General features: G+C 44.3%; 1 long non-coding RNA gene across 1 annotated transcript; it reads right to left on the bottom strand.

The window, feature by feature from the left end:
- Positions 1-29,281: 29,281 nt before the first annotated feature.
- Positions 29,282-34,593, bottom strand: LOC117184975 (uncharacterized). Its single transcript, XR_004470456.1, has 2 exons — positions 34,546-34,593; positions 29,282-29,415 (listed from the first exon to the last, which is right to left on the bottom strand). It is a non-coding gene; the product is annotated as an uncharacterized lncRNA (long non-coding RNA).
- Positions 34,594-59,415: the final 24,822 nt, after the last annotated feature.

The following is a 59,415-nucleotide window of genomic DNA, read 5'->3' as shown; positions in this document are numbered from 1 at the left end:
TTCTCCACTAAGCATGGACATTACGAGTTCACTCGTATGCCCTTTGGGCTAACCAATGCCCCAGCTACCTTCCAAAGATGTATGAACAATCTGCTAGAAGAGTTAATCTTCAAAGATTGCTTTGTATACTTAGATGACATCATTATATTTTCCACTTCATTGGAAGAACACTTGTTGTCACTAAGGAGAGTATTTGGAAAGTTGAGAGACGCCAACTTGAAGCTACAAATGGATAAATGTGAATTCATGAAAAAAGAAACTGAATTCCTAGGTCATGTAGTCACTACTGAAGGAATAGTACCAAATCCAGGCAAAATCTCTGCCATTGTAATAGCATTGGGAGCGGTTTTGTCACAAGAACACAAACCGATCTGCTACGCTAGCAGAACCCTAAATGAACATGAAAAACTATTCAGCCATCGAAAAGGAATTATTAGCGATCGTATGGGCAACCAAGTATTTCCGTTCATACCTGTTCGGTAGAACATTCGAGATACAAAGCGATCATAAGCCCTTGATTTGGTTGAACAACCTCAAGGAGCCAAATATGAAATTACAAAGGTGGAAAATAAAACTGAATGAGTTTGATTTTAAAATGAAATATCTACCAGGCAAAGAAAATAATGTAGCTGATGCCTTATCAAGGGTAAAGATTAATGAAAATCTCCTTGGAGAAGCTTCCAATAGCGTTGGTGCAACTGTACATAGCGCACAGGAAGACAATCTAAATCACCTTGCTATCACGGAAAGACCAATTAACTATTACAATCGGCAAATTGAGCTAATAAAAGGCAATGAAGATAAGGTAGAAACAATTCGTTATTTTCACAAGCTAATCATCAAGATCACGTATAAGGAAATGACTAACACCTTAGCGAAGGATATAATAAAGGAATATCTATGCACCAAAAAGAGCGCATTATATTTCCATAACGAAATAGATTTTCCTCCATTCCAAAAAGCCTATTTAGAAATCATTAATTCTAACAATATAACCAAAGCTATTAAATCAAGCACGAAACTCCTAGATATTTCGAATTACGCTGAATTTAAAGAAACCATATTAAAGAATCAAAAGGGCTTACTCCATCCAGGGATAGAGAAAACCGTCAATTGGTTTAGGGAAAAATACTATTACCCGGATTATCAAAAACTAATCCAAAACATCATAAACGAATGTCCTACTTGTAATATTGCCAAAACAGAGCATAGAAATACGAAGTTCGCATTCGAAACTACACCGGAAATACTGAACATCAGAGAGAAATACGTCATGGATTTCTATATGGTTGGTAACCAACAGTTTCTATCATGTATTGACGTATACTCGAAGTTTGCCACTCTTGTAGAAGTAAAAAGTCGTGACTGGTTAGAAGCAAAAAGAGCCATCATGAAAGTTTTTAACGAGATGGGCAAACCAATTGAAATCAAAGCCGATAAAGATTCAGCTTTTATGTGCACAGCATTGCAAGCATGGCTGAATGCGGAAAACGTCAAAATAGAGATCACTTCCAGCAAAAATGGAATACCTGACGTAGAAAGAGTTCATAAAACAGTAAATGAAAAATTAATAATAATATCTAGCAAGGATAACACAGAAGATAGATTCACGAAGTTTGAATTAATTCTTTATACTTATAATCATAAAACCAAACATAATACCACAAATAGGACACCAGCTGATATATTCATTTATGCAAACTCGCCTGATTATGACACACAACTAAATAAAGTGAATAAAATCACTCAATTAAATAAAAACCGCATAGAGTATGAAGTAGATACCCGCTATAAACTATCACCTCTAGTTAAGTCTAAGGTAACATCCTTTCAAAAGAACGGGCGAAATTAGACAGGTAGACGAAAAACATTATGAAGAAAATAATAGGGGTAGGAAAATAACTCATTATAAATCAAAATTCAAGAAAAAGAAGAAATCTAATAGAAGCAAATATAATAATTCCAGAGAAACCGAGGAAGTTAATGGAATCGGCGAACTTCAACACAATTAAAATCCTCATCTTCCTCATAATTACCATCGTAATGGCACAGGGCCAAAACATAGAAATAAATCCTATAAAATCCCAAAACGGATATATGGTATTCAAAACTGGATCGATTAACATACCTATCAATCACGAATACCATTATCTAACTGTTAATGTAACTAAAACCGAAGAACTATACCAAAATTTGTTAATGCAAGCCACTAAATTCCAGGACATAATCCAAATAAAATATCTAGTAGACAAATTGCAAAGAGAAATGAACGGGCTAAAAATAACCAAAAGAAATAAAAGAGGCCTAATCAATATAGTAGGAACAGCCTACAAATATCTCTTTGGAACACTAGATCAGGAAGATAAAGTCGATTTGGAACTAAAAATATAAAATTTAGCCAGCCATAGCATTCAAATGAATGAACTAAATTTGGTAATAGATGCAGTTAATAGCGGAATAAACGTTATAAACAAACTTAATGAAGAAAAAGACAGGAATCAACAAATATAAATTATGATATTCAATCTACATCATTTCACAGAATATATCGAAGATATAGAACTAGGTATGCAATTAACTAGGCTCGGTATATTTAATCCAAAATTATTAAAACAAGACTACCTTGAACAAATAAATTCTGAGAAAATACTAAATATAAAAACCTCCACATGGATAAAATCCGATACCAACGAAATTCTAATAATTTCCAACATTCCCAAAGACATTACAAAAGTACCGATCTATAAAATCGTTCCGTATCCAGACGAATTAAATAACATGTTAACAGATATGACATACGACAAGTACTACATAAAAAAATGAAGAAGTATTTGTTAAAGAAACTAGATTGAAAACCAATGACAATTGTATAAATGGAATTTTAATGCAAACTCCCACTAAATGTCCATATTCCAAAACTTTTCAAAACTTTCAAATAAACTTTATTGAAACCAATATACTAATCACATGGAATATTCCAAAAACAGCGCTAAACCAGAATTGTGTAAACCAAGAAATCATAGCGGAAGGAAATACCATTATAAAAATCTACAACTGTTCAATCCAATTAAATGAATTTACAATATCAAACACAATGTTAGATTTTGCCCAGAATGTTTATGTCAACAACAACATAACTAAAATAAAATAAGATCGTATGTCCAAACTAATGAAATAATTATGCAATACACCAAATATAGTAACCTATTAAAAATAAGTCTACTAATTTCATTTGTCATAATTATATTAGTACTACTAAGTTATGTAGCTGTTAAATTTAAGAAAACTCCTAAAAGAGTCACGGTTAAATGTATTAACCCTATAATAGAAGCAGAAGAGGAACCAACTTCAGCCACCGCACTTGACACCCCGTCACTATACCCGAGGGTAATCGCCTAGGGACAGGCTAATAACAAACGTTGGGGGAGTGACATATCCATAATTCCCCACATCCCATACACATTATGTTTATGTACAATTCATCCACCCCATCCATACAAGGAACAGGACCCCACTCAAGAATCAATAACTGTTTCTTCCCATACTCCAAGCTAGGGCCCCCCATAATATAAACAATGGACCCCATTGTTTCATCAACATTAGAATCACGCCACTCTCGAGAAATCGATTCTTTAGAATCACGCCACTCATGAGGACCAATCAAAGCTAGACATAAAACCAAGGAGTATCACATTCCTAGCTCCGTCATGTAATGCAACACCGATCGCCACCAGTGGATGCCTTTCATCAAAGCCGACGCATCCCCAAATATCGATCCAGGCACGTACGCCACCGACACGAAGATGCAGCCGAGGAAAGCAACGCCCGAAGCCAGAGTCGGGAGTTCCAAGAGAAGGGCTCATGGAAACTAGCCAGCAGCAGAGAGATCAGTTCCGTTTGAGACAAGCAGACCCAAAGTCAAGTCGGGGAATTCATTTAAATCTTGTGACATAAAGATATTTAAGTTTTTAAAATTAAAGTCTTTTTTAAAAACTTAAAATCGAGTTGCGGATATTTAACTATATATATTTACATTTTAAAATTATAATTTTATTTCGCAAATTGGCTATTTTGCCTATTGTGACTATTAGCAAGCTATATGATTTACACTCGTGTCGGTTTGCTTAATGTCTACATACAGAAAAATAATGAGTCTAGAAGAGACTGAGCAGAGTCACGATCGTGACTATTTGCCTCGCTTACAGACACAAGTGTCAGAAAGACGACACAGTATTATTCAGAGAAAAATTTTAATTTTTCTGTATTCAATATCGCTTTCAATTTCCTTATAAAAAATCAACACGAAAATAATATCAACTTTTTCGTTGATAACTTTTAACTTTTAACTTTTAATTTATGTAAATTTTGGCCAATGTAAGGGTAAAAAAAACCAGAACATATGTTCACACATGTTTGTTTATTTTGAATTAAGCTGCCACGAAAAGTTAAATTTTTGATAGTAGATACAATTTTTACTCCACAACTAACATCACAGCGGTCGATATCGTGGCTGTACGCCTCGATTCGAGATTCCTTCTATGCTGTTGTTGTTTTGTATCGATCGTTCTAGCACCGAAAGAAAGATTCTTCAATGTAAACTAAACCAACGACAAATCCCTACTTAATTGAAGATCTGAAAGAAACTAGAGTTGTATGGAAACGAAATAACATTTTTATAGAAAGAAAATAGGATTTTTGACGCGTCCCGTAGAGCCTGTCTGACTCTACATGCAGCACGACAAAAACACCTTGAAAGAAGAAGAAAGTACCTTGGGACTCTGACCAGACCGCTTTCAATTACCTAGATGTTATGGTAACGCTCTTGCCTCTATCCCCACCCTACCAAAGATTTTCCAATGGCAATGGTTATGGGAAAATCCCTAAGCGGTTACAACACGGTAATTATCCTCTTCTAACCCATCATGGAAAACCTAACACACGTTATTACCAACTTAATCCAACTTTTTGCTTCTTGCTTATGCCTAGCCTAAGCGCTATATCGGCTTTATACGAATATGCGCAGAAAACGGAATTGACTAACTACTACTGGCATTGCAGTGCTGATTATTCGTACCAATTCTGAATTCTTATCTCCTTCTTATTCTTCCTCTCTTCTATTCTTGATCTTTACGTTTGTTTTTGTTTTTCTTTTTGTTTTCACGCTAATTTTCAATCATGTTACGTTTGGTGGCAATCATATAAATAACCGATTTAATATACAGATAGCTTACATGTCTTATTGTTGTGTATGCACTCACTCGTTATGTCCGCCGAAGGCCTTCGTCGTTGCGATGAGGTTCGATGTGTTCTCCGTTTAGGCTCTATGTCAATAAAATTGATTATTTACACGAGGCACCACTGATCGTACTAAATCTGAATCAACTTGCGCGATTAAGCCATTAGTTGCATTTGTTTAGATTTTACTCTTTGCGTGCTGCTTTCCCTGATTTTCTTGTTACGTTACTTTCGTTTGGCTTAGCCAAGACACAAAAAAGAGAAAAACCAAAAATGGAAGTAGGCTTCCGTTGTCGAGTTGACTACAGTAGCTACTCTCGATACCCTCAAATTTCTTAGTCGGAGTTTTCCTCAGCTGCTGTCGATCGGGAAGATTTGTTTTTGTTTTGTTAAAGCGGCACTTGCTTTAGAACCTTTTGCCGTATGATGTTAGGGTATTTGTACATGTGGTTTTCGCCCAAAGAGTTTTCTTTCTTGGCGTGATGCGTGCAGGAGCAGACGTAGACGCCGCTGCGGTAGATAAGGCCCAATACTACGATAGAACCGTGGGACCGCCGTCGCTAAGGTTCATGGACCCTCCGTTTTCGCTGGTGTCTCGTTCTCTGCGCTTTCCTCACAACTTAAATCGGGGACCCTTGCCCTGTAAGTCTGGTTCACTATTATCAGGGCCACATTCAAGCTTTGCAAAAAAGCATATGCCCTATGTTAGGAAAAAGTGCACACATTTTAACCTGACTTTTTCCACTAATTGTGCACTCACCGTACAAAGATGTATTGGCCCTGATTCTAATTGCTTTCACTGGAATTTATTTCCTTTTTATACCCGATACTCAAAATGAGTATTAGGGTATATTAGATATGTGGTAAAATTGGATGTGTGTAACGTCCAGAAGGAATCGTTTCCGACCACATAAAGTAGATATATTCTTGATCAGCATCAATAGCTGAGTCGATTGAGCCCTGTCCGTCTGTCCGTCCGTCCGTCTGTTCGTCCCTACCAGCGCATAGTGCTCAAAGACTATAAGAGCTAGAACAACGAAATTTTATATCCGGACTTCAATGCTAAGTCACTGCTACAAGTATATTTCAAAACTTCGCCCCGCCCACTTCCGCCCCCACAAAGAACGAAAATCTGTGGCATCCAGATTTTTAAAGAACGCAGAATCGTAGAGGATGACTATATATTCTAGAGTGTAAAATCTCAACTAGATCGTATAATTATTATAGCCAGAATCAAGAAAACAATTTAGTTCTTTCTCGCTCTGTCTCTCTCTAACACACAGGTTTCATGGTCGGTTTTGCCAATTGCAAAATATGAGTTCAAGGATCTCAGAACCTATAAGAGCTAGAGCAACCAAATTTGGTATCCACACTCCACAAAATTTTGCCACACCCCCTTCCGCCCCGCAAAGGACGAAAATCTGGGGATATTCACAAATCTCAAAGACTATTAACGCCAGAGTAACCAAATTTAGTATCCGCACTCCTGTTAGATCTCACTATAAAACGTATATCTCAAAATTTCGCCCCACCCCCTTCCGCCCCCACAGAGGACGAAAATCTATTGTGTCCACAATATTGAGGATACGAGAAAACTAAAAACGCAGATTCATAGATAATGACCATATCTATCAGATTGCAGAATCTGGATCAGATGAGATCATTTTTATAGCCAAAAGGAACAAATCATTTTGCACTGGCTACGCAGCGCACTCTTTGTCGTGTCGTTCAATATAAGCGGCGTCTGCCGGAGGGGAGCCATACTGACTTAGCATCGCTTGTAAATGTAGAGTTGCGGTATCCGCAGCAACTCACAACGTTACCCCTCGTTACCACTTAAAATGCCCGCGGATGGTTTTAATAGTCAAATAGTCAATACTTTAATAGTCACGATCGTGACTATTTGCCTCGCTTACAGACACAAGTGTCAGAAAGACGACACAGTAATATTCAGAGAAAAATTTTAATTTTTCTGTATTCAATATCGCTTTCAATTTCCTTATAAAAAATCAACACGAAAATAATATCAACTTTTTCGTCACGAATAACGTATAATAAATTAACTTTTAATTTATGTAAATTTTGGCCAATGTAAGGGTAAAAAAAAAACCAGAACATATGTTCACACATGTTTGTTTATAAACCCAAAATGTTCCATTTCTGCTGCCATTTATTTTGTATAAACAATTATTCGTCTATTTTACTATTCCCAACGTCCAAAAGACTCCTTTTGTATTGTTCTTCAGTGACCATAACGCCCCCCATGTCCACAAAACGTGTATGCATTCCAGCAGCAATAAATCGCATGGTAGCCGGCATATCTAAGCGAGGAGCTTCGAGTGAGGTATTTAATTCCTTGCTTCTAGCCAGGCTTTCCTTTGCGCGACCCAACTCATGTATTATACCATGCTGAAACCATAAATTCAATATATTAAGTTATTAAATATACGTTCTAAATAAGTTTTTCGAACGTAAAAATTTAAAAATGTAGTTAATAAACTACATGGGGAAAGTGGACGTTTTTGCAATGACATGAGCGAGCAGAGGGTACGTTACACGTAACTTAAGAGGGGCAAGTGAATAGAAATACAGACGAATTGTCAAAAATGACATTACTCTCTCCTTCGCTCTCTCTCTCCCTCTCTCTCTTGCTAAGATCTTTTGGGAGCTCCATGCCAGGAAAAAGGCTGACCATCGGTCTTTTCCTTCCAAACCACTCCAATGTGCAGACGTACAAACGCACAGCCCCAGGGAAAATGCTGCAACGTGGATCAAAAGAGACCAACACTTATCCGAGCCTATTAAAACCATTCGCGGGCATTTTAAGTGGCAACGAGGGGTAACGTTGTGAGTTGCTGCGGATACCGCAACTCTACATTTACAAGCGATGCTAAGTCAGTATGGCTCCCCTCCGGCAGACGCCGCTTATATTGAACGACACGACAAAGAGTGCGCTGCGAGAGAGACAGAAAATCAGTCTGAGCGTGACGTCGGGCGCTGCGTATCCACTGCAAATTGATTTGTTCCTTTTGGCTATAAAAATGATCTGATCTTATCCAGATTCAGCAATCTGATAGATATGGTCATTATCTATGATTCTGCGTTTTCAGTTTTCTCGAATGTGCAATATTGTGGATGCAACAGATTTTCGTTCTTTGTGTGGGCGGAAAGGGGTGGGGCGAAATTTTGAGATATACGTTTTATAGTGACATCTTAAAATAGTGTGTGTACCAAATTTAGTCTCTGAGATTTGTGGTTGCCTCAGATTTTCGTCCTTTGCGGGGGCGGAAGGGGGTGTGGCGAAATTTGGACACAAAATGGTCAAGGTCCGATATCACAGGAGTGTGGATACCAAATTGGTTGCTCTGGCTCTTATAGGTTCTGAGATCCTTGAACTCATATTTTGCAATTGGCAAAACCGACCATGAAACTTGTGTGTTAGAGAGAGACAGAGCGAGAAAGAATGAAATTGTTTTCTTGATTCTTGCTAACTTAATTATACGATCTGGTTCAGATTTCACACTCTAGAAGATATAGTCATCTTCTACGATTCTGCGCTCTTAGTTTTCTCGTATCGTCGAGATTGTGGATGCCACAGATTTTCGACCTTTGTGGGGGCGGAAGTGGGCGGGGCAAAGTTTTGAAATATTTTTGTAGCAGTGACATATCACAGAAGTCTGGATCCAAAACATCGTTGATCTAGCTCTTATAGTCTTTGAGCACTAGGCGCTGAAGGGGACGGACAGACGGACAGACGGACAGACGGACGGACGGACAGACGGACAGACAGACATGGCTCAATCGACTCGGCTACTGATGCTGATCGAGAATATATATACTTTATGGGGTCGGAAACGATTCCTTCTGGACGTTACACACATCCACTTTTACCACAAATCTAATATACCCCAATACTCATTTTGAGTATCGGGTATAAAAACACGAATGACTTCTCGACCACTAATCTGTCGAGACGTGAACAAAGAGCCGAAGGAGCATTGCCGGACTGAAGGCACATGAAGGCTTGCTGCTTTTTTTTTTGACTCGCTTGCGAGCTCGTTTTCGAGAGTTTTGCGACGCATAGCCATACGCTCGTACACAAGCTAGTTTGCGAGCATTTTGCGGGACTCTCGCAAAAGGCACGTTTGTTTGTTTGCTGAGTAGTTCTCTTAGTAAGTTAAGTACTAATTTTGCTCTCATATTAGTCTAACAGGGGCAGCGCCCCTCGGTCGTTTGGGCGGGAGGAGAGGAGAACTGCACTTTGCCTGGGATCCGCGCGTAACAGCCTTCTACTGGTGTCACACGGGCCACTTAATGGTGCAGTAACTGCATAGCCACTTCAAAGATGCAGTCAGTGCATATCATCGTTCATATTTTGTGTTAAAATATTATTTAACTCTTTATTTTTCGGCGTCGGCTTGTGTTGTGTTGTGTTGTTGCAGTGAGTGAGTATTGCATTGCAGTCCGCTCTCGCCTGGTAGCTTTTGTTGTCTTATCACTCTCTCGCTATCACCTCAACCTCAATAACTGTTCTTTCTCTCTCGCTCTTTCAACTTTCTGAGCAATAGCGCTCTTTGTCTAGTAGCTCTCGCTATAACCGCTCTCCACTCTGCTCTCTTTTTTTTCTTACCAATTCCGCTTTGAGCGTTGTCTGGCACATTGGTCTGATACCAATTTGTTTTGGAAATTTTTAATTTTTTTGATTTTAATAAAATATTTGAATAATAAAAATAAAATGGAATTCGCTGTGGTCTGCGCTAAAAAAACCTGCAAGAAGCAGATCACTCACGATCAGCCAAATGTCCCCTGCTGGCTCTGCGACAGCGTAGTCCACGCAAAATGCGCGGGATTTTCTGGCCTCGTGAGCGATGCCATAGCCAAACGTAATGGCTTGCATTACAGTTGCGAGGCATGCCGTGCGGTGGAGAAAGACATGGTGGCTTTCATGAGGCAGACGCGGAGTGGCTTTAAGGAGCTGACCGTTGGTTTTAAAAACCAGTACGATACGGCTCCTAGCCATGGAGGCTCAGTTTAGCGGTTTAAAACTGCTGAATGAGTCTCCGAGGCGCAAAAAGGTCACTCCGCGGGACCTGCAAGTGCCAACCGTCACTCAGCCGTGCGCCGCCGAAAAATTGACTCCGACCACTCCAAGTGTACAGCAGTTGATCTAGTTTGCCACTCCAAAGGCAACGAAAGCTGCTGGCGATGCAGATTCGGTAGCCGAATTCATCGCCTCGGAGAATGTGCAGCCAAGTACGTCTGCTGCGTCCGTGTCCGTGGTGTCCGCAAGTTCACTAGTTGTCCCGTCTATCCCGATCCCACCAGTAAATAGACGTTCCGGACCTCCGGATATTGCCACCACAGGTACTAGACCTGCGGTGACTAAACCACTGGTGGGAGTCCCACCAAAACGACAAGTTTTTGTTTCACGGCTGGCCCCTGACCTCACATCTAATGATGTAACTGCTTTCATTCAAAGCAAAATAAAAGCCGTGGGTTTAAAGGTGGAGAAATTTAACTTCTCTTATGCCAGGGAGATAGCGTCGTTTAAGATAAGCATCTCCCCAACTCAATTTGACACCATTTGCTCCACCAAATTTTGGCCGGAGCATTTGGTGGTGAAGGAGTTTAAGGCTAAGAAGAAGAATAGGCCCCCCATATCGCTTCCAAATCTTTCCAGCGTGCCACCCTCAACCTCAACTTCCTCTTCCTCAACTTCCCGTCTTGCTCCAACCTTTCCAAAAAACTAACTTCTCTTTTAGTAACCTATCAGAATGTAAGAGGCTTGCGTAGTAAGCTCAGCATTCTTTTCCGGGATAGTGTTGCATTTGCTTCCCACGTTATTGTGTTTACTGAAACCTGGTTAAAGCCGGACATTCTTAGTTCCGATGTTTTGGCAGGTCGGTACACAACTTTTAGAAAGGACCGTTCGTCTCGACGTGCAGGAGGGGTTCTAATTGCAGTGGACTCTTACTTCACGTCAGAACACTTCACAGTCCAAGTTCAACAGGAACTGGAATTCCTGTGTGTAAAACTGATTCTTCCCGCTTTCGCTATATTCATTACTTGCTCGTATATCCCACCTTCTTCGGATATTTCAATTTATGAGCAGCACTTGTCCGCTTTAACCGCTGTTGCTTCCTCGCTATCTGATAAAGATCGTATGATAGTTCTTGGTGACTTCAACTTGCCAGGAACTGTTTGGTCTTCGGTAAACGAGTCTAGTATCCTAGTGCCCATGTCACGACATGACTTTGTTGACGGCTTGCTTGACCTGTCCTTGTCTCAAGTCAATCATGTGAAAAATTCCTTGGGTCGATTGCTTGATCTATGCTTTGTATCGGATCCGACCATAGTGTTGTTAACCCGAGCCCTTCCGCTCACTATACCTGAAGACGCCTACCACCCTACTTTCGAGGTGTCGCTAGACATAGGACCAACTGTATTGGATCGGTCGAGTAGACTACCTGAACGTGTCCGTTGCTTTCGTAAAGCCGAGTTTGCGAAGCTTAATAACCTAATTAGGGATTTTGATTGGTCCGCTTTGTACTTGTGCACTGATGTCACAAAAGGCACAAACATTTTTTACAATGCTCTTGGCACATTTTTTGATTCTTGTGTCCCGCTTTCTTGTCCGATTAGATCTGGAAAACCCCCTTGGTTTACCAAAGAGTTATCCAGTCTAAAAAACTTAAAATCAAGACTTTATAAAAAATTTCAAGAAGTGGGTTCTCCTACTTCTCACTCTCGTTATGTAATAGCTCGGTCAAACTTTTCAGTTCTTAATGCTCAATGCTATAAGAACTACCTATCTCGTTGCAGGATACGTTTTTCTCAGGACCCTAAACAGTTTTACTGCTTCGTAAACAGTAAGCGTAGAACGTCCGCACACCCATCCTCGCTATCATTTTGTAATACGTCGGCAAATAATGATCAGGCAATTGCCGATCTTTTTGCCCAGTTTTTCCAAACTACCTATTCTGAGGAACGCTACTCTGGTCAACCGTACCCATACGGATTACCGAGGTCGAACGGCATTTTCAGTCCCTTGTTAAATGAGTATTCCCTACTTCAAGATCTTCGACTAGTTAAGCCGGTGTTTTCACCGGGTCCAGACGGGGTTCCAGGTTGTGTACTCAGGTACTGCGCCGAGGCTCTGTGTGGACCATTGCTTAAACTATTCACCATGTCCATTGATTCATCTTGCTTCCCCCCAATCTGGAAGGAATCGTTTATAATTCCTCTCCATAAAAAAGGTAGTAAGTCTGATGTAAAAAATTATAGAGGTATAGCAAAGTTATCCGCTATTCCCAAAATGTTTGAGAAGGTTTTAACTCCGCACTTGCAACATCTCTGCGAGTCACTTATATCTCCAACTAAGCATGGATTTATAAGGCGGCGATCAACTACCACGAACTTGTTAGAGTTTACCTCTTTCATTATTAAACACTTTCAAGGTAACTTACAGACGGATGTTATTTACACCGACTTTAGTAAAGGATTAGACTCTGTAAGCCATTCCTTTTTAACACATAAACTTGACCTTTTAGGATTTCCGCCCAAGCTCCTGAAATGGATTTCTAGTATCTTTGTTCCAGGTCTCAAAGAGTTCTCTTCAAAAACTCCCTCTCTTTACCAGTAAACGTTTCTTCGGGAGTACCACAGGGCAGCAATCTAGACCCCTTACTCTTTACACACTTTATTAATGAGGTGATGTTAAACTCTGTGTCCAGTATAAGGACATTTCACTTCATTCTCGCTTGCAATCCGATCTCAATAACTTTCAGTCATGGTGTTGTGCAAACTTGTTACAGCTTAATGCCGCGAAATGCAAAGTAATGACATTTGGCTCCCTATACTCTATGTGGCGATTCTCTTGAGAGAATTACCCTGGTGAATGATCTTGGTGTCTTAATAGACGCAAAGTTAAAGTTCTCCGAAGTTTTCCACCGAGGTGGTCAAAAGAATTTGACGACCCCTATATAACAAAGACTCTCTATACTTCGCTAGGTCGTCCGATTGCACAATACGGCTCCTGTATATGTGCCCTCAGTATAAAGCAAACCGGGACCGTATAGAATCAGTACAGAAAAACTTATTACTCTTTGCTCTGCTGGGTCTTAGCTGGGAGGCGGGTTTGAGACTCCCATCTTACTCTAGTAGACTGCTATTAGTAAACCTCCCATCCTTAGTTAACCGTAGAAAAATGCTTGGTGTGATATTTATGCACAACTTGATCAGGGGTGACATAGACAGCCCTGATCTGTTGAGCCGCATAAACTTCACGATTCCAATTAGACTGACTAGAAACTTTATACCGTTGTTCCTTCCACTTTGTAGATCGAATTATTCCTTGCATGAACCGTTTAGGGTCTTATGCTCGGATTATAATTCCCTCTACCATATTATATCCTCCACTAATTCTCTTCCTCTTATTAAATTACTAATCCTTACACACCTTTCTAGTAATTAGTAATTGTAGTGGTATTTGTATTTTGTATTTTATTGCATGCTTAATTTCTTAATAAGTTTAGTGCTAATTTTCCTCGAAGGTTAGTCTAATATCTATCTTTCTTGCATGCTCGCGTTTGGTTCGGCTACGCACCGCGCGTCATGCGGCAGCGCCCCTCGGTCGGTTGGGCGGGAGGAGGGCTGCGTTTTGCCTGGGATCCGCGCGTAACAGCCTTCTGCTGGTGTCACACGGGCCACTTGACGGTGCAGTAATTGCATCGCCTCTTGTTAGATGCAGTCATTGCATGTCAACGTCCAAATAAATAAAAAAATATAATGTTCTTCGTTTATATCTGGTATAAAAAATCAATGTTGTGTCATCACAGGATAACGGATCTGATGTGCTTAAAAATATACTGCGCTCCACTGTTTTTTCTCGGCGGACCATTGTGCGGGAATCAAATTCATACTGTATTGCTTACAAATTGGAAGCGGAGAGTGCCAAAATGCAATAGTTTTTTGTGTAACCATATATAAAGCTATCTTTCTCAGATCCCAAATGAGAAACAATGAAATAACTAAGAATAAAACTACTGAAAACTACTTTAGTCATAGACTAATTATAAAATGTTTACTTTTAATATTGTAGAAAGAAGTTTACTACATAGGATTTAAATGTCGAAAACAAAAGATTACAATATAAAAAAAGCGGGACGTGGCTTTCATCTGGAGGAAAAACTACAAAAAGACAATAAAATTCAAGGAGCTGTTGAAAGCTTTGATTTAAGCCTGGATGCTTTAGAGACTGACCTGAAAATAGCTCTCTCAGCGCACAGATCGCCACATATGACCTTAGACGAACAAATCGAATTGGACAGTTATTTGGTATACTTAACCACCACATTATATTGGATGTATTTAAAGTTACAGGGCTCAGATGTGTCTAAGGTAAAGTTGAATTTATAGTTTCAGCATGGTATAATACATGATTTGGGTCGCGCAAAGGAAATCCTGGCCAGAAGCAAGGAATTAAATACCTCACTCGAAGCTCCTCGCTTAGATATGCCAGCTACCAAGCGATTTATTGCTGCTGGAATGCATACACGTTTTGTGGACATGGGGGGCGTTATGGTCACTGAAGAACAATACAAAAGGAGTCTTTTGGACGTTGGGAATAGTAAAATAGACGAATAATTGTTTATACAAAATAAATGGCAGCAGAAATGGAACATTTTGGGTTTATAAACAAACATGTGTGAACATATGTTCTGGTCTTTTTTTTACCCTTACATTGGCCAAAATTTACATAAATTAAAAGTTAATTTATTATACGTTATTCGTGACGAAAAAGTTGATATTATTTTCGTGTTGATTTTTTATAAGGAAATTGAAAGCGGTATTGAGTACAGAAAAATTAAAATTTTTCTCTGAATATTACTGTGTCGTCTTTCTGACACTTGTGTCTGTAAGCGAGGCAAATAGTCACGATCGTGACTATTAAAGTATTGACTATTTGACTATTAAAACCATCCGCGGGCATTTTAAGTGGTAACGAGGGGTAACGTTGTGAGTTGCTGCGGATACCGCAACTCTACATTTACAAGCGATGCTAAGTCAGTATGGCTCCCCTCCGGCAGACGCCGCTTATATTGAACGACACGACAAAGAGTGCGCTGCGTAGCCAGTGCAAAATGATTTGTTCCTTTTGGCTATAAAAATGATCTCATCTGATCCAGATTCTGCAATCTGATAGATATGGTCATTATCTATGAATCTGCGTTTTTAGTTTTCTCGTATCCTCAATATTGTGGACACAATAGATTTTCGTCCTCTGTGGGGGCGGAAGGGGGTGGGGCGAAATTTTGAGATATACGTTTTATAGTGAGATCTAACAGGAGTGCGGATACTAAATTTGGTTACTCTGGCGTTAATAGTCTTTGAGATTTGTGAATATCCCCAGATTTTCGTCCTTTGCGGGGCGGAAGGGGGTGTGGCAAAATTTTGTGGAGTGTGGATACCAAATTTGGTTGCTCTAGCTCTTATAGGTTCTGAGATCCTTGAACTCATATTTTGCAATTGGCAAAACCGACCATGAAACCTGTGTGTTAGAGAGAGACAGAGCGAGAAAGAACTAAATTGTTTTCTTGATTCTGGCTATAATAATTATACGATCTAGTTGAGATTTTACACTCTAGAACATATAGTCATCCTCTACGATTCTGCGTTCTTTAAAAATCTGGATGCCACAGATTTTCGTTCTTTGTGGGGGCGGAAGTGGGCGGGGCGAAGTTTTGAAATATACTTGTAGCAGTGACTTAGCATTGAAGTCCGGATATAAAATTTCGTTGTTCTAGCTCTTATAGTCTTTGAGCACTTTGCGCTGGTAGGGACGAACAGACGGACGGACGGACAGGGCTCAATCGACTCAGCTATTGATGCTGATCAAGAATATATCTACTTTATGTGGTCGGAAACGATTCCTTCTGGACGTTACACACATCCAATTTTACCACATATCTAATATACCCTAATACTCATTTTGAGTATCGGGTATAAAAAGGAAATAAATTCCAGTGAAAGCAATTAGAATCAGTGCCAATACATCTTTGTACGGTGAGTGCACAATTAGTGGAAAAAGTCAGGTTAAAATGTGTGCACTTTTTCCTAACATAGGGCATATGCTTTTTTGCAAAGCTTGAATGTGGCCCTGATAATAGTGAACCAGACTTACAGGGCAAGGGTCCCCGATTTAAGTTGTGAGGAAAGCGCAGAGAACGAGACACCAGCGAAAACGGAGGGTCCATGAACCTTAGCGACGGCGGTCCAACGGTTCTATCGTAGTATTGGGCCTTATCTACCGCAGCGGCGTCTACGTCTGCTCCTGCACGCATCACGCCAAGAAAGAAAACTCTTTGGGCGAAAACCACATGTACAAATACCCTAACATCATACGGCAAAAGGTTCTAAAGCAAGTGCCGCTTTAACAAAACAAAAACAAATCTTCCCGATCGACAGCAGCTGAGGAAAACTCCGACTAAGAAATTTGAGGGTATCGAGAGTAGCTACTGTAGTCAACTCGACAACGGAAGCCTACTTCCATTTTTGGTTTTTCTCTTTTTTGTGTCTTGGCTAAGCCAAACGAAAGTAACGTAACAAGAAAATCAGGGAAAGCAGCACGCAAAGAGTAAAATCTAAACAAATGCAACTAATGGCTTAATCGCGCAAGTTGATTCAGATTTAGTACGATCAGTGGTGCCTCGTGTAAATAATCAATTTTATTGACATAGAGCCTAAACGGAGAACACATCGAACCTCATCGCAACGACGAAGGCCTTCGGCGGACATAACGAGTGAGTGCATACACAACAATAAGACATGTAAGCTATCTGTATATTAAATCGGTTATTTATATGATTGCCACCAAACGTAACATGATTGAAAATTAGCGTGAAAACAAAAAGAAAAACAAAAACAAACGTAAAGATCAAGAATAGAAGAGAGGAAGAATAAGAAGGAGATAAGAATTCAGAATTGGTACGAATAATCAGCACTGCAATGCCAGTAGTAGTTAGTCAATTCCGTTTTCTGCGCATATTCGTATAAAGCCGATATAGCGCTTAGGCTAGGCATAAGCAAGAAGCAAAAAGTTGGATTTGTTTTGATCTTTTTCTCTTACAAATGTAGTTTACGATGATGTGCATATGAATAGCACTTATGAAACGAAATGTATGAAATATTGGAATTTATAATGTTAGAATAAATAAATATTTAAAATGGAGTAATAACGTGTGTTAGGTTTTCCATGATGGGTTAGAAGAGGATAATTACCGTGTTGTAACCGCTTAGGGATTTTCCCATAACCATTGCCATTGGAAAATCTTTGGTAGGGTGGGGATAGAGGCAAGAGCGTTACCATAACATCTAGGTAATTGCAAGCGGTCTGGTCAGAGTCCCAAGGTACTTTCTTCTTCTTTCAAGGTGTTTTTGTCGTGCTGCATGTAGAGTCAGACAGGCTCTACGGGACGCGTCAAAAATCCTATTTTCTTTCTATAAAAATGTTATTTCGTTTCCATACAACTCTAGTTTCTTTCAAATCTTCAATTAAGTAGGGATTTGTCGTTGGTTTAGTTTACATTGAAGAATCTTTCTTTCGGTGCTAGAACGATCGATACAAAACAACAACAGCATAGAAGGAATCTCGAATCGAGGCGTACAGCCACGATATCGACCGCTGTGATGTTAGTTGTGGAGTAAAAATTGTATCTACTATCAAAAATTTAACTTTTCGTGGCAGCTTAATTCAAAATAAAATAAAATATGGTGAAGGAATTTATGTCAACCTGGCTGAGTCCTGTAAATTTGTTGGAATTATTCCTCTGGAAGAAAGCCTTTGGAATCCTGCATTACACGCGTCATACCCTTTATGACAAGTCCGACTCACTTTTCCCCTATTTTCTCTGTTCAAAGGCTTCGAAATCAGCGCTAGATGACTGAAGTATTCGCTTAGTTAAATAGCCTAGTAATGGCAATTACTATAAGCCCTTTCATCAGCGAAGTGGTTTTGAAAGCCTTTGACCCCTCTTTATAGTACTGACGAAGCTTAGACCCCTCCCTATCCCCAACGAACCCTACGGAAAACTTACAAAATCTAACCAACAAATTAATCAAATAAAACAAAAAGTATTCGTGAAGCAATTCGAGACAGGGAAATGAACTGGCAGGTCCACCAACCGGCCGCAAAGGTCCAGCCTTGAATACAACTGTTACTCATAGCCCAGCTATGACCAGTAGTATTAATACCACGCGAAATACCACCAAGATCCGGTTTGGTAAATTCTTCGAACAGTTCCAATAGATCTCCGATCCAGAACCGTTTGGATTGTGAGCAGATACTTAGTATGATGGAAAATTTAATAGACAGAAGGTTTGCTACCTTACAGGTACAAACCAATTTAGAGGAAAACGAACAATTTGTAAATTTGAGAAATCACAGTTTAGTTGGAAGTGCGCAGTCCCCAATAGGGAGAGTACAGTCTACGACACGATCGCAAGCGAATATCGGGGGGTCCTGCGTCCTGAGAAAGTAGCACAAATTGTCCAAAGTTGGAACTTAAAGTTTGATGGTTCAATCAAAGATCCCACAGTGCAAGAGTTTCTTTATCGACTCCGAGCACTGACGGAGGATAGCTTGAACAACGATTTCAGTTGTTTATGCAAGAATTTGCGCATCGTCTTATGTGGAAAAGCCAGAGAGTGGTATTGGCGCTATCGGAAAGAGATTGGTAGTGTAGAATGGGAAGAGTTTTGCGAAGCTCTAAAGAGTCAATATCACGATCACAAGGATGATGATATCATTATGGAAGAAGTTCGAGCGAGGAAGCAAAAAGAGGTCGAACTGTTCGATGTATTTTACGACGACATAGTGACTCTTGTGTCTCGAATGATTATTCCTCTAGATGAGTATAGGTTAATACAGACATTAAAAAGAAATTTAGTACCCGAGTTGCGTCAGGCTCTATTGTATGTAACTGTATCATCAGTAGCGCATCTAAGGCAGCTAGTGCACATGCTAGAGAATCGTACCACGAACACTATGAAAACTATCTAAGAATGCGAGATAAAATCTTTAAGAATAAGTTAGCGTCGATACAGGGCAGAACAAAGATATCGACTTTACGTGTGCGGAAATTCTGGGAAAACATACGTAATACAAGGAAACTTCTAGTAGCTTCCGTGGTGAATGATCAGCTAGATCAGTAATCTGAATTAGCGCCAGGGTTAATAAATGCTCTCGAAGTCACTCCAGACAGGGAAACCCAAGAAGAATTAAATGAGAATAATTATCCGTTTACGGTAGAACAGAAAAAACGGCAAGCCGTAGTCATCAATTGATGTTTCCACATTTTGCACGACAAGGATTAGGAAGAACGCCATGGATAAAACATGAAATAGAGATTGGCACAGCTCGAGCGGTGAACCAACGCTTCTATCCAGTTTCCCCAGCCGTGGAAAAGCTTATGTTCAAAGAAATTGATAGAATGCTTAGATCCTAGGAGTGATAGAGACGTCCACCAGTGCTTGGAGCTCACCGATGCGATTAGTGATCAAGCCGGGTAAGGTACGTTTATGTCTAGATGCCAGGAAAATAAATGAGGTGACCAAAAAAGATGCTTATCCAGTGGCCAGAGGGAATTTTTTCCAGATTACTAAAAGCGAACATAATCACTAAAATCGATCTAAAGGATGCATATTGGCAGATAGCCCTGTCGGAAGAATCTAAGGCGATTACAGCTATTACAGTACCGCGGCGACCCTTATATATCAGTTTAGAGTCATGCCCTTTGGACGTTGTAACGCTCCTCAGACTATGTGTCGCCTAATGGATGAATTGATCCCTCCAGAGCTGAAATATTACGTGTTTGGTTATCTCGATGATTTGTGTTGTTTCAGAAGATTTCGATTATCACTTATCGGTGCTGATCCAATTAGCTTAGCGCTTTAGGAAGGCGTTGAATATAGCTAAGACCAAGTTTTGTGTCACGGAAGTGCCATATCGTGGATTTGTAATAGGACATAATGGTATTGTCACAGATCCCCGGAAAATGGCATCTATTCGGAACTGGCCAGCTCCAAAAACACGAAAGCAAGCCCGAGGGTTTCTAGGATTAGTTGGTTGGTACAGAGGCTGGCGAAAATCCTCTAGCTGAACCCTCCACGAGGGAGCCGGCTGGGCAATGGACACTGCATTACCCCGGACAAAGGTAATGCACTGTCGCTTGCTCTGTCCGGGGTAATGCAGTGTCTAGCTAAGGCTATGGTCCGGCGTCTTCCCGATTCAAAGTCGGGGGAACCGAACCAGGGCCATGGCTAGAGGTGCCTGGCGGTCAGGCCTAAAACGCTAGGGGGTGGTCCCCCCGAAAAATATTAACCAGTATGGACCCTCGGGCCAACTATGGAGTCGAAGAAGGAGCAAGCACGGGTTGGGAGGTCAACCCAAACGTCAGTGGAAAGCGTGACTGTTACCACCGGCGGGCACGGGGAGGAGCAGTCCTCTCTGCGTGTCGCCAGCGGTCACACCTCAGACTTGGCGGGAGCAGGCCAGGTCAACAACAACAACAAAAACAACTCACTCCGTGGCCTGCAAGTTGAGCCGCACAGATGCCGTAGTCGATACAGACACGGATCTGGAGAGCGTGCTCTCTCTAAGCAGGACGGATGAAGAGAGCCTTCTCCGCTCGCCGGAACCAGGCACCAGCTCCCTGCGTAGGGAAGGGCCGAAGCTTTCCAAGGAGCGGATGAAGGCCATAGCGCAATACAAAGCGGCCCTCAACATAAAAAGCCGGCTGCAAGGTAAAGCAGACATCTCCCAGGAGGAGAAGGTCAAGCTAGCCTGGGCCGAGCAGAGAGTAGAGGAGGGTCGGCTACACTATGCTCAGATGCCACAGATGAGGGCGTCGAATGCCAATAAGGTGGAGGAGATGATGGCCACCAAGAGGCAACGCTCGACTGAGAGTGCCATTAAGGACACTCCAGCGAGCAAGCGGCAACGCGGGCCCAAGAGTGCAGCCCCTCCACCGAAAGCGGCCAAGAAGCTAACGAAGCCGAAAGCGAAGGTCAGCGATGTGACCAAACGACATCTGATCGTGGCACTCATCGACCGGAGCGAGGAAAACGGCAATATGTCAGCGGCACAGTGGAAGCTTGTGCACGCGCGTCTCGTCGACGCACTGTTTGCACACATGGAAGAAGACCCCGCGGCCCCTATGCCCACGTTCGATGGTGCTGGGTGGCTAAATGGGGTTAAGATCCTGGGAGGGAGGGGGGCTGTGGGAGGGGGCCAAGCTGGAGGTTGTGGACCGGGAACTTATCCCGTCCAAGCCTAAGGCGAAGGTACTCTTCCCCATCACAATCCAGGGAGACCGAGCGCTGAAGCTCCTTCAGCGGCAAAACGCGGACGTGCCAACGACCGATTGGAGGATCCTACACATTGGTAGCCCACTACCCAACGAGGGGGGCCAGTGTGTGATCCTCCAAATAAACAAGGAAGCAGAGGATCTGCTATACCCCAAGTTCGGGAAGATGGCGTGGGGCATGGGTAGCGTCTACCTGCGCCTCAAAAAGCGCCACCCTGAGGACAAGGACGCGCATACCCTGCAGGCAGGCGAGGTGGAAAAGGACCTAGGTCTCGAGTCCATCGTGGAGGCCGCCCAGGGTCTTGCGCTTAAAGACGAAGAAGAGGAAGACGGTGACCTGACGCTGGTACTCAACCAGTCAGGTGCAAGTGAGCCAGCCACCCATGCTGAGTGTGCTGCAGCTCAACTTGCATAAAAGCAAGGTAGCGTCGGCGGAGCTCCTCATTGCCATGGAGCAAGGGCTCGCCGACATAGCTCTAGTCCAGGAGCCCTGGATTGCGACAGGCAATTCAGTGGCCGGACTAAAGTCCTCAAATCATACTCGTACGAAAGGGAATCCATGCTTACCTTATGTCTTATTACAGCACGGATGACCTGACGGTTGTGATGCTGGAAAGTGAGGAAAAGCGCCTTCTGGTGGCTTCCTGCTACATGGCTCACGACAGACCCGCACCACCCGACGAACTCAGGAGACTGGTGACAGAAGCCGGCACCAAAAACTATCAACTCGTCATCGGAACGGACGCCAATGCCCACCACAATGTGTGGGGAAGTACCGACATCAATGACAGAGGTGAGTCACTCTTAGACTTTATACTAGCAACTAATCTATATATAGCAAACGTTGGGGAGGAGCACACCTTCATAGGTCCGGCCTCATCCAACGTGCTAGACCTAACACTTGCAAGAGTCCTCGAAAGACCATCCTTCTCAGACCATAAGTACATTCAGTTCAAGTGCGAATTCAAACACCCTTCGAAGACAACAGTCTATAGAAACCCCCGGAACACAAACTGAACACAAAGTTTAAAAAGACAGTTACTTCGAAGCTCGCGAATCCGGGCTCAGTGAAATCCGCGGAGGATATAGAGAAGTCCCTAAAGACCCTATCCAACGAGTTACTGAACGAGTTGCATCGTGCAAACCCTCGAGAACGAAGAGGTGGTCCAAGCCATTTTGGTGGAACCGAGATCTCTCTCTCCAAAGGAACAACCTCAAGGAACGAAGAGATTGTCAATGAGGAATATAAAATCCTACTTAGGAGCTACAAGAAGGAAATACGTAAGGCACAAAGGAACTCGTGGAGAAACTTCTGCTCCAACATCGAGAAAGTGCCTGAAACCGCTAGGTTTCGGAAGCTGCTTTCAAAGCAGCCCACAGTACAGAGCCAACTAAAACTAGACAACGGACAGTGGACAGAGGGCAGTAAAGAAGCCCTAACTGCACTAATGGAGGCGCACTTCCCTGGATGCACCGAGGTCACTGACGCCAAGGAGCATCAGAACATAGCAACCGAGGAACAGCACCCTCCCATAGGTCTGTTAACCACTAAGAGAATCCACTGGGCCATAGACTCCTTCGCGGGCATAAAAGCACCAGGACTGGACGGGATATTCCCAGCCATGATGCAGTTGACCAAAGAGGTTATTACCCCATGGCTCCTCGCAATATACTCAGCATGCTTAAGTACGGGCTATATCCCAATCCAATGGAGAACCTCGAGAGTTGTCTTCCTCCGTAAGGCAGGAAAGTGCAGCCACGTGAGTCCCAAGGATTACAGACCGATAAGCCTTACCTCCTTTATACTAAAAACACTAGAAAAGCTGTTGGATTTGCACATCAGGAATGAGGTAGAGGGACTGATGTCAACAAACCAAAACGCCTAAAGTAAAGGGAAATCAGTGGAGACGGCACAACACTCGCTAGTAGCCACCATCGAGAGCGCCCTTCACAACAAAAAGTATGCTTTGGGAGCATTTGTGGACATCTCAGGAGCATTAAACAACGTGGCCACAACCGCAATAACAAGTCGCCTAGAAGCGAATTACATACACCCTGCAATTAACGTCTGGATCAATCGGAGTGGGGCACTGCTTCCATGGTAAAGGGGGCACACAGAGGCACACCTCAGGGTGGAGTCCTGCATCAAGAGATTTGAAAGGAAGGCCCAAAGAGGTAGGACTCAGTATCAACGCGGACAAGACGGACCTCATCCTCTTTACCAAGAGGTACAAGGTACCGATATGGACCCCCCCAAAAATTGACCAAACTAGGCTGACTCCAAAATCACAGGTGAAATACCTAGGCACAGTACTGGACAGCAAGCTGGCATGGAGGCCCAATGTAGTGGAAAGGGTGAAGAAGGCTACCATTGCGCTTTATGCATCCAAGAAGATGCTCAGCAGCACATGGGGCCTGTCACCTGCTCTAATGCACTGGATCTACATCTCGGTGGTGCGACCAACTCTGCTGTATGGGGCCTTAGTGTGGTGGCAGGCTACTGAAAAGAAGACATACCATAAGCTTGTGGAAAAGAATCAGCGACAGGCTCTGCTCTGTATTACAGGGGCGCTGAGGTCAACCCCAACAAAAGCACTTGAAACTGTACTCGGAATCGACCCCCTGGACATTCACGCTCGCCTGATTGCGGGAAAGGCAGCACAACGCCTCATAGCATCAGGAAATCTATCGCCACAAGGATACGGGCATAGTTCAATCGGCAGGGAAATGACCAGATCAACTGATTACATGACCCCCCAAACTTGCCTTGACGTCAAAACAACCACATCTTTGGGACCTAAAGACTGGAAAATTGGAAGGGACAAAACTGAGGACATCAATATATACACAAACGGCTCCAAGATGGACGGAGGAGTAGGAGCGGGCCTTTACTGTACAGACCCTGAGATAAGGCTGTCGTATAAGCTACCGGACCAATGCAGCATATTCCAGGCAGAAGTTTTTGCCATCGGGAAAGCAGCGGAGGTCGCTCTCCTCACAGAACGAGCACACGATGCGGTCAACCTATTCGTCGACAGCCAAGCGGCGATAAGATCCATGCAGTCGTCCGCGGTCAGTTCCAGAAGTGTCTTGGCGAGCAGGGAGGCATTAGACATCCTAAACACGACAAAGACAGTGCGGATCTATTGGGTTCCCAGCCACCAGGGCATCGAAGGAAACGAAGCGGCGGACGTTCTAGCTAAGGAAGGCGTCGGGCTGGAGAATAGGAAAACCGAGAACGTGCCTGTCTCCCTCAGAACGCTGCAAGGCGATCTAGAGAAGCAGGTTAGAGCACAGACTGATAGCAGGTGGAGGAGTACCACCAACTGCAGAACCTCGAAGATAATGTGCAAGGAGCGCAACGAGAAACTTAGCCACTACCTACTGCACCTACCACGAAAGGACTGTAGATTGCTAGTGGGAATACTAACAGGTCACTGTCTGGCTGCTGCACATGCAGCAAAGCTAGGCATCACCAACAGAGAGAGTTGTAGGAAATGTGAGGAACCTGGGGCTATCGAAACCCTGGAACATCTCATCTGCAACTGTCCGGCTCTCTCAAGGGCAAAGAGGAGATGCCTCCAAAAGGACGCCACAGGAACTGCTGGCCTATGCTAAAAACACCTCGATTCTCGGGGACTTTTAAAACCACATTAACACTCCCGCGACGGTTCATACACCCCCCCATCCGGATAACTAAAGGCCATATTGGCCTATGCGTGGCCCCGCTGAGGGCCGTCCGGGTTAACCTAGCCTAACCTGGTTTGTACAGAAGATTCATAGAAAACTTCTCTAACGTTACTTTCCCCCTTACCGAACTTCTGTCTACTAAAAACAAGTTTGAGTGGACGGCGGCTGCGCAAGGCGCGTTTGATAAGCTAAAGCAGTTATTGACCATGGCTCCAGTCTTAATAAATCCAGACTTTCAGAAGAAATTTTATGTCCATTGTGATGCTAGTAACTATGGCATTGGAGCTGTGCTAGTGCCGATATCCGACGAAGGAATAAAGAACCCAGTGGCATTTATGTCAAAAAAACTCAATAGCTGAACGAGAGTGTCTAGCAGCTCTTGAGGTAATCAAACGATTCCGTTGTTACTTAGAGTTGCAGGAATTTGAAGTAGTCACTGACCACGCCAGCTTAGTATGGCTAATGCGACAACCAAATTTGAGTGGTAGACTAGCTCGGTGGGCTATGCGATTACAAGGCTATAAATTTAGCGTGAGTCATAGACGGGGTCAAGAAAATGTCGTGCCACACGCATTATCGCGAATTTATTCAGATAAAGCTGCACTTGAACAAATCGGACCCGAGGTCGAGTTAAACTCATCTTGCTTTAAAGACAAAGATTATGAGAAGATACGTTTAAAAATTGAAAACAATCAGGAAAATTACCCTGATGTGAAAGTGGTAGATCAGTTTGTATATATCCGTACAGAACATGACGTGGGTGATGAAGCTAGTAACCAAAATAGCTGGAAACTATGGCTTCCAGTCGGATTGACTCAAGAGGATATTAAGAGATTCCACAATTCGATTGTAACTGCTCACGGTGGTATGTGTAAGACGCTTGAGTTGATTCGGAGAAATGTTTATTGGCCGGGAATTTACTTATTTATTATTCGCCAACGGAATCAAACAAAATCCTTAACTGGCTAGGCTAACTTATTTCTATCTTAACAAATAACAAAAATTAACATTAATAAATTAAATGTGTAACAGGAAGAAATCCACACGCAACCGTCTGACGGCTCCCTTCCCCTGGCAAAAGTCGAAACGTAATCCAGCTGGCAGCGCATTGTGCTGCCGAAGCGCCCTACAGATGGGCTCATGAAAGCTATAATTGGTCCGGTGCAGATCAACTGCCAAGGGCGCATGGGTCCTGAGGCTCCTGGCGGGCGTAGTGAAGCTAATCCTTCTAAGTAGGTCAAGGCAATCGATATTACCCACTAAAAGGTCATAAATAAATATTTGAGCCGCAATGGTCCTACGATCCTCGAGAGAGGAGAGATGCACGAGGCGACATCTGCACTCATAGGACGGCATCGGAATGGAAAATGGCAGAAACTTTCAGAAACTTTCTTTGCAGTCTCTCGATGCGCGAAATTTGAACGACCCCGGTGGGTTTTCAGACCGTGGAAGCGTACTCAAGGCGCGAGCGCACAAGGAATGCGTACAGACTTAGCCTCGTATATGGGTCCTTGAATTGGGATGAATTGCGCTTAACAAAGCCGAACATTGCATAGGCTTTCGGCAATATTAAATTCATATGCCCTGCGAAAATAAATCTAGAGTCAAATAAGACCCCAAGGTCAAGTATCTCCATCTGCTTTAAGAGACGATGGCCATCTATTGAATATGAGGCCAGCACATTGAAGACACACTTGCCAAAAGAAACAAAGTAACATTTACTAATGTTGAGTGGGAGCGAATTAAGTCTGCACCAACGAGCAACTGTATCCAGGTCGCGCTGCAGAAGGATACTGTCGCCTAAGGTTTTGACAGATCGGAAAATTTTAAAATCAGCATAAAGCAGATGCTCAGAAGCTTGAATGCTGAGACATATGTCGTTAATAAAAATTAAGAACAGAAGTGGACCAAGTGCACTTCCCTATGGAAGGCCGGAAGTAGCCAAGAATGGGTCTTTCCATTTATCAATACGACATACTCTCGCCGCTCAAGATATGACCTAAACCAACTGAGCAGGCAGGAATGAATCCCTAACCGATGCAGCTTGGCTATTAAGGCACAGTGGGAGACTTTGTTAAAGGCTTTAACAAAGTCAGTATACACAACATCTACTAGAGAGTGCATTTCAAAGACACGAGTGCAGAAATTACTGAAAGCAATGAGATTAGTGGTTGTTGATCTACCCGGCATAAAACCATGCTGATTTGGACTAATGTAGGATTTCATGACGAAGGTGATCTTTCTGGCAATGATTCGCTCTAGAAGTTTTGAAACATGGCTGAGTTTGGCAATTGGTCGATCATTGGAGATGAGATTTTTGGCGCCTTTCTTAAAAATTGGCGTAATCGTAGCTGCTTTCCACTTGCCAAAAAACCGAACCGTTAGCAGCGAATTTGTAAATAGAATTTTAAGAGGTTCACAAAACGCAACATCACAGTTGCGAAACAGGAAGGCGGAAATGCCACCACAGTCGGGTTTATTAGAATTATTGAAATCACCAATTGCCTCCAAAATGTCCACCTGCGATACATCAAGTGTGCCAATATTGACCACCGAGGGAATAGCTTTTAAGACATCAAAACTATGGCAATCTGCGTATGGCTCAAAATTTGAGCTAAAACGAGGGGGAACGTTGTAAGTTGCTGCGGAGACCGCAACTCTACATTTATACCCGATACTTAGTCAGTATGACTCTCCTCCGGTAGACGCCGCTAATATTAAACGACACGACAAAGAGTACGTGCGAGAGAGACAGAAAATCAGTCTGAGCGTGACGTCGGGCGCTGCGTAGCCACTGCAAATTGATTTCTTGCTTTTGGCTACAAAAGATCTGATCTGACCCAGATTCAACAATCTGATAGATTTGGTCATTATCTATGATTCAGCGGTTTTAGTTTTCTCGAATGTACAATATTGTGGATGAAACAGATTTTCGTCTTTTGTGGGGGCGGAAGGGGGTGGGGCGAAATTTTGAGATATACGTTTTATAGTGAGATCTAACAGAAGTGCGGATACTAAATTTGGTTACTGAAAAATTAGAAGAGTTTTTCTAATCAGTTACCGAAAACTTTGGGTGGCTGTAATTTAAATTATTTATTTGGCGGGGCGAAAAACTTGATACGCTCGATCTATTTCAAGGTTGGCGAACAACTATATTTTCTTCACAATTCAAATCTCTTACTCTAGCTATCCTACGGTGGCAAAGCGGGGCGAATTCGCCAAGAGCGAGAGAGCGAGCTTTTATTGCGCTCCCGCTTTGCCCTAGCCTAACTTACACTAGACTTCATAATTCATAATTCATAATTCATAATTCCATCTATAACTAATAATTGTGGCCATGGATGGAAGGTCACGCAACACCGGCCCCGTTGAACGCCTGCATCGGCTTCAACACATGGGGAGCGGCGCTAATTTGTGTATGGGCCGCCGAAAAACCGCTCCAGTGCTAGTCCTTATTTCGACGACCCTGACCATGCCGTCCTCTCCTGCGTGCGTGGCTATGACCCTCCCTACGAGCCACTCCTGAGGCGGCAGATTGTCCTCGGCCACGATGACGAGGTCTCCTTCCTCGAGGTTCGGTTGCTGCTGGTGCCATTTGCCCCGAATTTGCAGCCCCAGGACATATTCGCGGGACCATCGCTGCCAAAACGCTTGCCTGACTGACGAGACAAGTCGCCATCGCCGCAAGCAACTGAGACTCTCCTGGTCCGGAGTCCGCAGTGCTGGGGGGGCGATGAGCGACCCGCCTGTCAGCAGGTGCCCGGGTGTTAGGGCCTCGCCGTCGCTTGGATCTTGGCTGATGGCTCCCAGCGGCCTCGAGTTCATTATGGCCTCGATGCCGACGAGGACTGTGGCGAGCTCTTCGGCGGTTAGGAGCGCGCTGCCTACCGCCCGTAGGAGTAGGCTCTTGGCAGTTTTTACACCTGCCTCCCATAGCCCTCCCATGTGAGGAGCTCGCGGCGGTATGAACGCAAATTCGCATCCGTTTTTTGACGCAAAGTCGCGAATTGCGTCTCCCTGCTCCTTGAGCCTGATCCGCAGAGCGCTGAGATGGCGGCTCGCTCCGACGAAGTTCGTCCCGTTGTCGCAATGAACGACTTGGGGATATCCTCGGCGCCCGACGAACCTTTGAAAAGCCAACAAAAAACAATCAGTGGTTAGATCGGAAACTATTTCTAGGTGAACCGCCTTGGACGCAAAACAAACAAAAAGCGCAATGTATGACTTGTATGGGGGCCTTCCGCGAATTTTCAATGTCGTGTGCACTGGTCCACAAAAATCAACGCCGCAAATTGAAAATGGGCGGAGAGCACGGAGTCGATCTGCGGGTAAATTCCCCATGAGTTGCGTCAGCAATCGAGGCTTGCATTTAAAACAGCGCATACAGGATCGAACTGTCTGACGGCAGACTTCCTGAGCGTTCACTATCCACACGCTCTGTCGAAGGATGCTCACAAGTGCTCGTGGGCCGACATGAAAATTCGAATGGTGCAGATGACGAATATAGCTTCGCACGAATTGCGAGCGCTTAGTCAAGAGCAGAGGAAACTTGGCATCGTATGATATAGGAGCTTTAGCTAGTCGCCCCCCCACTCGCAACAACGAAAAGTTACACCAAGTCCCTGTGTCTTCATGGATGAATGGGTTCAACCGCTGAAGACTAGGACCAATTGTAGATCCTTTCCTAACCTTTTCGATTTCTCCTTGATACTCGTGATGCTGGACGATTTCGACAATTTTATAAAAGGCTTCATTGTATTCGGTCGGTGAGATAGTTTTTTCGAATTTTAGGCTTGGGTCTTTACATTTTCTTATAAAGCGGAACACATACACGAACACTCTAAGCAGTTTGAGATGTGACGAGAATCCCTCGATGACATCTAACAGCTCCGAACTTCGCACAGCCGCGGTCAGCCCGACCGCAGTCTTCCTCTTTTCCAGCTGAAGATCATCGGAGTGTTCGAAATGAGCGTTCTTGGGCCAGTTTTCTTCTTCCTCTTTCAGAAATGATGGTCCTTCGAACCAAATTGACTGAACGATTTCGTCGACGTCACAACCTCTTGAGACAATATCTGCTGGGTTCTGTTTCGTGGGTACATGCCGCCACGTAGCATCATCTGACCACTCTTGAATCTCAGCCACTCTATTTGAAACGAAAGTCGACAGCGACGATGGATGAGACCGGATCCAATGGAGAGTTACCTCTGAATCCGACCAATAAACGACTCGTTCAATGGGCACGTTTAATAGGGGCTTGATTCTGTGACAGAGATCTGCGAGAAGGTGAGCGGCACATAACTCAAGCCTTGGGAGCGTTTTGGTCTTGAGCGGCGCTACTTTGGATTTCGAAGTCAACAATGATACTTTTAAACCTTCTGCAGTTCTGCTACGTATATAGACGCACGCTCCATACGCTCTCATGGAGGCGTCAGCAAAGGCATGTATTTGAACCGGTGACATCGGATCGGAATACACAAACCGAGATATGGATATGTCTTCCAATTGAGATAGTGTATTTTTCAACTTATTCCACGCTGTTTCCAAATGCAGCGGGATCGACTCATCCCAATCTAGTTTGTTAAGCCAAAGCTCCTGCAATAGGATCTTGCCTTTTATAACGATAGGACTTAATAAACCTAGGGGGTCAAACAACTTTGATGTCACCGATAGTATGTTCCGTTTTGTCGCTCGGAGACCCATAACTGAATTGTCAATTTTGAACTTAAAGGCATCGTCAGTAGGTAACCATGAGATTCCTAACGCCTTTGTCGACTCTGAATCCGAGATTGTTATGGGTTTGGCTGTGCTCTCAGATGCGGTGATCTCGGGTGAGTTTGAAAACCACTTAGTCAACTCAAACCCTGCGGTCTGAAGAACCTGAGACACTTCGGACTTAATTGCCCTTAGCTCCTCTACGCATGCAGCACCAGTCAACAAGTCATCGACGTAAAAGTCGGACCCAATAACGTTAGCAGCTCTAGGGAATGAGAGCTTCGCAGACTCACTCAACCTTTTCAAACACCGGATAGCTAAGAATGGGGCTGGTCCAGTCCCATAGGTTACAGTGTTGAGCTTGTATAATCTCAAGGATTCAGAAGGGTCTCTTCTCCACACTATGAGCTGAAACTGCCGATCCGCTTCGTTCACCATCACTTGGCGATACATCTTTTTAACATCAGCAGTCAGGGCAAACCTGTGCAGACGGAAACGGAGCAGTGTCGAGTATAATTCCTCTTGAATGGTAGGTCCCACCATCAGAATGTCATTTAAGGCCACCTGTGAGGACGTCTTGGACGAAGCATCGAACACGACTCGGAGCTTGGTAGACGTACTTTGGGGCCTCAGAACACACTGATGAGGGATTACGTAGTGTGGAGTAGACGGAATCGTATTGTCAGTAGGAGACATATGACCTAAGGAGAGGTACTCTTCCATGAATTCCAAGTACATTTTCTTCAACTCAGGGTCACGATGCAATCGTCTTTCAAGCGACAAAAACCGCCGTTTCGCAACCTCAAAGGAGTTTCCTAAACAATTTGGATCTGATTTAAACGGGAGCCTTACTTCGAACCGACCTGATGATAGTACCTGAGTCGTCTTACGATAGTGTTCTTCACATAGCTTGTGCTCAGGTGTGGCAATTTTCTTGGTAGATGGCATTTCTTCCAGTGACCAAAACTTTTTCAAGGTCCTATCGATGGATACTAGCAACTCTTCACTGCAACTCAAACTGTTTGTAATTTGAGGAGCAGAACTCCTGGAAACATATTTTCCCGACACAACCCAACCAAGAAGGGTTTTCTGAAGAGTTGGAAAGTCAGGACCTTGTTTAATTTGACCAACAGCTAATAATTCAAAGAACGATTCTGCTCCAATTAACATATCTATTCTTTGTGGCTTGTAGAAATAAGGGTCTGCCAGTGGTAGGTTCTCTGGGATTCGCCAGTCAGTCACATTCACTGACTGGTCAGGGTGATAACCTGAAATTGATTTCAGGATCCAAAAATCAAAGGAGAACTCACTACCATTTATTCGCGACTTCACCACTGTGTGTATTTTATCCTTTACTTGGGAATTAGATTCACCAATTCCAAGCAAGTTAATACAGGACTCCTCTCTACGGATCTGTAAGCGATTAGCGAGGTCCTCGGTAATGAAATTTGTTTGTGATCCAGAGTCGAGCAGAGCTCTGGCCAGAATGTGTTCACCGCTCTTAGTTCGGACGCTTACGATCGACGTAGCCAGAATTACCCTGTCCAACGCTGTCGCATGCAAAACATGTGACGTGGAAGGTTGATTCTGATTTGATGGAGGAGAAGGACTCTCTTGGGGTGGTGGCAACGCGAGACTATTAGCCGACACTGTGTATCGATGCAATAATGTATGATGTGAGCGGCTGCACACTCGACATTTATTGGCTTTGCATTTTACAACAGCGTGGCCTTTTCGCAGACAATTAATGCATAGGGATGCCGACTTAGCAAACTCAAACCTTTGCATCACCGAGAGACGCGAAAATGAAGGGCAATTTGACACTACATGGTCTCCTGAATTGCAGTAGCTACAAGTTTGCTGAGTTCTACTGTTGGTGGAAGTGGAAGAACAAGCAAATGAACTGCGATTATGTTGCTTGCTTGGCATGACTTTGTCTTGCCTTGGCTTGGTCGATTCTTCAGCAGACAGATGCTGGTATCGACGATTCAAGACTTTCTCAAAGTCGGACCAAAGCGGCAACTTCTCATAAGTAAGCTGTTCATCCCACTTTTGTTTCGTCACTGGGTCGACTCTGTTTAAAACGAGATGAATGAGCATTGCATTCGAAATTGTTGTATCATCTCCGATCGACAGTAACGATCCGTAAATCGACGAAACAGTATCGATTAGAGTTCTTAGAGATGATGCAGATTGATGCGACATTCTCGGCAGATTGAACAATGTGGAAATATTATTCGTGAAAATCAAATAATCGTTGTCATACACTCGTTTTAGGCCAGCCATGGCCTTTTCATAATTTGCCTCGGTGACTTGGAACGCCTTTATTGTTCCTAATGCTTCATCAGAGAGGCACGAAATCAAATGATTAAATTTTTCGATCACCGGTATGCTGTTGTCGCTATGGACTAGTCTTTCGAAAAGGCTAATGAAATTTTTGAATTCCGAGTGTTTACCACTAAATTTGGGTAATGCCAATTTCGGAAGTCTAGCATGAGTTGGGGCTGAAGAAGACACTGGCTTCGTCTCGCTTGCTGCATCAAAGGCGGCGATAAGCGACATTATCTTTCCTTTGGTGACAATTATCAGCTCTTCCAACTCGGCTGCATATGCATCATCACCTGTTATATCCTCGATTTGCTCCTGCAAATGGTTAGCCTTTTCAATTGAAGCATTCAAACAATCTAATCTACATTGTAATTCCGGTAATTGCAAAGGAATCGACCCTTGATCTAATCGATCCTCTAAGCGGCGAATGCTTTTTACTCTACTTTTGAGCTTAATCTTTAAGTCTTCAAGAGTGGGTTTACTTTTTTCTGCCATAATGGCTGTGTTTTTATTTATATATTTATTATTAATATTTTTTTTTTTTTTTAATTTTAAATTTTTGAACGAGAACGATAATCGAAAACGAATTTTAATTGAATGTCGATGCACGAGGTATCAAGGGAAAGAGTTGTTGCAAGTAACAGCCGAAAACAATATACCCGTTGGATGTAGGGTAGCACGTCACTTGGCGCACCGTTAAGCTCAAGAGCGGCAACGAAAATTCTCCCAACAAATACAACGCAAGCAGCAGTGGAGAAGCGAAAGCGAAAACGAAATAATGCACCGGTGCTGCTGCTTGTATGTATGTGTGGATATTTTCTATACGCCGTGGCTTGGGTGAACGAACGAACAAACTTTGTTCTAACGACGAGAAAGGTAGAACAAAATAAAATGGGGGGGGGGGGGGGGGGGGGTTGGCGTTGACAGTGATTGCAGTAAACGAAAGATGTATGTATGTATGTACATATGTATAACTGTTGCGTCCAAATAGCGGTTCACATATGTATGTCTGTTTGGGTCGATATGTATGTATGTATTTATGTTTTTAGTTATATTTATGCAATTAATAACAAAATGCATGCAATCAAGCTCTACTATATATGTATCATACGTCTGTGCCTAGAATTGAAGGCGATGTGCAATGTATTCAGCACAAGACACCTCAAAGAAAGATCTGAATGTCTTTAGCTCAGCCTTCAATTTTCTGCACAAATACCTCTGATTCCTCTTTTGGATTTTTGAATCCAACTGCTACTTTCCTGTCTTTTTCGCAGGGCATCCCTCGGCGGTAGCAGAATTGCACAAAAATTATTGTTGGCGCGACCGACGCGATGATATTTTACAAAAATTGATTGCCGATTGCACACACACACGACGCGGGCAACGAATATGTTTGCATATGTATACTGCAATTTCTTGTGTCACTGTCACTTGTTTTTTGTTGCCTATAATTCACTTTACAGTCCACCCGGGGGCGCCATGAAAAATTAGAAGAGTTTTTCTAATCAGTTACCGAAAACTTTGGGTGGCTGTAATTTAAATTATTTATTTGGCGGGGCGAAAAACTTGATACGCTCGATCTATTTCAAGGTTGGCGAACAACTATATTTTCTTCACAATTCAAATCTCTTACTCTAGCTATCCTACGGTGGCAAAGCGGGGCGAATTCGCCAAGAGCGAGAGAGCGAGCTTTTATTGCGCTCCCGCTTTGCCCTAGCCTAACTTACACTAGACTTCATAATTCATAATTCATAATTCATAATTCCATCTATAACTAATAATTGTGGCCATGGATGGAAGGTCACGCAACAGTTACTCTAGCGTGAATAGTCTCTGAGATTTGTGGATGACCCAGATTTTCGTCCTTTGCGGGGGCGGAAGGGGGTGTGGCGAAATTTTTAAACAAACTCGTCTCGGTCCGATATAATAGGAGTGTGGATACCAAATTTGGTTGCTCTAGCTTTTATAGTCTCTGAGATCTAGGCGCTAATGTTTTACTCTAAGCAAAGCCGGCTATGCTACGTGTGTGTTAGAGAGAGACAGGGCGAGAAAAAATGAAATTGTTTTCTTGATGCTGGCTATAATAATAATACGATCCAATTCAGATTCTGCAGTCTAAAAGATATGGCCATTCTCTACGATTCTGCGTTTTTGGTTTTATCGTATCTTTAAAAATTGTGGATGCCACAGATTTTCGTCCTTTGTGGGGGCGGAAGTGCGCGGGGCGAAGTTTTGAAATATTTTTGTAGCAGTGACATATCACAGAAGTCTGGATCCGAAACATCGTTGCTCTAGCTCTTATAGTCTTTGAGCACTAGGCGCTGAAGGGGACGGACAGACGGACAGACAGACAGGGCTCAATCGACTCGGCTATTGATGCTGATCAAGAATATATATACTTTATGGGGTCGGAAACGATTCCTTCTGGACGGTACACACATCCACTTTTACCACAAATCTAATATACCCCAATACTCATTTTGAGTATCGGGTATAACAAGCGGGAACATTGTGAGACGCGACAAGGGCCGCGGCTCTCCTTTTATTCTTAGTTATTTCATTGTTTCCCATTTGGGATCTGAGAAAGATAGCTTTATATATGTTTACACAAAAAACTATTGCATTTTGGCACTCTCCGCTTCCAATTTGTAAGCAACACAGTATGAATTTGATTCCCGCACAATGATCCGGCGAGATCCGATCCGTTTTCCTTTGCTGACACAACATTGATTTTTTATACCCGGCCAAAGTGTGAGGATGCAGGGTGGCATCAAGCAAGGTGAAAGCCATCGCCTGTCAAGACGCTCGCTCTTCGGCCCACTACATGAAAGCGGTGGCTGCCCTCAAAGAGGTCTATCCAGGGGTTCAACTTTGGCCGTGAAGTGGAAAGATGTCCCCAGCCGTCCGAGAGCCCGAGCATGGGTCTCGGCTAAGCCTGCAGAGCCTGAGCAGATACTCAGGTTACTGGAGGTCTGCAGCCCCCACCTTCCTACAGCCGATTGGAAGGTGGCCAAGGTAGAGGATATCCAAGGACACAGGCGCCAGATCATCCTCTTTCCGTAGACTTCCTCACAAAGACGGGCGGTGTAGTGGATTATGGCTACAAGAAGGTTACCATATCCACCTACAAGTCGGATCACAGGGCCAAAAAAAATGCAGGTCGAGACATACCCGGAGCTGCCAGAGATCCCGAAAGAGGAGGCCTCGTGTGAGGAGGACAACCCGGCGTCGGATGCGGCGTCCATGATGTCGGACGACATCCTGGATGACTACGCGTTCGGTGAGAGCGACCTAGCCAGGGGTCCCAGCCACATCGCGTGGAGGAGCCGGAGTCCCCCGTCAGCGATCTAGAAACAACAATGGTGGAGGTGAGCCTCAGGCATATCACTGACGCTCCTACCGATAAACCTCCACCACTGTAAGGCAGCAAGCGCTACTAAACTGCTCCATCTGGCCAAGGGTGGAGCCGACATAGTCCTCATTCAGGAGCCCTGGATCCTCAGAAACATGGTCTCCGGTCTGAGGAGTTCAGACTATAAGCTATGCGCAGCTGAAACCGTAGGTAAAATTCGCATCTGCATTCTTGCAAGAAGGGAGTCGTGCTTATTTGTGCTCCCAAATTTCAGCAATGAAGACCATACCGCAGTGAGCCTTGAAGGCCAGGAGCGCTCACTCCTCCACACTCGCCTATCCGGGCCTCAATCGCAGACTGTACGGACATCGGTTTAATTGTGGGGCGCGACGCCAACGCACATCACTGCCAGTGGGGAAGCACTGACACAAACGAAAGGGATGAGTACCTTTTCAGTTACCTACTGACCACTCAGATGGTCTTATTAAGCCGGGGTAGTGACCCCACTTTCATTATTAAAAACCGCGAGGAGGTCCTGGACCTCACGCTTGCCTCTCATGAGACACAGAGGACATTTTATCCTGGGGGGTCCTGGAGGAACACTCCTTCTCGGACCACAGGTACGTGGATACTGTATTCTCCTTTTCATTACCGAAGCTAGTTCAATTCCGGAACCTCAGACAGACAAACTGGACTCGGTACTCTGACTACCTCTGTCGTGGTCTCCCTGAGTCCCCATCTGAGGAGAAGTTTTTCAGGAAGGCCACGACTTGTCTTCTTAAGATCTTCACGGACGATGAGTCGCGTAAACTTCTGCTAAATACTCACTTCCCTGGCTGCGATGAAAACAGACCCAACTACTTCGCACCTCCTTCTGTCGTCGCAATTGCCATCCTGAGCGATCAAAAGCTTTAAACCTTACAAGTCCGTGGGGCCAGACGGCATTTTCCCTGCCCAACTGATTCACGCCGGACATTAAGCCATTAATCGGCTCAAAATAATTTACGATGGAATCTTCTCCCACGGGTGCATCCCTGACACCTGGCTTCAGACCAAAGTCGTTATCATTCCCAAGGCAGGCAAGCACTCGCACACTTCCCCAAAAGATTTCAGAAGCGCCAGCCTTTAGCAATAATGCCAAGTATCTTGGCCTAATCCTCGACAGAAAACTCGATTAGAAACTAAGCATAGAGGGTAGAGTAAAGAAGGCCACAGAGGCCCTTTACACATGCAGGAAAGCAATCGGTCTAAAATGGGGAATGACCCCGCATACGGCTCGGTGGCTATACACCGACATCATACGGCCAATCATACTTTATGGAGTGGTAGTATGGTGACTCAGAAGAGCTCGACACATAGCAGATCTATGCATTACCGGCGGGCATTACTCCAGGCGAGGGGAAGCCCTGGATACCGTGCTGGACCTCCTCCCTGTAGATCTCACTTTCCGCCCTCAGAATGAGAGAAGCCAAACTGTGGAAAGCAATTACCGGAGAAGACAGATTATTGTATCCCTAGTGATCACCTCTCGACGCCTTTATAGGTATCAATCCCACCTAGGGAGGACTGGGAGATGGGTGAACCAGGACACTGATGGCTCAAAGTTAGACGGCTGCGTGGGAGGCGGAGTCTACTGTAGCGAGCTGAACATCAGTCATTGCTTAAGGCTCCCGGATCACTGTAGTGTGTTCTAAGCGGAGGTTGTGGCTATCAAGGAAGCCATTTCTATTGTCTCCAAACTACTTCTAGACATGCATTTAGTGTGTCTTCTCGGAAAGCCAAGCAGCTATTAAAGGTTTAGGCTCAATATCGTCGAATTCAGCGACTGTAAATGACTGCCGCAGGTCTCTGCATGAGATCGCAGAGCAGTAAAATCTCTTCCTTATATGGGTCCTCGGCCACAGGAACATCGAGGGAAACGACGCCGCCGACGAGCTAGCCATACAGGGTACTACGATTCCTCTGTTATCATCCAATTCGATTTGTTCGTCTAAGTGCAAATGTGGAGATTTATGCGCTGAGAGAGCAAGTAGGGAGCAGAGAGGGAGAAGAGAGGGAGCAAGAAGCGATGCCTTTGGCTACGTGCAGGCTTCTCACGCACAAATTGTTCGAGCACAGTGCAAAAAGAAGATGACAGCAGACCGTTTCCTGCAGGGTCTCGAGACTGAAATGACCACATCGATCAAAAAAGCGCTCAGCAGAGCACAGTGCTTTGTAGGTACTCGAGCCATCACAGGACACTGGTAGATAGGCACTCACGCCTCTGTCAATCCCTTATATCAACTTCTGCAGGAGTTGACGGGACGAGGAAGAGGAGGAATCAGTCTCCCACTTCTTCTGCCATTGCCCGGCCCTTGGAAATCTTCGTCTTCGGATTCTCGGGCCGCTTTCGTCACGGGGACCTTGTCCAAATTCATCCAAGCCTCTGGATGGGACTGCCGTTAACCTGAAGTAGTCTGCTCTCACGGTTCAGGCAACGAGAAGGGGCACATGCCCATGCGGCAACACAATGGACCTCTTATAGGTCCAAGTGAGCTTTGGGGTGGGGGGAGGTGATTATCTCCCCTTCCCGCCTACCGCCTTAACCTAACCTAACTTAGCCTAATCAAATTTTATGACGACTAATATTTTTTATAAATGGGGTTCTGAGGGGAGTTCGGGATACGTAACCTATCGCTAGAGTTTCTGCTATAATGTTTGTCAAAGACTCTACACATTAGTCAAAGCCGAAATTTAAATACTAAATCTCAAATTGTGCCAACGGGGCTTAGCACATTTTAAGTTTAGCACAAATTACAGATTACTATGATAGATGGGAAGTCTTTAGCATGATTGCAGAAACCATCGCAAAAACTTGGAATTTGTAAAGCCATGCCAGAAATGTTGAGCGACTTAGATGCAATTAACAGATTAGCAAGTAACAATGACATTCTGCGATTCGGTTTGTCGACCAATTTGACCAATTTCAATTTGGTGGTCCAACGCTGAGGATAAAGGCCGAGATTCCCGGCTCCGAATGTTTCTTGTGGTCAATCAAATGAATATTTTACCTTTAAATGCTTACAGTAGACCGAATATCTATAAACAATTTTAAAGAAAACGAGGTGGAACGTTGTGAGTTGCTGCGGACACCGCAACTCTACAGTTATACCCGATACTAGGTCAGTATGGCTCTCCTCCGGCAGACGCCGCTAATATTAAACGACACGACAAAGAGTGCGTGCGAGAGAGACAGAAAATCAGTCTGAGCGTGACGTCGGGCGCTGCGTGGCCAGTGCAAATTGATTTGTTCCTTTTGGCTATAAAAATGATATGATCTCATTCAGATTCAGCAATCTGATAGATATGATCATTATCCATGATTCTGATTTAGTTTTCTTGTATCCTCAATATTATGGATGCAACAGTTTTTCGTCCTTTGTGGGGGCGGAAGGGGGTGGGGCGAAATTCTGAGATATACGTTTTATAGTGAGATCTAACAGAAATGCGGATACTAAATTTGGTTACTCTAGCGTGAATAGTCTCTGAGATTTGTGGATGCCCCAGATTTTCGTCCTTTGCGGGGGCGGAAGGGGGTGTGGCGAAATTTTGACACAAAACGGTCAAGGTTCGATATCACAGGAGTGTGGATACCAAATTTGGTTGCTCTAGCTCTTATGGGTTCTGCGATCCTTGAACTCATATTGCAATTGGCAAAACCGACCATGAAACCTGTGTGTTAGAGAGAGACAGAGCGAGAAAGAATTATATTGTTGGTTATGAATTAGTGGACTGTATAATCGTTTATATCTTGAGCTTATTTATTATTTATTGATTGTTTAATATTGGTGGTTATAGTACAATTATATTACAATACTACAAGAATAGCGGGGGGTTCGATTCTGCGGCGGTACAAACTATGCGTGCGGGCGGCTTCGTCTCGAAGTTTCTACTGCATCAACTCCGCGAAAAGAAGTCGAGCAAAAGGGAATTGAAAGATCACGCGATAAGACTCGACGCGACGGTTTCAATGCAAAACAACGGAACGCATCGCTGTGTGCGTGTGCAGCTGCGGGTCTGGCCATGCGTGTGAGAACATTACAGCTATGTTCTGGACCCGAGTAAACAGCAACACAGCTATGCGCGTAAAAATAGTTACTTAGGCGGTGTACTACAATCATGAGCGTGTAAATAGGTCAATCGCAATATACATGAACATTGACTTAAAAACTACGAGGCTCATTTCTCACCATACCGGCCCCCCTGAACGACTGTTCAGAACAAGGGAAGCACAGCAAGTTTGGTAATAGGCCTCTTGTACACTCCTCGGGCGGTTTTGACGGTGACCACTCGAACCCTCTCGTCTTGGCCAGGATGAACTTCGGTGATTCGCCCAAGCAGCCACTTGCTAGGCGGTTGATTTGGCTCCTTCAGTACCACAAGAGTGTCCACGGTTATGTCGTTGGACTCCTGCTGCCATTTCGTGCGAGGTTGCAAGGAAGTAAGGTATTCCAGATTCCAACGTTTCCAGAATCCTTGAACCTTGGCTTGCAGTTGTCTCCAACGCTGCAGTCTGTTAATGTTGACGTCTAACAAGGACGGCTCCGGCACCGACATGTGAGGTTGACCTGTAAGAAAATGAGCGGGGGTAAGGGGATCCAAGCTGTGATCGCTTGGCGCGCACAGTGGGCGAGAGTTGAGTAACCCTTCAATCTGAGTTAAAATTGTTGAATATTCCTCGAAGGTTAACGCACTGCAACCAATTACTCGGCGAAGGTGGAGTTTGATAGATCGTACGCCTGTTTCCCAAAGACCTCCAAAGTGCGGGGCAGATGGCGGAATGAAGTGCCAGTTGATGTCCTGACTCGTCAGAAAATTAGCAATTTCCTCGTCTTGACTTTGAGATACTGCTATCCGTTGCATCTCCGTTAGTTCCTTTCTGGCTCCATGGAATGTTGTGCCATTGTCCGAGTACAAGTCGGATATAGGGCCACGTCGAGACCAAAAGCGTTTGAAAGCGGCGATAAATGCAGGAGTCGTCAAATCACTGACGAGCTCGATATGAATTGCTTTGGTGGACAGACAAACAAAGATGGCAAACCAAGCTTTGCCAAACTTCGGTGTCCGACCTGCTGATGTCTTGATGGTAACTGGTCCAGCGTAATCCAATCCAGAATGTAGAAAGCAGCGGGTGGGCTGAACGCGAAAGGCGGGAAGATCAGCCATGAGTTGTGTACTCGTTCCTTTGCGCTGGAGGAAGCATATCTTGCAGTTGAATACAATTTTGCGGACTATGTTACGGGCTCCCAGGATCCAATACTTCTGTCTCAACGTGTGAAACATAAATTCGACTCCAGCGTGTAACGATGTGACGTGCTGGTGTCTAGCTATTAAAACAGCGACTGGTGATTCCTTTGGAAGAAGGATGGGATGTTTTGCGTCATAGGTTGTCATCGAATTTCCAATGCGTCCTCCCACGCGCAGAATTCCTTGGTCGTCAACAAATGGAGTGTAGTGAATCAACTTGGATTTTTGAGAAAGGGCTTGTCCAGTGCTCAGCTGTCTGTACTCCACTTGGAAGAACTCCATCTGGACATGTTTGATTACCCTAGAGCGGGCATATTGACGATAAAAATGATGACAGGCGGTCCTTGCAACGAAGACGATGTACGAACCGAAAGCAATAGCTAAGTGTCCGCAAGAGATGTGACCAGGAGGAAGCTTTGTTGATCATACAGTTAAGATCATTTCCTTCATTGGAAATGTGTAGATTAACTTGGGGCTTGACCTTTACTTCCATCCGCTCAGCGTCCTCAGTCGACAGTGCGAACTTGGCCTTAGCAGGTGGCCAAGTGCGATGTGATTGGGAAAGCCACGGTGGTCCATTCCACCACAGTTGATGTTCTACCAGATCCTTTGGTAGAAGTCCGCGTGATGCACAGTCCGCGGGATTGTCCTCAGTGCGAATGTGTTGCCAGCAGCTACGTGGGCAAGCGTCTAGAATCTCAGCCGTGCGATTACAAACATAAGTGTTCCAAGTCCGTGGGGGCGATGAGAGCCAATGTAGTACAATTTCGGAGTCTGACCAACACGAAGTACTGGAAATAGGAACCGTTAGATTTTGCTTAACCAGAGACATAAATTTCGACAGAAGATGGGCGGCATTCAACTCGAGCCGTGGGATGGAGATAGGTTTGATGGGTGCCACCCGGGTTTTTGCGGCGATCAGTGTTACAGCGTAGTCATTATTGACTCTCACGCGACTGTAGATGACAGCGGCGTATGCATGAGATGACGCATCGGCGAATCCATGCAGCTCCATTGCTTGAAGTGGCGAGGATAGATAGCGGGGTATGCGACAGCTTTCCAGTAAATGAACTTCAGCTACAAACTGTTGCCACCGTGCGCATAGCTGCGCGGGATAGTGGTTCGTTCCAGTCGACCGAGCTCAGCCAACTATCTTGAAAGAGAACCTTTAGAAATACAGTTGTGGGGGCAAGCAACCCCAGTGGATCGTAGATCTTGGCAAGCTCGGACAGCAAAATCCGTTTTGTCAGAACCCCTGTGGCGTCGGGAATGGTCAACTTGAAGGAAAGCTCGTCCACAGCCGGGTCCCAGCGTATTCCAAGAACCTTGACATATTGAGTTGGGCTCTTTCCCTCTAGGGCTTCAAGTGGATACTCACAAATGTCCTGTGGCAGCGATTTGAGTAGTGACCAACAGTTTGAACTCCATTTTCGAAGTTTAAATTGAGCTTGGCTCAATAGCAAAATTAATTCATCTTTGAGTGCAATGAGATCGTCGATACTTTCGCAACCAGTAGGGATATCATCCACGTACGCGTCTCGTACAAGCACAGCAGCAGCCTTCGGACACAAATCGGCATGATCTTGCGCGATCTGCTTGAGAACTCGAACAGCCAAGAACGGCGAAGACGCTAAACCATACGTCACGGTCAGTTATCGATAATGATCGAGTGTAGCAGTCTCCTCCTTTCGCCAGACAATCCGTTGGTAATGCGTGTGATCTTCTGAAACCAGGATGCCTCTAAACATTTTCTCAATGTCCGTACAAAACACATAGCGATGCTGACGGAAACGTAGACATACTCCAAGTAAACCCCTTTGAATAGGTGGTCCGATGTGTAGTCGTGAATTAAGTGAAGATCCATTGCAGTCCTCCCCAGAGCCATCGAATACAACTAGGCATTTCGTGGTGGTGCTATCTGGTTTAAATACTGCGTGGTGTGCTAAGTAATTGTGATTGGCGGGACCGTTTTCTACGGTAGTAGACGGAATCACCTCCATGTGTCCTCGTTGTATATAATCCTCCATAAACTCGACATACTGTTGTTTGAGCGCAGGAAATTGTTGAAATTTCCGCTCGAGAGAAGAAAAGCGTCGTAGTGCTTGTGGCAGTGTGGACCCCATCGGAGGGGCAGATTCCTTGAACGGGTATTGGACGATGTACACGCCATCGTTTCTGCGGGCGTGCGTATGAACGAAGTGTTGCTCAGCGGGATCACTAGCATCAATGGTAGCGTCACTTGGTTGAACTCGTTCCATGTCCATGAACGATCGAACCAAAGTGTCCAGATCCTCGTGCGCGTGATGTGCTAGTGCGTGGTTGTGAGCATCACTACTGAGATGGTAGCTGCCTGTAATGACCCAACCAAAATTAGTGTGAAGTGCAATAGGATATTCAGAACCAAACTCTTTGCGTTGTCCAGTGTAAAGGTTCCAAAGCTGATCAGCTCCTAAGATCACGTCGATGGTTTACCAAATGTAGGGTCCGCTAAGGGTAGATCACGAATTCTTTTCCACATCGGTGTGTTAGACTCGATCCTCTGGGCTGGAATCGAGGAGGTTAAAGTGTTCATAATCAGACCTGTTACCACCACTAAGGCCGAGCTTGTGCGGGAGAGCAGCGTGAATGTGGCGCGACCTCTAGTAACCCCAGCAGGATTTGCGCCTAGACCAACCACTGGTATACGAGCGTGGGTGCGCGGCAAACCAATTCGTTGAATAAACGATTCGGCGACCATCGTTATAGTCGAACCAGTATCCAACAGTATCCTGCAGGTGGTCTCGTTGCCCCAGGAGTCGACTATAGTGGCCAAAATCGTTGGCAATATGGCCTGACTTTTGGCCACGAATTTCCTCTCCAATGTATGATGGCTGACCACGGCAGGATCAGCGTCAGCAGGGAAACTGGACGAGCGGACGGGTGAGTCAGCGGAGTTATTGACCTCAGCGGAAGCCGTGACAGAGCGTATGTCCTCTGGATGAACAAGAGTGTGGTGCTTCAGCTTACACAGACGGCACGTGTTTGTGGAATTACACTCCTTGACTTGATGAGATCGGCTTAGACAATTGAAGCACAAATTACCATCCCTTGCGAACTTGCGGCGGTCCACAACATCCAGAGCCTTGAATTGAGTGCACGCATAAAGACTGTGTTGCTCGTGACAATATACACAATCACGAGCAGACGTATTTGGCACGTCCACATGATGAGAAATTGCACGACGTTTATTCAGCACCGTGTGTGTATCCTGGATTAGCTTTGGATCTTGACAAGACTCAAGTGCATCGCAACGGGCGAAGACAAAGCCGAACAGGTCATTTATGGTCACGTTTTCCTTGCACGATTCACTGGAGGTGGCCCACGCTTCCTTGCATTCCGGGTCTAACTTTGAGAGCAAGATATGGATTAGCCACACATCGCGGCTGTCGCAGCTCAGCGCATGTAGACCACGTATACTTTCGTCAGCGGTGTCGACTATCTTACGCAACTCGGCGATGTTTGAACCCTTTGCGGTTGGCAACGAAAGAAAGTTTTGAATGAACGAACGAGCAATCAGTGACTTCTTGTTGTAGCGATTTTCGAGCCTCTCCCATGCGTCCTGGTAATTGGCATCCGATACGGGAATATGTTTTATCAAAGACAACGCTTCACCGTCCAGATAGGATTTCAAATAATGAAACTTTTGGCACTTGGACAGACTACTCTTCTTGTCGACTGAGCCTAAGAACAAGTCACTAAACTGCCACCAATCCTCGTATCTGCCCGAAAACGTCGGAATGCGTATTTTCTCGAACTGCAGCTTTGTGGTTCCCGATGAGTCCCGAATCCTCTCCAGAAGTTGAGTTTGTCCCTCAAATAAGCGTTCCACTGTGGACGATAGCAGTAGATTTGAGTTGTCGTGCTCATTCTCGTGACTGCTCCGGTCACGTATGGCTTCAGTGAAGATACTATGCGCACTAAAGAACCTTTTCTCATATTCGGGGATGTCCAAAACCGGATCCACGTATTCATCTTCATCATTATATTGCACCAGCTCTTCAGACAGCTCCATAAAGCGGTTGAAAGTTGCAACAAGTCGGTCCAACTTGTGCTCTAATGTTTGCACAGAAGTACATGACTGTACAAACTCTTGAGCCTCCGCAGCCACGCGAGTTAATTGGGATTTGCAGGCCCCACGTTGCTGAATTAGATGATGCACTAGGGCCTTCATGGCAAACAGCGGTTAATGGTATCACTCAAAATGTATATAAATAAACTCAAACGCGGAGATCCGGCTCGAAGGACCAAAATTTGTTATGGTTATGAATTAGTGGACTGTATAATCGTTTATATCTTGAGCTTATTTATTATTTATTGATTATTTAATATTGGTGGTTATAGTACAATTATATTACAAGAATAGCGGGGGGTTCGATTCTGCGGCGGTACAAACTATGCGTGCGGGCGGCTTCGTCTCGAAGTTTCTACTGCATCAACTCCGCGAAAAGAAGTCGAGCAAAAGGGAATTGAAAGATCACGCGATAAGACTCGACGCGACGGTTTCAATGCAAAACAACGGAACGCATCGCTGTGTGCGTGTGCAGCTGCGGGTCTGGCCATGCGTGTGAGAACATTACAGCTATGTTCTGGACCCGAGTAAACAACAACACAGCTATGCGCGTAAAAATAGTTACTTAGGCGGTGTACTACAATCATGAGCGTGTAAATAGGTCAATCGCAATATACATGAACATTGACTTAAAAACTACGAGGCTCATTTCTCACCAATTGTTTTCTTGATTCTGGCAATAATAATTATACGATCTAGTTGAGATTTTACCCTCTAGAACATATAGTCATCCTCTACGATTCTGCGTTTCTTGTTTTATCGTATCTTTAAAAATGTGGATGCCACCGATTTTCGTTCATTGTGGGGGCGGAAGTGGGTGGGGCGAAGTTTTGAAATATTTTTTTTTGCTGTGACATATCACAGAGTCTGGATCCAAAACATCGTTGCTCTAGCTCTTATAGTCTTTGAGCATTAGGCGCTGAAGGGGACGGACAGACGGACGGACGGACAGACGGACAGACGGACGGACGGACAGACGAACAGACAGACATGGCACAATCGACTCGGCTATTGATGCTGATCAAGAATATATATACTTTATGGGGTCGGAAACGATTCCTTCTGGACGTTACACACATCCACTTTTACCACAAATCTAATATACCCCAATACTCATTTTGAGTATCGGGTATAAAAATAAGCAAAAAGGTTTGCTACACCACTATCCGCATTAGCGCTCAAGCTACCCAGGTTCATAGCTGAAGAAAGAGAGCTCGTCGACTTTTTGGAATTTATGAAATGCCAAAAGGACCTGGGATTGATTTTAAGTCCCCTTTCAACGTCGGCAATATATTGGCTATACAAAAATTTGCTTAAGAAATCAAACTCCTTATGCTGCACATATCTCGCCCAGTCCACAGGGTGCTGGGTCTAACCAAATCGTTTAAAGTACTTCTTACGCAGATTCTTATATTTCACAAGAGCCATCGTATACCATGGTAACCTATAGGAGCCATGCACCCATTTGGAAGCATTGTTAAAAGTAATACGACGGACCGTATGCAGGAAAACACTATGGGAAGTGTCAGCATTAGGATGCGAGAGAACAGAAGCCCAATTAACGTTTAACAAACTATCCCGAATAGCATTCAGGCTTAAAGTATACTCTTCACACTCTTTATTAATGACTTGCCTTCAGTATTAACATACTCTCGAGTACTTATGTATGCGGATGATGTTAAACTCTGTGTCCAGTACAACGACATTTCGACAAAGTTATGACATTTCATCGTTCTAGCCCTTTGTTGGCTCCCTACACCCTATTTGGGGGTTCTCTTGAGAGAATTACCCTGGTGGATGATCTGGGTGTTATGTTAGACCCCAAGTTAATGCTTGGTGTGATATTTATGCACAACTTGATCAGGGGTGACATAGACAGCCCTGATCTGTTGAGCCGCATAAACTTCACGATTCCTATTAGACTGACTAGAAACTTTATACCGTTGTTCCTTCCACTTTGTAGATCGAATTATTCCTTGCATGAACCGTTTAGGGTCTTATGCTCGGATTATAATTCCCTCTACCATATTATATCCTCCACTAATTCTCTTCCTCTTATTAAATTACTAATCCTTTCACACCTTTCTAGTAATTAGTAATTGTAGTGGTATTTGTATTTTGTATTTTATTGCATGCTTAATTTCTTAATAAGTTTAGTGCTAATTTTCCTCGAATGTTAATCTAATAATAGCTATCTTTCTTGCATGTTCGCGTTCGGTTCGGCTACGCACCGTGCGTCATGCGGCAGCGCCCCTCGGTCGGTTGGGCGGGAGGAGGGCTGCGTTTTTCCTGGGATCCGCGCGTAACAGCCTTCTACTGGTGTCACACGGGCCACTTGACGGTGCAGTAATTGCATCGCCTCTTGATAGATGCAGTCATTGCATGTCAACGTCCATATTATCGGAAAAAAAAAAAAATAAAATAAAATAAAAATAAAAGATGTATTCATAATATGGTTCCGCCAAGGGCGAGTAAGAATGGAAATTAGCTGAGAATTCTAAAAGCATGTCACAATCCGCGATAGGCAGTTCGCAACATTTAACATGGCAATCTATATCCGAACTAACAAAAATTCAGTCTAGAATATTCTTTAGCCTATTAAAAACATTATTTACTTGGGTCCCATACTAAAAGAATAATCCATAAAGAGAATCTCGTGCGGCAAATGTACATTACTAGGTATCATAGACGACGATTGCGGATCGCCGGACCATACCAACGAACCCAAATTGAAGTCGCCAATAACTCAGAGGTGCTGACGGTCTCGCAGATTACTATAAATGTTAGCAATGTTCTATGTGTGCGCCTTGTATATTTCATAGCTGCTATTTGGTGGAATGTAGGATGCGCTAATAAATAGCGTCTTCAACTGGCCAGCCACCGCCACACCAATGTGATCCAGAACAGAGTCTCCATCCAGGAGACAAATCCGATCGCAGCGTAGGGTGCGTCTGACGACCACAATGACCCCACCACCTCTGCAGCACTTCGTTTTGTCACAATCTCTGTCCTTACGAAACACCTAGAAAGGCTAGGATCGAAGTATTCGTTGTCAAAAAAGTTAGAATTGAGCCAGGTTTCAACCAAAATGACAATGTCGAAGCCACACGTAGAGGTAGCCACGATGACAGCCTGAGCCTTGGTGCGCATGCCCGCTATATTTTGGAAAAAAATTCGTATAGACTTGGCACCATCCATCGGCACGGTTTCAGAAAGTGGCGGTGCCGTCCTGTTAGCGGCCACGGAAAATAGGCCCAGACGAAGGTCAGCCATATCCAACTGAGTCAGAGGAGGGAGGCTAATGCCTAGAGCATGCCTAAGCGTTGAAGTCCGAATCAGTAGCACACCATCCTTGTCCATAAAAGAGGGCAGTGAAGCAGCCGAGAGAGCCAATCTCTATGATGATGCTGAAGAGAGTGTTCCACATAAGAGCGCACGACGGGCTGCTGACTCTTCCTAAATGTCGAGAGCAGCGACGGCGCAAGCATAGCATACGAAGCTATGCATTTGCGTTTGTTGTTGTAATGATGACGTTAGAAGCGCACGTAGTCGGGAGAGAGCGCCAGCAAGAGAATCGTCATCTGATCCAGCAGCAGCCGAGCAAATATCGCACAAAGCGCAAATCGAAAAGTCAATGTTTTGTTGTTGTGTCGAGGAGGATTGCCAAAAATATAACAACGGGCTGTTGCTCATAGCAAAAAGGCGAAAAAGTGCAAGTAGAATATGTTGCGGAGAAGCGGCAATCATAAAACCAGAGGCGCCGCTCACTGGGGGTTTTTTGAAGTGGATGGAACTGGAGCTTTCTGAGTCGGCGTGGACGTCCGCAATGGCACAGCTGCACACAGATTAACTGCCGTCAAATCAGCTTCCGGCCTCTGTCTATTCACAAAGCGGGAAACCCTTACCGATACTGGCCAGAATCTATCATCAAAGACCACAGGGAATAGACGTTCAGGGCCCCAAGTTTGAAATTTACGAACTTCAACGCAGATAAATCAGCATCTCGCTTGGCCAATTTCACGCAAGAAATTTCCGCCTCCGGCACCTTGAGCTTATTAGCAACGAATTTCACCACCTCCTCTGGACCCATTGCGGTAGAAAATTTACCAATATGCAGGTCTTTGCTGCCCTGAATCACACTCAGCTGCTCGCAGCTCGGAGCAACACCAACAAGATGATTGGCATGCTTCGTCCGATTCTTCCTCTCCCTCCTTCTGACCGTGACGAAGCCCTCCAGATCGGGTAGGGGAGCAGCAGCTGAACCCAAGTCAATGACCTCAGTCGAGGTGGCGGCCACTAACCGTGGATACATTAAGTCGGTCGCCGGCTTTGGCCTATTGCATTTTTTTTTTTTTGAGCAATCGGCTTTTCACGCTCTTGAGAATTGATCGAAAGAGTCTGAAAATCAGACTTCAGACCCCGATAAAGGTTTTCCAGCTTCAGAACCTTGTCGTTATGCTCATCTATTTTCGAATGCGAGTCATTCGCAACCACACAGTTATCACACTGCCATAACAAATTAGGCGGATTTGTTAAAAGTTTAACTTCGTCTGCATGCAATTGCAAGCGGTCTGGTCAGACTCCCGAAAACCGGCGACCAATCGCCTACGATATCAACGGGAACAATTAGGTTCCCAATTGTGGTATTGTGGGCGAAGGAAGCAAGGATGTTAAAAGCCCTGTACCTTTAAATACATCCAATATATTGTGGTGGTTAAGTATACCAAATAACTGTCCAATTCTATTTGTCGTCTAAGTTCAAATGTGGCGATCTATGCGCTGAGAGAGCTCTTTTCAGGTCAGTGTGTAAAGCATCCAGGCTTGAATCAAAGCTTTCAAGAGCTCCCGAATTTTATTGTCTTTTTGTTGTTTTTCCTCCAGATGAAAGCCACGTCCCGCTTTTTATACCCGACACTCAAAATGAGTATTGGGGTATATTAGATTTGTGGTAAAATTGGATGTGTGTAACGTCCAGAAGGAATCGTTTCCGACCACATAAAGTAGATATATTCTTGATCAGCATCGATAGCTGAGTAGATTGAGCCCTGTCCGTCTGTCCGTCCGTCCGTCTGTTCGTCCCTACCAGCGCATAGTGCTCAAAGACTATAAGAGCTAGAACAACGAAGTTTTATATCCGGACTTCAATGCTAAGTTACTGCTACAAGTATATTTCAAAACTTCGCCCCGCCCACTTTCGCCGCCCACAAAGAACGAAAATCTGTGGCATCCACATTTTTAAAGATACGATAAAACCAAAACCGCAGGATCGTAGAGGATGACTATATGTTCTAGAGTGAAAAATCTCAACTAGATCGTATAATTATTATAGCCAGAATCAAGAAAACAATTTAATTCTTTCTCGCTCTGTCACTCTCTAACACACAGGTTTCATGGTCGGTTTTGCCAATTGCAAAATATGAGTTCAAGGATCTCAGAACCTATAAGAGCTAGAGCAACCAAATTTGGTATCCACACTCCACAAAATTTTGCCACACCCCCTTCCGCCCCGCAAAGGACGAAAATCTGGGGATATTCACAGATCTCAGAGACTATTAAGTCTAGAGTAACCAAATTTGGTATCCGCACTTCTGTTAGATCTCACTATAAAACGTATATCTCAGATCAGATCGGATCATTTTTAAAGCCAACAGGAACAAATCAATTTGCAGTGGCTACGCAGCGCCCGACGTCACGCTCAGACTGATTTTCTGTCTCTCTCGCACGCACTCTTTGTTGTGTCGTTTAATATTCGCGGCGTCTGCCGTAGGAGAGCCATACTGACTAAGTATCGGGTATATATGTGGAGTTGTGGTGCCCGCAGCAACTCACAAACTGCAGTCTAAAAGATATGGCCATTCTCTACGATTCTGCGTTTTTGGTTTTATCGTATCTTTAAAAATGTGGATGCCACAGATTTTCGTCCTTTGTGGAGGCGGAAGTGCGCGGGGCGAAGTTTTGAAATATTTTTGTAGCAGTGACATATCACAGAAGCCTGGATCCGAAACATCGTTGCTCTAGCTCTTATAGTCTTTGAGCACTAGGCGCTGAAGGGGACGGACAGAGAGACAGGGCTCAATCGACTCGGCTATTGATGCTTTATGGGGTCGGAAACGATTCCTTCTGGACGGTACACACATCCACTTTTACCACAAATCTAATATACCCCAATACTCATTTTGAGTATCGGGTATAATTATTGATACCCAAATAGTTTATTGGTACTCGAATCCAACAACAAATTTAAAGCTTTTAATATTGTTTGAGATGCCAAACATTTTTGGCACCTATTTGTGTTCAAAATAAAAAAGAGAACTAGGTTAAACTTTATAATATTTTTTTGATTTTGTGGCTGAGCTGAAGCCGATTTCTTGCTAGGGCCAGATAGGTAAGAGGTATGCAACCGATGATGAGACGAAGGCGGCTGATCAAATGTGATTGCCGAAGTGGCGGTGGCACAGCAAGGTTATTGCCGAAGTGGCGGCGGCAGAGCGCAGCAGCTCTGCAGAACATCAACGCTTTCAAAACATAGGCGGCTCACTCTGCTCATACAATAAAAATGCTTAAATTTACGGTTATTATTCGGCGGCTGGCCCGAACATACTCCCCCCGATGGGAGCTCATCTCTCAACAGATTTCTTAAGTGGCAGCAAGCATAGCCGAGTGACGGCCCTCCTGATGTTTCCTGAGGATGTCTTCAGGTCAGCGACGCGACACACTCCGTCCTTGCCCATAACAACATCGACCACTCTAGCCAGTGGCCAACGCATTGGAGGAAAATGTTCATCCTTCACCAGGACGAGATCGTTCTTGCAGATGTTTTTCGCGGAGGTACGCCACTTCGCACGCTCTTGCAAAAGAGTGAGATACTCTTCGCACCAACGGCCCCAAAATATTTGTTGTAGTTGGGTGACCCGCTGCCAGCCATCCAGACGATTGTACTTCAGCTTCGTTAGGTCATACTCGAGGATTTGCTCATGGGGGCCGCCTAGAAGCAGATGAGCAGGAGTCAAAACGTCTAAATCATCAAGATTTTCTGAAAGCGAGAGCAAAGGGCGAGAGTTAACAATTGCAGTGATCTGACAGATCAGAGTGCGCAGCTCGTCGAAGCTAAGCACAGATGGTCCAACTAAGCGGTACAGGTGTTATTTTGCGGTCTTCACCGCCGTTTCCCACAACCCGCCAAAATGCGGAGAGCGTGGTGGAATGAAACGCCAGTCGATCGCATTGTCCGTCCAAAATTGCCTTGGCATTCCTCGAGTGGAAGTAAAACGCTTTAGTGCGCCTAGAAACGATGGTGGTCAAATCCTTTACGAGCTCCATGTGTATAGCCTTAGAAGTGAAGCAGATGAATACGCAAATGTAGCACTTGATCGGAGGCCTCGTGCGGATTTCTGATCGGTAGAAAAAAGGTCCACAGTAATCTACTCCAGTAACTTCAAAAGCTCGAGATCCTTCCAAACGTTCCTTAGGTAGGTCTCCCATGATGTGTTCAACCATGCGCGGCCTAGTCCTGAAGCATCTCACACACTTGCTTACGACCCTTAACACTGCCTTAATACCTCCAATGGGCCAATATTCCAGCCGAATTTTGGATAGCAAGGCGCGAGGTCCGGCATGGAGGTTTCTTTCGTGATAATATCTTAACAGCGCAAAGGTAATGGAATGTCCCTTTGGCAGAATGAGCGGGTGCTGAGCGTCAAATCCTAGCGATGAGTTGCCAAGATGACCTCCAACTCTAAGTAGTCCAGAATGATCGATGAACGGGTTGAGCGAACTAATAGAACTGGATTTCATGACTTGACCATTCCGCCGAATCTCCTTTATGTCCATCCACAAATTTGCCAGCTGAATGTGTCGAATTAGAAGATGCGTTCCCTGCCGAATATCAGAAATGGTGAGTCCTGGATGCCTAAGACGATGTATAAATGTATGCATGTAGGGGAATGTGCGCTGCATGCGAAGGAATGAATTCGCAAATTTGCATCCGGACTTCGGCATCTGGATCATGCGGCATGTGGAGACGTGATTAGCAATACTCTCCGGGCAATCTCTAAAGTTGCTATGTCGTTAGTAGGAGATACAGGCCACTTATCCTTGGAGCCTAGCAAAAAATATGGGCCGTGAAACCATTGCACAAACGCGTTCTCTTTCGTAGTGATCCGACGCGTTTTTTTTTTTTAATTTCCTAACCAACCAACAATCTGGAAACCTGTTCTATTCCGCAAGTGCATGCCTTTTGATTTGTGTTAAAACATTATTTAACTTTTTATTTTTTGGCGTCGGCTTGTCGTGTTTGTGTTGTTGCAGTGAGTGAGTACGCATTACATTGCATTGCAGTCCGCTCTCGTCTGGTAGCTTTTGTTGTGTTATCACTCTCTTCCTATCACCTAAACTTAAATAACTGTTCTTTCTCTCTGTTCTTTCTTTCTGTTCTTGCTCTCGTAACTTTCTGTTCAGTAGCTCTCTCTCTCTCTTATTAGCTGCTGCTGAAACTGTTCTCCTCTCCTCCAATTAGCGTTTGTCTGGCACACTGGTTTGATAGCCATTTGTTTTGAAGTATTATTTGATTTTAATTTTGTTCAAATTTTTTATTATGGAGTTTTCTGTTGTATGTGCAAAAAAATCAAGAAATAAGCAGATGACCCACGATCAGCCGATTATCCCCTGCTGGCTCTGCGACAGCGTAGTGCACGCAAATTGTGCTGGATTTTCTGGCCTTGTGAGTGATGCAAGTGCCAATAGTCGCTCGTTGCCGAAAATCGGACTCCGACCAGTCAAAGTGTATGGCAGCTGATTTCGTTTGCCACCCCAAGTGCAACGACAGCTGCTGGCGATGCAGATTCGGTTGCCGAATTCATCGCTTCGGAGAATGTGCAGCCAAGTACGTCTGCAGCGTCCGTGTCCGTAGTGTCCGCAAGCTCACTAGTTGTCCCGTCCATCCCAATCCCACCAGTAAATAGACGTTCCAGACCTACGAATATTGCCACCACAGGTACTAGACCTGCGGTGACTAAACCACTGGTGGGAGTCCCACCAAAACGACAAGTTTTTGTTTCTCGGCTGGCCCCTGACCTCACATCTAATGATGTAATTGCTTTTATTCAAAGCAAAATAAAAGCCGTGGGTTTAAAGGTGGAGAAATTTAACTTCTCTTATGCCAGGGAGATAGCCTCGTTTAAGATAAGCATCTCCCCAACTCAATTTGACACCATTTGCCCCGCCAAATTTTGGCCGGAGCATTTGGTGGTGAAGGAGTTTAAGGGTAAGAAGAAGAATAGGCCCCCCATATCCCTTACAAATCTTTCCAGTGTGCCACCCTCAACCTCAACTTCCTCTTCCTCAACTTCCCGTCTTGCTCCAACCTTTCCAAAAAACTAACTTCTCTTTTAGTAACCTATCAGAATGTAAGAGGCTTGCGTAGTAAGCTCAGCATTCTTTTCCGGGAGAGTGTTGCATTTGCTTCCCACGTTATTGTGTTTACTGAAACCTGGTTAAATCCGGACATTCTTAGTTCCGAGGTTTTGGCAGGTCGGTACACAACTTTTAGAAAGGACCGTTCGTCTCGACGTGCACAAGTGGTTCTAATTGCAGTGGACTCTTACTTCACGTCAGAACACTTCACAGTCCAAGTTCAACAGGAACTGGAGTTCCTGTGTGTAAAACTGATTCTTCCCGCTTTCGCTATATTCATTACTTGCTCGTATATCCCACCTTCTTCGGATATTTCAATTTATGAGCAGCACTTGTCCGCTTTAACCGCTGTTGCTTCCTCGCTATCTGATAAAAATCGTATGATAGTTCTTGGTGACTTCAACTTGCCAGGAACTGTTTGGTCTTCGGTAAACGAGTCTAGTATCCTAGTGCCCATGTCACGACATGACTTTGTTGACGGCTTGCTTAACCTGTCCCTGTCTCAAGTCAATCATGTGAAAAATTCCTTGGGTCGATTGCGTGATCTATGCTTTGTATCGGATCCGACCATAGTGTTGTTAACCCGAGCCCTTCCGCTCACTATACCTGAAGACGCCTACCACCCTATTTTCGAGGTGTCGCTAGATATAGGACCAACTGTATTGGATCGGTCGAGTAGACTACCTGAACGTGTCCGCTGCTTTCGTAAAGCCGAGTTTGCGAGCTTAATAACCTCCTTAGGGATTTTGATTGGTCCGCTTTGTACTTGTGCACTGATGTCACAACAGGCAAAAACATTTTTTACAATGCTCTTGGCACATTTTTTGATTCTTGTGTCCCGCTTTCTTGTCCGATTAGATCTGGAAAACCCCCTTGGTTTATCAAAGAGTTTGTTCAGCCACAGACATGTATTTAATGAATATTAGGAATATACAGTTCAATCTCATACACAAATACTCATAAATAAAATTATCCATGTCACTTCATGTGAATGAATATGACGACACGAAAAATACATTAGCAACTAAAAATAGACAGTAGCACTTGTAAACCCGAACGCACCAAAAGGGATCAAGCAATAAACTATCTACTTTATTGCTGCCAAGTACCTAAGTAAATGCACTGAAATGTAACCCCCGCACAGAGTAAGTGTACCCAATCTAAAAATACACTCACAAGGAGCCTGTGCGTTCCTTCCCATAGAATAAGAATACCACATACCACTGTTCAATAAAATCAGTATCAGAAACAGTACCATAGCTGCCTGTCACTCATCTTCCATCGCAATCAACAGAGGCTGTCGCTGTGTCTTCAGATCTTCACTTGCGCACCGTAGGATACCCTCTCCGCAGTCCAACTGGTTCAAGTTCTAGTTGCGACGACCAAACTGTAGACGGTTTATATACCGTATGCAACCCAGCTTCCTACACACACACATACACACATTAACATTTGGTGACCCCCGACCTTGGTCATCCTTTCAAACTGTCTAACAAGCTACAGTGAAAGGATTCGATCTGGACATCAGATACAAAATTTGGCATCAGGCCATACACTTACGGTAGCATCTCCTACCAATAAGTATCACTTTGGCAATTCTGACATATTCAGGTTATCAGCCAACAGAAAAACAGCTATAGAATTCGATTACCACCAAGGTAATCAATTTTTGTTGTTCCGTGCGTTCCATAAATTGGAAACAGCACAAATCCCTCCATCCAACACATCACCTGTACTATTACCTTTCTGACCAACAACGATTGCTATTCGGAGCGTATCCAGCTGCAAAGCAAATAAAACACTCCCAACGGGTCAAAAAGTAATAAATACAAACAGATAGAATGGATACACATATGGAGGCAGAAGCTGCCGCTACAATGGCAATGGATGTGCAGCAAGAGATTGGTGAGGAAATATCGAGGTGCATTCGGAACTTTAAAAAAGATTCCCAAGAACGAAAGCAAACGGCCTCTTATTTTCAAGCCAAAATATCAGCACTGAAAATGCGTGGAATCGCTTCAACAAAAACGACTCCAAACTTCGCGATACAGACAAAACGGATGAATACGTAAAATTCCGTGAAGACTTACGTACAACATGTAAGCAACACATTACGTTCTTTACCGATTGCATGGATAAACTATCACAGACGTCTGGTGCTCGTGGGGACCGTCAGATCGTCTTTAAAGAAAAGCATTAGAATCCTCTAGTAGATGCCAAAGAAAGCGGTCTGATCCAGCAGTCCTCGAAGGATTACAGCAAACTGCTTTCACTATGTCGCCGACAAAAGGCCATAGTAGAGTCCGTTAAACGCAATCTGGAACAACTTTCAGAGGCGGAAGGACGCACATCAAGTGATTTGATAAAATCACTATGGACTCAAGCGCAGGAAGTCCACTTCACAATTCATGAGGGATACGAGGACCCAGTGGAAGGAGGATATGATATGGAATCCTACCGAACACTGGAAAGTACGGTCCAAAGAGCATTGGCAAAATCAGCCACACCAAACACGTGCAGCTTCCACGCATCAGCATCCCAAAGTTTGAGGTGGATCTATTAAAATGGACCCAGTTCTTCGATATGTTCTCATGCATGGTGCATGAAACCAACATGCCTACGGTGAAAAAGATGTGGTATCTTAAAACCACCGTTACCGGCGGGGCAGAAAGATTGATTCGACATATCGATCTAAAGGAAGAAAATGATGAAGCCGCTTGGGAAATTCTAGTTGACGCATACAACAATCCCAGAGAGCTTTCAAACACGGTACTGAACCGCTTCCTCAATCACCAAACAATTAATGACGATCCCAAGTCATTAAAAGAGTTGTATATAACAACCATAGAATCCCTTGCATCACTAAAGGGATTGGGCATCAATATATCTACATGGGATCCGATATTGATTGCCATTATCAGAAACAAACTGGATGTAACAAATAAGGCGTTGTATGAGCAATCATTGGGAAGCTCAAAGGACATTCAGGCGCTCGATACGATGCTTCAGTTCTGGGAGCAAAGAATTCGAGTTCTAGGAACTAGTAAGAAGCCACCAGCATCAAGGAGAGAGCCAAAAGGCACGACATGTCCATCAGCAAACACAGGGAGAGCGCGAGCACCCTTATGCACATTCTGCAAGAAAGCAAGCCATTGGCTCTACGGATGCGAAGAATTTCGGTCCAAATCTCCATCAGAACGACTAAATTGTGTACAAAAACAAAAAATGTGAGTTAATTGCTTTAGAAGTGTGACAAGAAGCACAACACGATGCTATATTTGGAAACAGCATCGGGCGCAGCTACAGAATCAAGAGGCCCGACGGTTGGTGCAGCAAGTAACAATAGTTACAATCTTCTGGCTACAGCAAAGGTGGCAGTAGAAGCCAACAACGGGCAGGTTGCTAATTTCAGAGCACTGCTAGATTCAGGATCACACATAAACTTGATCTCTGAACGAATAGCATCAATGTTGTCACTCAAACTAAAAGACACGACATTACGGATCGAAGAAATTGGAGGTCAATCAAAGACCAACAGAGCACGAGCAAATGTGCTCCTGAAATCCCTTCACAATGGGTTTACGCAAAGAATGTAAGCTTTCGTATTATCACAGATAATAGCTGATCAACTAGCTCAGGCACTCGATACAGAGAGCTTAATCGTACCAAGCAAGATCTCACTGGCAGATCCAAACTTCCATAAGCCAGGCAAAATCGACATGCTAATCGGATCCGAGCATTACTACTCGCTGCTGCTACCAGATCAACAGCAGCTAAGGACAGGAGGCCCGTTGCTACAAAACACGAAACTGGGATGGATTATGGCAGGAAAAGTCAAATCTGCTCACAATTCCTCACCCATTTGTGCAACGAGAGTAAACGAGTTCATGGAAAGATTCTGGACTCTGGACAATCTAGAGACGGAAGAC

Source organism: Drosophila pseudoobscura, chromosome X (genome assembly GCF_009870125.1).
Source record: "Drosophila pseudoobscura strain MV-25-SWS-2005 chromosome X, UCI_Dpse_MV25, whole genome shotgun sequence".
Taxonomy (NCBI): Eukaryota; Metazoa; Arthropoda; class Insecta; order Diptera; family Drosophilidae; genus Drosophila; species Drosophila pseudoobscura.
The sequence above is the reverse complement of the archived record's forward strand: the minus strand, read 5'-3'. Positions and strand labels throughout refer to the sequence as shown.